Raw genomic sequence first — 72089 nt, 5'->3', positions numbered from 1 at the left:
CTTTGAATTTGGTGAACACTTGAATCTGAATAGGTACAAAAGAGAAAGTTTTTCCGAAATCCTGGGAGACATCTTGGTGCTGTTATTCCTATGGTGGGGATTACAATGAATTCAATTAAAATTAGAAAAGTTTCCACAATTGTAGATAGGTTGTCAACTGATACTGCAAGTGGTTTTCAATTGGTTAGCACAGAACTTGTTGCTACCAGAAGTATGGTTATGCAGAATCGTCTTGCATTAGGCATTCTGCTTGCAAAAGAGGGTGGAGTCTGTGGGGTCTTCCATGTCCAACATTGCTGTACTTATATACCTGACAAAAGTCGGGATATAGAGTTACTTGTTAAGAACATTACACATTTTCATGAAGAAATAGAACCTATGGAGGAAGAGTCATTTACAGAAAAAATTGGGAAGAGAATGGAGGCTATTAAAGATTGGTTTTCAGAACTTGGCAGATCAATATTAGGCAAAGTGCTCTATCCAGTAATTGTCATTATTATAGTGATAATGCTGCTAAAAATTAGTTGTTTGATCCACAAGAGGAGGAAGCATCAGAATGAAAAGAGAAGGATGTATAAACTCAGAAAGGAACAAGAAAAGGAATATGAGTTAGAAGAAATGCGAAGGGTTCAGTTTGATAGAGATAATCAGACAGCTGAAACAGGGGTTTAGGGAAACTAATATCAAGAGAATTCAGTGTGTGTTGTCTCTAAAAATGGGTAAAAAATGTCTAAAATGTTTTGGGTGTCGTTTGGTGATTTTAAAATCACCAGATGAGGGAGTTGATGAAGCGGGCTTCAGAAAATATTTTATTCTGACTCGTGGATTCAATTCCCCATAACATGAACTAATCAATTAATGAGCTGTTGCATGATTTGTCTAATTAACACAACCTAGATTAAGTTTGCACCACACATGTACACGCGGGAAACTAATTACATGTGCTCTTGTTGCATTTGCAAGTCTGTTTTTGTAACACATGATTAATATTGTCTTGTTTGTTATGTCTGTCCTATTGTCTTTGTCACTATTAATATGCGGCTGATCATTCATGGCATGTGCTTTTTATATGTGCTTACATGTATGTCCTATGTTGTGTTTGTCTGTCTGTGTATCATTTACTTATCTTTTTATTCCTTCAGAAACATAAAGCTGGATTACATGAAGAATGGTAGATATTTTATGTGCTGCTTTAAATGTTTGCTTTTGCTAAATGTCTTTTTATTAGTGGGTTAATTAATAATTAGCAAGGGATTGGGTGCTAAAGAAGGATTTGCTTTACCTGAATTAATCACTCTTTTTGTGTTTGTTTAAATATTAGCTCAAGAGTGAGATGAGGCCTAGTCTTTGCTTTTGGAGAAAAGTTGGTCGGCCTGAACTGAGCAGAAGCTGGAGCCAAGTGTACACGTTTGGAAATTTTCCATGCAGAGTTTATTGAACTTACTTCTTGTGGCTCTGACTTTTGAAAAAAAACAAAGAGGCTCTAACAATGGAGCTTGTTTTCATGGACTGCTCTGGATGTTCTTTTACAAGGCCGAGGAAGTGACAGGCATATTTCTGCCGAGCTTTTGGTGGAAGTCAGATTGGCAAGTTTTAAAGTTGCAAAGTTCGGAAGCTGATGTCACTCTATGTCAATGGACAATGGCATGGTGACGCGTTTATTCTCTGGACTGGTAGCTGTGGTGGCCTGACAGCCATCAACCAATCACAGTGCTGAACTTTTCTAAAAAATAACATTTAGTTAAATTTGAGAGCAAAAATGATATAAAATTGGTTCTCTTGAAGGGTTTGGGGCTGTCTGTTCCAGAGGGGCGAAGTGCTGTCCGATTGCCTTGGGATTGATTGTAAGCATTCAACTGTTTATTATTTGTTTCCCTTTCAGGTCAGAAAACTAACTTAGAGAAAATGATTTATGTTTTCTTTAGTTCATTATTTTGATCAATTCTGATTTGACAGCTTACATTGTGCAAATGTTAATGCAACTTGAATTAATAAAACTAAATGCTTGATTTTAATAAAGAGAGTTAATAAAGATTATTCAATTATGAATTTTAAAAATAAACTTTTAAAAATGACAAGCTGGTCTTGTTTATTGTAGATAGTTTATAGCTTAAAATCAAACAACATATTGATCTATTCACCTCATGATTCAGCTACTCTATGTTTCTTATGGGCCTGGTATTGATTGGTAAGTGTGATAGTGGATTGTGACATCAATTATAAAGAATTTTAGTTGCTGCGCTGCATCAATTTGGTAGCAGAGGATGGTTGGGTGGTCCTTTTACCAGATTACAAATGGATTTTATTGAAATGACAAAGTATAATGGTCTAAAATATGTTCTGGTATTTGTTTGTCTGTTTTCAAGATGGGTGGACACAGGTGGACACAGGTGCTACCCGTTCTACTGTTAGATCAGCAGAAATAGAAAACCTTCCTCTCTCGGGTGAAACCATTCAAGTTGTAGGTGTAGCTAATCAGCAAATTAAAACAAGTTTGACAGATCCAGTAAAAGTGGAGATAGGCAACTACAAAGATAAACACAGATTTCTAGTTTGTGACAGCAGTCCTGTGAATCTGTTGGGTCGTGATATATTATGCAAAATGAATTGCAGAATATATTGCTCACCAGAAGGCATTGAAATGCAAACAGCAGAAGAAGATGGGCTTTATAAATGGACTATGCTAATGGTGGAAGAGGAAAAAACACCAATATTTCCTGTATTTGATAAAAATGATTTGCCAGAAGAGCTCAAAGAGCCAGTTAATCCAGCAATTTGGGACCTAACAGGAAATGATATGGGTCTTATGAAAAATATTGATCCAGTAAAAATCACTGTTAAACAGGGAATTGATTTTCCAAATTTTCCTCAATACAAAATGAAGGCACAGACAATTGAAGGTGTCATTCCTGTGATTGAAAAATTCATAAGTCAAGTAGTGTTAAAAGAAATTGAAAGCAGCCCATGTAATTCACCAATTATGGGTATTAAAAAGCCGAATGGAACATACAGAATTGTTCAAGATTTAAGAAAAATTAATCAGATAGTTGTTCCATGCTGTCCCATTGTTCCCAACCCTGCAGTAATTCTTTACCAGATTCCACATGATGCAGAATGGTACACGGTCATTGACCTGTGTAATGCCTTCTTTACAGTTCCATTACATCCAGAAAGCCAGCAAATGTTTGCTTTTAGGTTCCAAAATAGGATCCTAGCATGGTGTTGTATCCCTCAAGGGTATACTGAGAGTCCAGCTATCTTTAATAAATTATCAAAGAAATCCCTGGAAGATCTAGTATTGCCTGGTAATTCCACATTGGTACAGTACATTGATGATTTGCTTGTGGCAGCCAAAACACAAGAAAATTGTGTTACTGATACCATTACCCTGTTAAATCGTTTGGCAGATGAGGGACATAAAGTGTCACCAGCAAAATTGCAATTTTGTAAACAAGAAGTGAAATATCTTGGTCACAGAATTGCAAAGGGAACCAGAAAAGTGACAGTTGAAAGAATCAAAATGATTCGAGCAATACAACCACCGACAACACAAAGACAGGTGAGAATGTTTCTAGGAATGGTTGGTTACTATCGACAATGGATTAGTGGGTTTTCAGTCATTGCAAAACCACTTCAGAGATTAACAAAGGCAGATATAAAAGATCCAATTAAACTGTCAAAAATTGAGCTAGAAGCTTTTGAGCAGTTAAAAAAGAGCTTATGTGAAGCTCCTGCTCTGGGAATGCCAGACTATGAGAAAGAATTTGAACTCTACTGCAGTGAAAGAGAAGGTTGTGCATTGTCAGTGCTAATTCAGAGGCATGGAAACTTGAGAAAACCAATTGCATATTTTTCAGCTGTTTTGGATCCTGTTGCAAAAGCTTTGCCAGGTTGCTTGAAAGCAGTGGCCGCAACAAGTGTAAGTCTTGAGCAAAGTGAGGGTATCATTATAGGTTTTCCTGTAAAGGTATATGTACCTCATTCAGTTGAGATTCTCCTAACAAGAAGTAGAACTCAACATTTAACAAGTAGCAGACTGACAAAATATGAAAAAACAATTTTGGGTTCAGAAAATGTATCTATTGCAAGATGTGTGAACTTGAACCCTTCCACATTATTAGCTGATGGAATTATTACTGAGGTAAGTAATGAGGATGACATTGATCATGAATGCCTGGATGTTGTAGATTACTGCACAAAACCAAGACAGGACATAAAAGATGTTCCATTACCTGAATCAGATATAATATATTTTGTTGATGGATCTTGTTTGAGAAATGATGAAGGGATTCTGAGAGCAGCATACTCAGTGTGCACAGTCTCAGATGTTGTTGAAGGTTCACCTTTGGATGGAATTCGTTCTGCTCAAATTGCAGAATTAATTGATTTAATTCGAGCCTGTGAAAATGCAGTTGGCAAAAGAGTAACCATAGTGACTGATAGTCAGTATGGTTATGGTGTTGTTCATGATTATGGACAACTGTGGTCCAATAGAGATTATTTAACTTCTGCAGGAACACCGATTAGAAATGCGAAATTGATTAAAAGATTGATTGATGGCATTCAGTTACCAGAACAAATAGCAGTAGTGAAGTGTTCAGCTCATAAAAAAGGTGATGATTACATCACCAAAGGAAATGCTTTTGCAGATGAGATGGCAAAATATTGTGCCAGAAACAATTACGCAATCAATCGGGAAAAAGACGAAAGTCACACAATGAATTCTCTCATGCTAATTTCTGTAGTTGAGACATGGCAGGAAATAAAAGACTTACAGGATGAGGAAAGTGAGGAAGAGAAAAACACATGGTTAAAAGGTGATTGCAGACCAAGAGAGGAAGATGGAATTTGGGTACACAAAGATGGAAGAGTTGTAATGCCAGACAGCATGATTGCTGATATGGCACGATTGTGTCATGGTCCAGGACATATAGGTAAAGAGTCCATGGTTAGATTATTTAGAGAAACATGGTTCAATGTAAAATTTAGAACAATTGCAGAGTCACTTTGTCAGAGATGCTTGTCCTGCCAACAGATGAATCCCAACAGAAAAGTTGTTGTAAGCATGGGAACCATAGGACGGGAGGGTGGTCCTTTTACCAGATTACAAATGGATTTTATTGAAATGACAAAGCATAATGGTCTAAAATATGTTCTGGTATTTGTTTGTCTGTTTTCAAGATGGGTGGAAGCTTTCCCAGTTCGTCATGCTAACGCAGTCACTGTGGCAAAATTGCTTCCTAGGGAGATCATACCTAGGTATGGATTTCCAGTTACGATTGAAAGTGATTGCGGAACCCATTTTGAGAACAGATTGATGAAATTGGTTTGTGAATCCTTAAATATCGAACAGAAGTTGCATTGTGCTTACAGACCACAAGCATCAGGTGTTGTTGAACAGATTAATGGAACAATCAAGAATAGGATTTCAAAAATGTGTGATGCTACAGAAATAAAGTGGACAGATGCACTTCCACTTGTTCTAATGTCAATAAAAAGCATCCCAGATAAAAAGACAGGTCTTAGCCCTCATGATATTGTGATGGGCAGAGTGATGAGGCAAGCATTTGTTCCAGTTGGCAAATTAATGAGTATTAATGACAGCGCAAATATTGAATATTGCCAAAACCTATCTGATGTAGTGCATTCTGTGTTTCATCAGGTGGGAACTGACATTATTTCAAAAGAAAAGGTACAAGCTCATGATTTGCTACCTGGTGACTGGGTGAGGACGAAGGTTCATCGAAGAAGGAACTGTTTATCCCCAAGGTGGCAGAAGCCACGTCAATTGGTTCTGATTACAACAAATGCAATAAAATGAAGAGGACTGAAAAGGTGGATTCATCCAAGCCACACAATTCGTGTGCCACCTCCTGAAAATTCTGATGAAGAAAGTTATACAACAGCTGATTCAGATTCAGAAAGAGACCCAGAAGATCCTGATTCTGATTCTGATGATCAACAAGAAAATCAACATCAAGAGAATCTAGATGAGAGTCAGAACTTGAATAAAGAAGATCTGAGAACTGGAAATCGAGGCCTTGATGATGATGATTTGCTTGAAGAAGAGTCTCTGACAGATAAGAGAGATTCAGAAGAAGCAGAAAATTCTGAGCGAGACGAAAATCTGAGCTATATTGAAAGGCAAAGAAGTAACTCTGGAAACAAAAAGCTTGAAGCTGGGAAGCTGAAGGTGATTCCTGAAGAAGAAGAAGAATTACCAAGTACCAGTAAAGGTATTGTTTCAAATGGAGGGAATTTGCCGAGTAAAGAAGTTCCTAGGTACAGATTTGAAGTCTCTGATACAGACACTGATGAAAGTGATGAAGAATCTGAAATAAGAAAATACAGAAAAAGAGCTTGGAAATCTGAATGTAACGAACGTGTGCCAAAGAAAAAAGTCTTGAGAAAAGGAGACATTTGGCCTGAAGACAATTTAAAATTCAAATTAGTGAAGAAATCAAAAGAACAAATTAATAAAGTTTCTAGTCAAGGAAGTGAACTTGAAAAGAAAAACGAGAGTGAAAACAAGAAAATAGAGGTTATCTCTCGTAAGACAAAAAGAGTAATTAGGCCAAATCAAAAATATAAGTCCCCAGAGTGGACCTATTTAATTATTCCACCAATTGTTGAAGTGGAAAGCAGTGGTCAGGAATTTTTAGAAAGTGACAAGGATTAAAATTGTTAGAAATTAGTTGAGGATTTATTTCCTGGCATAAGGCTGAAGAAAATGTGTTAGGTAACTTTTTGTTTCCTGGCATAAGGCTGAAGAAAATTTGTTAGGTGACTTTAGGTCGAAGAAATTCTGTTTAGTTGAAGAACACATATTTTGTGACACAAGGTCGAAGAAAAACTGTTTAGGGATTAAAATCTAAAAAAAAAAAAGAAAAAAAAAATTTCAAAGGGGGGATATAATTTTTGTTGTTAGTTAGTTACTTACATTCATTTGAATTTAAAAATTTTGTTTTTAGAAATGCCTAGATCAGATACTTCTAGGTGTTCAATTTTTAAAAAATGTTGCAAAATGACTTAAATTTGTGTGACATTATTAATTTTACTTTGGTTAATTTTAGCTGTGGTCTATCCTTTTGATGTTAATAAGCAAAAATCCAAGACTAATATAACTAGTAAAGTAGAATCTAAACATGAGAAGCATGCTGGCAAGTCCAGTAGAGTTATTAATCATGATCCAGAGTCTCATCAAGATAGATCTATTGGTGATTTTTCAACCAATTAATTTTCAAGGCTTTTATCTGAATATGTCAAAGAAATGAATGTTAAAGATTGCTATGTGTGTGTAAAATTACCTGCTTCTTTTTCTGAGGGGGTGACTTATAATATGTTACCTCTCACTTATGGCATTACCTGTAGTGTGATTGCTAGCCTGTTTTATCAAACTGGTCGTCTAGAGTATTATTACTTAGACTTCGATGAGGTTTTTGCAAATCTCAAAGTTGTAAATAGCTTAAACAAAGTAAGGCCTGCGAAGCAGATGAGGGAATTCTTTTTAGTTACTAATGAACTTAATTATGAATACGTCTATAGAAATAATTTAACATGCAAAATGAGAGCTGAAGAAAAGCCTCACCTTAACATGGTTGAGGAGAGAAGGGCTGTTTACAAAAGAAATGAAATGCTAAAACATGCTAAATCTAAATATTGGCAGTTAGAGGATGCTAAATTAAATGGTGTCAATACTAATGCAGCGATTCATATAGATGAACCAGTTAGTGGTAAATTTTGCATCAGAAGAGATAATACTTTATATGATAATCTTTTTGTGGGTGCTAGTCAATGTGAAGATACTTATCGAATTGTAGGGGGATGGGGATTCAAAGGGGGAAAGGATCCAATTTCCCCTGGAATTTATTTTATTTGTGGTAATAAAGCATATTTTAGTCTTCCGGACCACTGGTACGGGACATGTTATCTTGGCCTGGTCTTTCCAAAAATATTTCATGTTGACAGAAATGAAAAGGGTACCTTTGAATTTGGTGAACACTTGAATCTGAATAGGTAAAAAAGAGAACGTTTTTCCGAAATCCTGGGAGACATCTTTGGTGCTGTTATTCCTATGGTGGGGATTACAATGAATTCAATTAAAATTAGAAAAGTTTCCACAATTGTAGATAGGTTGTCAACTGATACTGCAAGTGGTTTTCAATTGGTTAGCACAGAACTTGTTGCTACCAGAAGTATGGTTATGCAGAATCGTCTTGCATTAGACATTCTGCTTGCAAAAGAGGGTGGAGTCTGTGGGGTCTTGCATGTCCAACATTGCTGTACTTATATACCTGACAAAAGTCGGGATATAGAGTTACTTGTTAAGAACATTACACATTTTCATGAAGAAATAGAACCTATGAAGGAAGAGTCATTTACAGAAAAAATTGGGAAGAGAATGGAGGCTATTAAAGATTGGTTTTCAGAACTTGGCAGATCAATATTAGGCAAAGTGCTCTATCCAGTAATTGTCATTATTATAGTGATAATGCTGCTAAAAATTAGTTGTTTGATCCACAAGAGGAGGAAGCATCAGAATGAAAAGAGAAGGATTTATAAACTCAGAAAGGAACAAGAAAAGGAATATGAGTTAGTAGAAATGCGAAGGGTTCAGTTTGATAGAGATAATCAGACAGCTGAAACAGGGGTTTAGAGAAACTAATATCGAGACAATTCAGTGTGTGTTGTCTCTAAAAATAGGTAAAAATGTTCTAAAATTTTTTGGGTGTTGTTTGGTGATTTTAAAATCACCAGATGAGGGAGTTGATGAAGCGGGCTTCAGAAAATATTTTATTCTGACTCGTGGATTCAATTCCCCATAACATGAACTAATCAATTAATGAGCTGTTGCATGATTTGTCTAATTAACACAACCTAGATTAAGTTTGCACCACACATGTACACGCGGGAAACTAATTACATGTGCTCTTGTTGCATTTGCAAGTCTGTTTTTGTAACACATGATTAATATTGTCTTGTTTGTTATGTCTGTCCTATTGTCTTTGTCACTATTAATATGCGGCTGATCATTCATGGCATGTGCTTTTTCTATGTGCTTACATGTATGTCCTATGTTGTGTTTGTCTGTCTGTGTATCATTTAATTATCTTTTTATTCTTTCAAAAACATAAAGCTGGATTACATGAAGAATGGTAGATATTTTATGTGCTGCTTTAAATGTTTGCTTTTGCTAAATGTCTTTTTATTAGTGGGTTAATTAATAATTAGCAAGGGATTGGGTGGTACAGAAGGGTTTGCTTTACCTGAATTAATCATTTTTTTTGTGTTTGTTTAAATATTAGCTCAAGAGTGAGATGAGGCCTAGTCTTTTGCTTTTTGGAGAAAAGTTGGTCGGCCTGAACTGAGCAGAAGCTGGAGCCAAGTGTACACGTTTGGAAATTTTCCATGCAGAGTTTATTGAACTTACTTCTTGTGGCTCTGACTTTTGAAAAAAAAAAAAAGAGGGCTAACAATGGAGCTTGTTTTCATGGACTGTTCTGGATGTTCTTTTACAAGGCCGAGGAAGTGACAGGCATATTTCTGCCGAGCTTTTGGTGGAAGTCAGATTGGCAACTTTTAAAGTTGCAAAGTTTGGAAGCTGATGTCACTCTATGTCAATGGACAATGGCATGGTGACGCGTTTATTCTCTGGACTGGTAGCTGTGGTGGCCTGACAGCCATCAACCAATCACAGTGCTGAACTTTTCTAAAAAATAACATTTAGTTAAATCTGAGAGCAAAAATGATATAAAATTGGTTCTCCTGAAGGGTTTGGGGCTGTCTGTTCCAGAGGGGCGAAGTGCTGTCCGATTGCCTTGGGATTGATTGTAAGCATTCAACTGTTTATTATTTGTTTCCCTTTCAGGTCAGAAAACTAACTTAGAGAAAATGATTTATGTTTTCTTTAGTTCATTATTTTGATCAATTCTGATTTGACAGCTTACATTGTGCCAATGTTAATGCAACTTGAATTAATAAAACTAAATGCTTGATTTTAATAAAGAGAGTTAATAAAGATTATTCAATTATGAATTTTAAAAATAAACTTTTAAAAATGACAAGCTGGTCTTGTTTATTGTAGATAGTTTATAGCGTAAAATCAAACAACATATTGATCTATTCACCTCATGATTCAGCTACTCTATGTTTCTTATGGGCCTGGTATTGATTGGTAAGTGTGATAGTGGATTGTGACATCAATTATAAAGAATTTTAGTTGCTGCGCTGCATCACAGCCCACTACAGTGTTGAGAATTCTTCAGAACAATTTATAAAGGTGTGTCCCTGACAGAGAAAACGAAATGACTTAAAGGGGCACTGTTAGTTTCTAAGCACTAGAAAGTGACAAATCTTTAAAAATTCATATCTCTGGTTCCCCACAGTGGATTATTTTCGTTTTGGTGTCATTTAAAAGATAAAAATATTACCTATGTTTATAAATTGGTGTTGGATTTTTATTTTGTGTTGTGTCTTGATTATTTACTGAAATGGTGTTGTTAAATGCCTTACATACCTATCTTTGAAGTTAAGCCTGTCTGCTCGCAGCCACGTTACCAAGGGTTGAGCAAAGGAATACTTTTCTAAGACCTATGCTGAGTCCTATCATGTGTTAGTGGCCTTATTGCCAGTGGCAGAACTACATTTGCCCCTACCAATAACCCACTTTCCAACACCATTACACTAGTGGTGAGATTGAATCCCCATCAGCTACTGCACTACTCTTGAAACTACAACCCATAGGGAGCATTGCACTAATGGTAAAACTACAACCCTCAGCAGCTGCTGCACTGCTGGCTTAAAAGATTTACAACGTTAGCGTCTGACAATCACCCTTATGACGTGGGGCACGTTGAGAGATACGTGTGAGGGGTCCTTTGTTTTGTCCTACTTCTGGTAGCTGTGCTGCGTTGACACACATGATGCTGCACACACACAGCATATTCATCGCACTGTGCAGTGGCTGTGCTGCCTATGCATAGTCGCTGCCATGTGGCCTACTGTCCCAGGGGACACTCTCAGAGAGTTGCATCTTTTTAGCAAAAATGATTTTGCTCTCTGGAGCATGGTTTAATTTTTAAAAACATAAGTGTATAAGGGACTAGTGGCCAGCTGTGCACTGTATTAGTCAGTTAATATTACAGGGCTGTGCAGGGGCGTGCATTGCACTGACCTGCACAGTGACTCAAGGTACTGTGCAGCGCATCAACAGGGACAGCTACTGTGCAGTGCATCGGCAGGGACAGTTGCTGTGCAGTGCATCGGCAGGGACAGTTGCTGTGCAGTGCATCGGCAGGGACAGCTGCTGTGCAGTGCATCGGCGGGGACATCTGCTGTGCAGTGCATCGACAGGGACAGCTGCTGTGCAGTGCATCGACAGGAACAGCTGTGTGCATTGGACCGGCAGGCAGTGGTGCAGTGCAGTAGCAGTGAGTGCTGTCACTGCAGTTCTCCACCTCTGGCACTTCCTCTTAGTCAACCGGTAAAACTTGGGTTATATGTACGAAAACTGCTGCTAACTAGCGTTAACGTTAGTTAGCTGCAGTTTTCTTAACGCGGCCTATCACCAAAAACTATCGCCATGTTAGCGAAGTATTTACAATATGTCACTACATGGCAATAGTAACAGCTAGCCGCAGTGAAAACTGCTGCTAACACTAGCGTGAAGGCGATAGAAATGTTGACGTCAGCAAGAGAAAAGGGACGAAAGGCCTATTAGAGGCAAAAAAACTCACGTTAGTCAGCCCAGCATGACTTTTTTTGCCTCAAGAGGGAAAAAGAGACTATAAGTCCACCTCCAATAAAAATAGGAAATAACCCCAATGGAATGCAGAATGGAGCAGCCAGGGCCAAGTGCAGCACAGATCAACAAACCCCCAAGATCCAAAGCCCCGTAACAGCCAGGATGGCCGCCAGAGTCCCTGGAGAAGAAGACATGCAGATTCAGGGCTACAGGAGCATCGCTGGGAAAAACCAGTGATGCATCACTTTTCATAGCACCCTCCTTGCAACACCATGGCAGCCAACACCTTGAAAGCATGGACAGTCCCCAGGGCCCGGAGGCCTTGCTGGGCCTGGGTCTGTGACCCGGAGTGGGAGGCAGAGATGCTGTTGAGTTGCTGGGCCATGGCGGTAGACATTTAGGAGTCGTCGATCGCCCTTACCTGGTGGTGAAGTCTGGCAGGTCACATGGAGACACATTGCTGACCTGTGTGAGAGGCTGCCTGGTCACCTTGGAGCTGAGAACAGTAGAGGCACTACTGCACACCAACGTAGGGAGCTTTGCATCGCATGCCATGGAGGAGATTACCAATGGTTGGCCGTGCCTCTCTGCATCACAAACTGGAGGATGTTGTGCTGGTCGGACACTGTGGAGGGTGAGGCCCCTGAACTGTGCCAAACTTGTGTGGTGGGAGCACTGCAACTTCATACATAAGGGTGCCCTGTCGCATCTACTGCATCGGGAGGTTCCCCAGCAGACTTGGTGGCGACTGCTGGGGATGTGGTTGCTGCTGCTGCTGTCCCCATCTGAGGTCAGGTGTTCGAGTCCCTCCTCCATCCGCAGGCTCTTGCCTGCACCTCTTCACTAACAGTTCAGTGGTAGAGTGTCAATGCTCTGCAGCTTGACTACCCTCCTGTTCCTCTTTTCTGGTGTTCCTGTTCATCCTTCTGCTCTTCTCCATTGCTTTTCTACATTTTTCTTTTTTTTTTATATTTGCTTTGTTTGCCTTTGTTTTTCCTGTGCTTATTTTGCAGTTCCTTTTTCCTTATCCTCTCCCTCATTGCAGCTACGATCCCCACGTCCCCGCCCCGCTCTAGTGTTCTTTCCCACGTTTCACGTCTCCCAGCCGTCCAGCCTTCCTTCAGCACTACTTAATGGCAGACGCTGAGTGGCCATGTGCAGTAGTGTGCCACTGGTGCGCCGAAGGCAAGCCTGTCTGCATATGTCTGCCCCTGTACAGCCCCCCGCACTAGGGACACTCCACAACTACGACGCCAACACCCTCCTCGCCCTCAACCCTGGACGCCATGCGGCCTGCCATCTAGCATCACAGAAGAATACCCTTGCACCTTGCGTCTGCCGAAACTGCAAACGCACCTCCAGTCACATCAGTATACCAGAGCGTCTTGCTACCCAGCCTACCAGCAGTGCACCGACTGGCTCAACTGCATCCTCCACAAATACGCCACTAAAATCTGGTTCTTCCTTGACGCTACCTCTACAGACATTGCCTTCCTCGTGAAAGCCTAGACCAACCTCTGCTCTGGACCGGGCATCGCCACAGCCATCCCGAACGGCTATAAAATCACCCACAAGGAACACCCTGACCGTCCAGGAGGAGGCAATGCCATTGTCTACAAAAGCACACTTCGACTGACCACTTACTCTAATGACCCAACAGCAACCATGGAACACCTCCACATCCAGATCCAGACCAACCCCAACACCACCCTATCCGGCACCCTCATCTAGAAGCCCACTAGGCCATTAACACCCATTCACTGATGCCACTGTAGACCTCATCGCACCCCAGACTCTCCCATCCACTGACTACATCCAACTTGGAGACCTCAAGTTCCACCTGGACAACTCCTGTGACCAGAACACCACCCCCCTCCTGGGGAACCTCCACAACATCGGACTTAAGCAGTTAGTCATTGCACCAAATCACATTGCCAGACACACGCTTGAGCCCATCTTGTCCGCCAGCGAGAATTTTAATTCAACTACAGCCACACCAGAGAACTCTCCTGGACTGACCATCATTGTATACATCACGCCTTCACCACGCCCACTGTACACCACCTCGATCATCACCCCTCCCCCATCGCAGCTGGATCAAGACCAACAAATACATTCTCGTCAACTCCCTCATCACAACCACTCCGCCAACGGCGATGCAGTGTCATTGGGATAGGCTGGCCCAATACATTGCTGGAGTTGCGTCCTGCTTGCAACACAACTGTAGCAATGCATGTCTTTACCGCTGCCAGATACGTCATGACTCCAGACGTATTTGTCATTGATTGTGACATGGAGCGCCGTACATTGAATGCAGCGCAACTATGGTGTCGCAAGGAGAGCGCAGTGAAAATTGTCGCAACACTGTTTTGTGGCGCAAGAGCATGCTTAAATCAGACCTCTCAAAGTGAGGTTTGAGGCAGTTCATGTGTAGGGCCCTCAAAGGGTTCCTGGGATTGTACAATTTCACCAGGTAGGTGACGCCACTCTTGCGCACCACCACCTCAAAAGGCCTGGTCAACTTGCCCTGTAGAGCGTCAGGTTCAACTGGGGCCAAGACCCACACTTTCTGGCCAGGCTGAAACTCAATCAAAGTGGCATCCTGGTCATACAAACTTTAGGAAGCTAGGATCCTTCTAGCATGGTTACCATTGTGTCAATGTGTTTTTGACTGTGTAGTCTGACTGGGATCCTGCTAATCCTCCCTAAATTGATCACGGTAAGTACTTCTGTACTTCCACAATTGACTACTGGTGCACCCTTGTAAGTCCCTATCTATAATACTAAGGTACCCAGGGCATAGGTACCCCAGGGAGTTTTCTATGGACAGCAGCATGCATTGTGCCACCCATGAGAGACAACCCAAACTTTGACTCCATCCCTGTCATTGCAGCCTGTGTGAGATGGTGCTTGTACTACTCACACTGGATATAAACAACCTTATATCTGATGTCACTGCACTTGAAACCTATATGTCACCCCTATGGCAGGCTTCTCAGTCCTGAGGGCAGGTTGCTTGGTTTCAAGTGTGAGGGTTCCCCTGCATGAGTGGGACATGCCTGCAAACCCTGAAGTCGATTCTCCAACCTATGTAAATGAGGCCAGCCATTTTGATACAGATAGTGGACATCCGTCATCACACATTGTCTAACTATGTAGTGGCTGTGCCGATCCTGGGCCTGTTTGGTATCAAACATGTTGGAATCATATCCCAACACCGATTCCACTGTTGGAGGTATGATTCCATGCACTGGGCGGGGCTCCTTAGAGAAGCCCCAGTACTCCCTGTAACAGCCTTTCAGGGTCTGCCAGCAAGCTAGTTTTGCTGCCGACCACAGTTACGATTCTGCTCTCCTGCTGCCGAGCTGAGCTCGAGCAGGAGGAGGTAGAATAATAGGTTTCCTGACACAGGGAGGTGTGACCACCTCCGAGACAGGACTTAGTGTATTGGGTTGGGATTGGGGCCCTTGGGAAGAACAGATGAATAAATACAGTTGGATCGGGTTACCACAGATGGCACATACAGGATAACTGGGCGATAGAACACATGAGAAGAACAGATGAATATAGTGGAATCAGGTTACCGCAGATAGCACATACAGGATAAGAGGGAGACAGATGAGGTAATTACTTATACTAGCACTCAACTAAGGGACCTAAGAAATACTATGGGAAGCTCCTAATGTCCTCATTTTAACTCTGATTCTCTTATTAACCTACAATACTCTCAATGCCCTAATTGTCAGTTTAAACTGACTCTCCCTTTTCAAAACATGCATAATCCATCCCCAGAAAATTTAAACGCCAAACACACCTATTGTGTGCTTATTAACGCCCGCTCTCCTATAAAAACACAAGGAGGAGATTCATGACTTTACATCCAGTCATAATACAGATATCCTCTTCATCACCGAAACCTGGGCGGATCAAGCTTCTGGCCCAGATTTCTGTATAGCTGTCACAGATGGATACCATGTAGTCAGGTAGGATAGATCCTCAGGGAAAAAAGGCGGCGCTATAGCCATTGTATATAGAAAAAATCTTGAAACAAGGATAGAACCCGTTGCCATTGAATCTGCTGAAGCAGTAACTTTCTCCATTATGCTCTCCCCCGTGCAATCTTTTAAAGGAACTCTTCTTTATCGTCCACCGACCCATCGATCTCCCTTCCTGGCATCTATCAATACCTTATTAGAACCCATGGCAGCTAACCCGGATTACACGATATTATGAGATTTTAATTTTCATTTAGAAGTCACTAATGACAGAGATTCTTCAGCCCTTATCTCGGATCTCGCCTCAGCGGGTCTCAAATTATTGCTTACTCCTCCCACCCATCAGGCGGGACATACCCTTGATGGTTTATTCACCAATAATCTTCACATTACTTCGTCCTCAGTGAAACCTTTAACATGGACAGTTCATGCAGCACTAATGTTCACAATCATAACCAGAAATTATAAAAATTTACACATTATAAATCGTTCTCATGTCCAATTTCGAGACTGGAAGAATATGGACGGTTTTATTCTACAGTCCACTTTGGCCTCCACTCAACCGAAGGATATAACAAATCCTCACATAGCCTCAGAGAATTACAATGTTTGGCTTAACAATGCCTTTATTACGCTAGCACCCTCAAAACAAATGCTACCCAACCGTAACAAACCTTCCGCCCCTTGGTTTTCAGAAACCCTTAGGCTAGAGAGGCAACGGTGCAGAAATTTAGAAAGGCGCTGGCGCAGAGACTACGATAACAATGATAAAGATCTATATAAAAGAGCCTTGACCAATTACAGAAAGCTTCTAATTATAGAGAAACGAAAATTCTATCTTGAGCAAATAGAGTCAGCTAAAAATTCTACAAAGCAACTCTATCAAGTTGTCACGAAGTTGTCCATTCCACCAGTAAGTACTACTACAGAGCCGTCCCAAAATCTGTGTAACAACCTGGCGGATTTTTTTAAATCTAAGGTAAATGATATTTTTTCCAATGTTACTGCCAAGGCGACCTCCGAACCTACTGGTTCCAATAAGAGCGACTCCCCTCCTCCCACAATTTTTAATGAATTTAATCAAATCTCTCAATTGCAGATAATTGAACTTATGACTACCATCAAATCAGGGTCACCACTCGATCCATGTCCACCATTGATTCTTAAGCCGGTGACTAACCTTATAGCCCCAACTCTTACAAATATTTGTAATTCTATGTTACTTTCGGGCTCTTACCCGTCGATTTGGAAGAAAGTAATTATTAAACCTTTACTGAAAAAAACAAATCTGGATCCTTCAGAACCCAAAAGTTATCGACCGATTGCATCTCTACCCTTTCCCTCTAAAATATTTGAGAAAATCATGAATTGTCAGCTGGCTGATTATATTGATCAAAATAACCTCCTTGACGACACCCAATTTGGGTTTAGGAAAGGGCATGGGACAGAAACAGCACTGATAAAAGCAGCAGATAAAGTCAGACTGATTATGGATCAAGGAGGTGCAGCAGTCCTGATTTTACTGGACTTATCTGCGGCCTTCGACACGGTCGATCATAACATCTTGATCGACCGTGTAGCCCACATTGGCATTCAGGGCAACGCCAAATCTCTTCTGGCTTCTGTTCTGTCTAGCCGCAATCACTCTGTCAAACTGGGTGATTTCTACTCTCCTGTTTTCATCATACTGTGTGGTGTCCCCCAAGGATCCTCGTTAAGTCCGACACTATTTAACATCTATGTGTCGGACTTGGCGAGGGTCATTAAATCATATGGAATAGGGTTGACATCATATGCAGATGACACCCAGTTGGTACTGGCCATCCATAACAACGGAGGAACAGTTGCGGCCAATTTTCAGGAAGGCATGATGGCTATCAGCTCCTGGATGGATCACAACTGTTTAAAATTAAACTCTGACAAGACGGAGGTCATGGTTTTTGGTAAACTGACCCCGACTTGGTCCCCAGTATGGTGGCCATCGGACCTAGGAGCCCCCCCAATACCGGTTACCAAAGTCAGGAACTTAGGGGTATTATTTGACAATAAGTTGTCCTTTTTGTGCCATGCTAATGCAGTAGTTTCTTCATCCTTTTATACTCTTAGGATGGTTAAGAAACTACTACCTTTTCTTCCCTCTAGTGCAGGCAAAACCCTTATGTGTACCTTAGTACTCTCGAACATCGATTACTGTAACAGTCTGTTACTAAATGCTCAAGAACAAGTTCTTAACAAAATGCAACTAATTCAGAACGCGGCTGCTAGAATCTTGACCTGCACATCAAAATTCTCCTCCATCTCACCCCCATTGTTCGCCATCTTCGCTGTCTCACAGTTAGGAGTCGCACAAAGTTTAAGGCGCTATGTATTACGTATAAAGCTATGAATAATACAGGCCCAGAATTTCTAAAAAAAGCATTATGTGCTTACATTCCCAAAAGAACTTTACGTTCATCATCATCCCACTTGCTTCCAACCCCACGAACAAAAACAGTGAACTGGGGAGACAGTAAGCATGAGCGAATTTTGCGGATCTCGCGTTCGCGAATTTTGCGGATTTGCGGATTCGCAATCCGCAAAATCCGCGAATTCCCGCGAATTTGCGGATTTTTTTTTTTTGTGTTCGCCCGTGTTTCTGCAAGTTCGCGAGGGTTTTGTACACTTTCGCAAATTGCGAACTTACCTGTCGGGTCGCAAGTTTCGCGAACTTGTTGTTTCTACGTGTCCAGCCTGTTTGGGACACTCTTCTTCATCACTGCCACTCTCTGTCACCACTGCCACTCTCTGACTACTCATGCCACCCTCTGGCCCACCCATGCCACCCTCTGTTTCATCACCACACCCTCTGGTTGTCCAGTGTACATTATTTTCGGCAAAGCAAATCACACCTTCCCTGCCTCAAGTGACCTGAATTAATTTTGGGCTGATTAATGTGTCACAGAATATTTTTTTAGCTGGCACCTGCTTTCTTAGTGCGCCCTGATTAGTGATCTTTTGCACTTGCTAAGTGCTTTCATTGTTGCAAAATTAGTTACAACACCTGCCCTGCCCCAACTGACAATAATGAATTAGGGGCTGATTAATGGATTTTAACTTCCAGCCTGGCTCCTGCTTGTCTCCCTTAGCTGTAATTCAGGACCTTTGTGGCATATGTGTAACTATTCTGAGGTTCAGAGCAGGGTCACATAATAGTTTCAACTGGCAACTGAACTCTGGAGGGGCCCCTCAGGAAGCACTACAGGAAATGGCTACTAATGATGAGCCTGAACTTTTGAACCTGGTAAGTAGTTACTTTCAGTTTTGCTAAGATCGTATTTCTGCAATTTTGCACTTATTCGCGGGGCGCGAACTCACGCGAACTCACGCGAACAGTGCGAGCAGTGCGAGCAAAATCCGCTGCTCGCGGATTTGCGGATTTTGCGGGAGATTCGCAAATCTCGCGGATTGCGGATTTCCCGAAAATCCGCAAAATCCGCGAGCGGAACGGATTTTCCGCCCATGCCTAGGAGACAGACGATTTATAGTATCCGTATCTAGACTCTGGAACTCTCTCCCTCAATATATAAAAAACAGTCCTTCCTTAATGACTTTTCGGAAACAATTAAAAACATGGCTTTTTACCCAACAATAAATCAGCCCCCCTCTTGAGCATATGATTTGAGCAGCGCCGAGACACCTCAGGGTATATGCGCGCTATATAAATTGTATAAATAAATAAATAAATAAATAAATAAATAAATAAATAAATAAAGGACACATGAGAAGAATAGATGAATAAATATAGTGGAGTCCAGTTACCACAGAGGGAATATACAAGATAACAGGGAGACAAGACACGATGAGAACAGATGAATAAATATAGTGGAATCAGGTTACCACAGATGGCACATACAGAATAACAGGGGAATAGGACACATGAGAAAAACAGGTGAATTATTATAGCGGAATCACGTTACCACAGATAACACGTACAATATAGCAGGGAGAGAGGACACAGGAGATGAACAGATGAATAAATATAGTGGAATCAGGTTACCACAGATGGCACATACACGTTAACAGGGAGATAGGAAACAGGAGAAGATTAAATAGTAGAATGAGGAGGTTAAAGTCCTAGTGAGAAATTCGTATCAGGAGAGTGTAGGGGATTCCTACACAAGATCCTGTGGGTGCTCCTACGGAGGATAAAAACCTCAGTGATCAAAGTTTCTTAAGCAACGAGTTCAACAGACAATAAATTTTCAGCTGGGTATTTTTATTATCCAAAGTTCATATATTGTATTCCATATAGACTTGGTTAATGTTCAACAGACATTCTGTTCATTATTCACCATCAAAACAAATTTGTAATTCCAAAATCCCAATGCATTTTGGGACAGGGGTCCCTTCATCAGGGGAACAACGTGTCTCTGTAAGAGAAGCCAAACACTGTGTAAGGGAGTGGACATTTCTGTAGGAGCGTAAAGAAAAAAAGAAGAACCGAGAGAAATTCACCAGTTGTTGAATCAATGGTGCTCATATTTCTTACTATATCCAGTTTTTTTCCACATCAGACTGAGAACACCATCTTGGTACCGGAGTCTAAAAGTTACCTTTTCTTTTGTGGTACGTTACACACCCCCATTACCATGCACCCAGTGCGGGCCTAGATGGACGGTTTCTGTTCTTCAGGATAATGTCCTTCGCTGACATAATCCCCCGCAGAAACCAGTGACTTTCATCTAAATCAGACCTGTTCTTGATACCATTAGAAATACATTCCTTGGATGGTAGTGTTGTATCAGTGTGCACATTTACATTTAATCCGTCACCAGTAACCCTCACAGCATGTTCAGATGTGTTTATCCATTAACCTTCAATGCATGTTCAAATGTACACTCACCTTAATGGCCAGTCCAGATTTGCAGCATTACTCCGAAATCTTCACTGGTGTATAGGTTTGCACCATTACTCATTAATCATTATTGAAACTGCAGATGTGTCTTACTATGAACTCTTGTGATTGTCACAGGTGCACATCATTTAGGCCACCAATGCAGATCACTCACTGCTGGGTCCGGCACGTACCATTGTATACCGCTCACTGCTGGCTCCTGTACGTACCATTGTATATCACTCACTGCTGGCTCCAGCACATACCATTGTATATCACTCACTGCTAGATCCAGCATGTACCATTGTATATCGCTCACAGCTGGGTCCGGCACGTACCATTGTATACCGCTCACTGCTGGCTCTTGCACGTACCATTGTATATCACTCACTGCTGCCTCTGGCACATACCATTGTATATCGCTCACTGCTGGCTCCAGCATGTATCATTGTATATCACTCACTGCTGGCTCCGGCACGTACCATTGTATATCGCTCACTGCTGGGTCCGGCATGTACCATTGTATACCGCTCACTGCTGGCTCCTGCATGTACCATTGTATATAGCTCACTGCTGGCTCCGGCACGTACCATTGTATACCGTTCACTGCATCCCGGCACGTACCATTGTATATCACTCACTGCTGGCTCTGGCATGTTCCAGGGTATATCGCTCACTGCTGGCTCCCGCATGTGCCATTGTATATCGCTCATTGCTGGCTCCGGCATGTACCATTGTATATCACTCACTGCTGGCCCCAGCATGTACCATTGTATATAGCTCACTGCTGGCTCCGGCACGTACCATTGTATACCGTTCACTGCATCCCAACACGTACCATTGTATATCACTCACTGCTGGCCCCAGCATGTACCATTGTATATAGCTCACTGCTGGCTCCGGCACGTACCATTGTATACCGCTCACTGCATCCCGGCACTTACTATTGTATATCACTCACTGCTGGCTCCAGCACGTACCACTGTATATCGCTCACTGCTGGCCCTGGTTATTTCTCTCACTTCTGACCCCAGAACTTATCATTACAAATCCCTAACTCTCTCCAGCATGTACCATCACAGGTGCTAACTTATGGCCCCGTGTTGGACCATTACAGTTGCTACCTGCTGGCCTGACTGTACCAGTGAACATCACTCACTGCAGCCTGCATCCACCACCAATGCACCCGCTCCCTGAACCATAGTCACTAACCGTGCACACCACTCCCTGGACCATAGTCACCACTCCCTGAATCATAGTCACAAACCGTGCACACCGCTCCCTGAACTATAGTCACCACTCCCTGAACCATAGTCACTAACCGTGCACACCGCTCCCTGAACCATAGTCACCACTCCCTGAATCATAGTCACTAACCGTGCACACCGCTCCCTGAACCATAGTCACCACTCCCTGAACCATAGTCACTAACCGTGCACACCGCTCCCTGAACCATAGTCACCACTCCCTGAACCATAGTCACTAACCGTGCACACCGCTCCCTGAACCATAGTCACCACTCCCTGAACCATAGTCACTAACCGTGCACACCGCTCCCTGAACCATAGTCACCACTCCCTGAACCATAGTCACTAACCGTGCACACCACTCCCTGAATCATAGTCACTAACCGTGCACACCACTCCCTGAACCATAGTCACCACTCCCTGAATCATAGTCACTAACCGTGCACACCGCTCGCTGAACCATAGTCATCACTCCCTGAACCATAGTCACTAACCGTGCACACCGCTCCCTGAACCATAGTCCCCACTCCCTGAATCATAGTCACTGACCGTGCACACCGCTCCCTGAACCATAGTCACCGCTCCCTGAACCATAGTCACCACTCCCTGAACCATAGTCACTAACCGTGCACACCACTCCCTGAACCATAGTCACTAACCGTGGACACCGCTCCCTGAACCATAGTCACCACTCCCTGAACGATAGTCACCACTCCCTGAATCATAGTCACTAACCGTGCACACCACTCCCTGAACCATAGTCACCACTCCCTGAACCATAGTCACTAACCGTGCACACCGCTCCCTGAACCATAGTCACCACTCCCTGAACGATAGTCACTAACCGTGCACACCGCTCCCTGAACCATAGTCACTAACCGTGCACACCGCTCCCTGAACCATAGTCACCACTCCCTGAACGATAGTCACTAACCGTGCACACCGCTCCCTGAACCATAGTCACTAACCGTGCACACCACTCCCTGAACCATAGTCACTAACCGTGCACACCGCTCCCTGAACCATAGTCACCACTCCCTGAACCATAGTCACTAACCGTGCACACCGCTCCCTGAACCATAGTCACCACTCCCTGAACCATAGTCACTAACCGTGCACACCACTCCCTGAATCATAGTCACTAACCATGCACACCGCTCCCTGAACCATAGTCACCACTCCCTGAATCATAGTCACTAACCATGCACACCGCTCCCTGAACCATAGTCACCACTCCCTGAACCATAGTCACTAACCGTGCACACCGCTCCCTGAACCATAGTCACCACTCCTGAATCATAGTCACTAACCGTGCACACCGCTCCCTGAACCATAGTCACCACTCCTTGAACCATAGTCACCACTCCCTGAACCATAGTCACTAACCGTGCACACCACTCCCTGAACCATAGTCACTAACCGTGCACACCGCTCCCTGAACCATAGTTACCACTCCCTGAACCATAGTCACCACTCCCTGAATCATAGTCATTAACCGTGCACACCACTCCCTGAACCATAGTCACCACTCCCTGAACCATAGTCACTAACCGTGCACACCGCTCCCTGAACCATAGTCACCACTCCCTGAATCATAGTCACTAACCGTGCACACCGCTCCCTGAACCATAGTCACCACTCCCTGAACCATAGTCACTAACCGTGCACACCGCTCCCTGAACCATAGTCAGCACTCCCTGAACCATAGTCACTAACCGTTCACACCGCTCCCTGAACCATAGTCACCACTCCCTGAACCATAGTCACTAACCGTGCACACAGCTCCCTGAACCATAGTCACCACTCCCTGAACCATAGTCACTAACCGTGCACACCACTCCCTGAATCATAGTCACTAACCGTGCACACCGCTCCCTGAACCATAGTCACCACTCCCTGAATCATAGTCACTAACCGTACACACCGCTCCCTGAACCATAGTCACCACTCCCTGAACCATAGTCACTAACCGTGCACACCGCTCCCTGAACCATAGTCACCACTCCCTGAACCATACTCACCATTCCCTGAACCATAATCACTAACCGTGCACACCACTCCCTGAACCATAGTCACTAACCGTGCACACTGCTCCCTGAACCATAGTCACCACTCCCTGAACCATAGTCACCACTCCCTGAATCATAGTCACTAACTGTGCACACCACTCTCTGAACCATAGTCACCACTCCCTGAACCATAGTCACTAACCGTGCACACTGCTCCCTGAACCATAGTCACCACTCCCTGAACCATAGTTACTAACCTTGCACTCCGACTCCCAGATGCTGTCTCCTGCTGCCACAGCCTTGATTTTCGCGGTACAATTCTGAACCTATTGCAGAATTAGAGGGACTCGTAAAATCTACACAGGCACCGAGTGATGAGTTAAGTACAGACATGAGGAGGGGGCTACAGAGCAATGGGGTGCAGGCTGCAGCAACTATGCACTGGTAGGAACAGGTGCAGGGCAAAACGAGGATGTTAGTGACAGATGTCGCTGGTGTAAATCACTGGAGAGCAGTTCTGTGATGAGTGTGTCGTGATTGTGCAATGATGTTGGGAGAACCAGTGGTTCGGCACCAAGTGACCTGTAGATGGTGAGGTATGTGCTTGTCTGGCATTGAGCTGTGCACTACGGTAACAGTCAGCAACATGCTGTGGTGATTGTGCATTGCTGTCTGCCATACCACGTTAATGTGAAAGTGAAACTGAAACCAGCACCAGCGCTGCACTACTGAGAAAATTACAACCGCCAGCAGCTTTTGCACTACTGATGAAACTACATCCCCTCAGAAGCCTTTAATCTACTGAGAAAACTATAACCCCCTAGCAACCTTTGAACTACTACTGAAACTACAACCCCTTGCACCCATTGTATTACTGAGAAAACTACAACCTAAAGCAGCCACTGCAGTATTGATGAAGCTACAACTTCTAGCAGCTCTTGCAATACTGACAAAACTGCAGCTCCCAGCAGCTGTTGCACTACTAGTGAAACTGCAACCCCCAGCAGCCATTGAAAACTGGAGAAACTACAACATCCAGCAACCTTTGCACTGCTGAATAAAGCAGAACCCCAGAAGCCGTTGCACTACTGGCGAAACTACATCCCCCCGCAGTTTTTGCATTACTGCTGAAACTACAACCCCAGCAGCTGTTGCACCACTATTGAAATTACATCCCCCCACAGTTTTTACATTACTGCTGAAACTACAACCCCAGCAGCTGTTGCACCACTGGTGAAACTACAACCCCAGCAGCCTTTGCACCACTGCTGAAACTACAACCCCTGCAGCTGTTGCACCACTGCTGAAACTACAACTGCACCACTGCTGAAACTACAACCCCAGCAGCTGTTGCACCACTGCTGAAACTACAACTGCACCACTGCTGAAACTACAACCCCAGCAGCCTTTGCACCACTGCTGAAACTACAACCCGAGCAGCTGTTGCACCACTATTGAAACTACATCCCCCCACAGTTTTTACATTACTGCTGAAACTACAACCCCAGCAGCTGTTGCACCACTGGTGAAACTACAACCCCAGCAGCCTTTGCACCACTGCTGAAACTACAACCCCTGCAGCTGTTGCACCACTGCTGAAACTACAACTGCACCACTGCTGAAACTACAACCCCAGCAGCTGTTGCACCACTGCTGAAACTACAACTGCACCACTGCTGAAACTACAACCCCAGCAGCCTTTGCACCACTGCTGAAACTACAACCCCAGCAGCTGTTGCACCACTGGCTTAACAAAATGAAAACATTATCCCCAGCATGACACAGGGCACATTGAGAGATATGTCTGAGGCCTCCTTTGTTTTGTATTACTTCAGGTAGCTGTACTGTGTTGACACACATGACGCTGAACGCACACAGCATATTCATTGCACTGTGCAGTGGCTGAGCTTCCTATGCATAGACTCGTTGCCATGTGGCCTGCTGTCCCTGGTGGCATCTTCAGACTGCCACATATTTTTAGCCAAAAGAATTTTGGGAAAATGGTTTAATTTTCAGCAAATAAGTAAGGCTTTAACAGTTCTAGTGTGCAGTGTGCAGTGTTGCAGGTATAAAGTACTAGTTGCCAGCTGTGCACTCACTGTATTGGCCAGTTAATAATCACAGTACTGTGCAGGGGCGTGCACTGCACGGACCTCCACATTGACACAAGGTACTGTGCAGTGCACCAGCAGGGACAGCCGCTGTGCAGTGCACAATCAGGGACAGCCGCTGTGCAGTGCACTGGCAGGGACAGCCGCTGTGCAGTGCACCAGCAGGGACAGCTGCTGTGCAGTGCACCAGCAGGGACAGCTGCTGTGCAGTGCATCAGCAGGGAGAGCCGCTGTGCAGTGCACCATCAGGGACAGCCGCTGTGCAGTGAAACGGCAGGGACAGTCGCTGTGCAGTGCATTGGCAGGGACAGCCGCTGTGCAGTGCACCATCAGGGACAGCCGCTGTGCAGTGCAACGGCAGGGACAGTCGCTGTGCAGTGCATTGGCAGGGACAGCCGCTGTGCAGTGCACCAGCAGGGACAGCCACTGTGCAGTGCACCAGCAGGGACAGCCGCTGTGCAGTGCACCAGCAGGGACAGCCGCTGTGCAGTGCACCAGCAGGGACAGCCGCTGTGCAGTGCCTCGGCAGGGACAGCTGCTGTGCAGTGCATTGGCAGAGACAGCTGCTGTGCAGTGCATTGACAGGGACAGCTTCTGTGCAGTGTATCCGCAGGGAGAGCTGTGCAGTGCACCAGCAGGGACAGCCGCTGTGCAGTGCATCGGCAGGGACAGCTGCTGTGCAGTGCATCGACAGGGACAGCCGCTGTGCAGTGCATCAGTAGGGACAGCCGCTGTGCAGTGCACCAGCAGGGACAGCCGTTGTGCGGTGCATCAGCAGGAACAGCCGCTGTGCAGTGCATCAGCAGGGACAGCTGCTGTGCAGTGCACCAGCAGGGACAGCCGCTGTGCAGTGCACCAGCAGGGACAGCCACTGTGCAGTGCACCAGCAGGGACAGCCGCTGTGCAGTGCATCAGCAGGGAGAGCCGCTGTGCAGTGTACCAGCAGGGACAGCTGTTGTGTGGTGCATCAGCAGGGACAGCCGCTGTGCAGTGCATCAGTAGGGACAGCCGCTGTGCAGTGCACCAGCAGAGACAGCCGTTGTGCGGTGCATCAGCAGGGACAGCCGCTGTGCAGTGCACCATCAGGGACAGCCACTGTGCAGTGTACCAGCAGGCAGTGGAGCAGTGCACCAGCAGTGAGGGGTGTCACACTGCAGCTCTCCACCTCCGGTTCTTCGCCAGACTGTACCAGGTCACTGCTTATCATGTCCCAGCACCCACTGGCTCCTTGCACTGCAGCAACCAGACCCCCCACCCCGGACATTACCATATCACAATGCTGCTATCTTTATCATGGCCATCTAAAGCACATGTTCATTGGAGGGTCTGGGAGAAAAGAACTCCTCCAAGGACCATCAACACAACAAGCGGGCACTCCTAAATGAGGTGACGCTACGTGCTTCAAGGCACTGGAGTGTACTGCTGATGGCCACCTCTGCATCAGTTACTGACAGTTATCTCTCTGCCCCTAATAGAAGCTCCTTATCTCTCTCTGCCATAGGGTCAGACCACCTCTCTTCACCAGTGACATGCCAACTCTGTCCCAGTGATGGGCCACCTCTCTCTCTGCCCGGGAGACAGGAGATCTCTCACTGCCCTGGACAGGCCACCTTCCTGTTCTTAAAGGGCCTGCTTTCTGAAGTTGTGTCCACAAAAATCCAAGATCCTCAATGCAAACTTTAGATTTTCATTGGGAGTACGATTTGAATCACAACCTTCCTATAGCTCATTGTGAAAGATCCCATGTTGTGTACAGTGAATCAACATCAGCAGTTGCTGCAGGACTTTGAGATATGCCCCATATTTCTTACTCGATAAGATTTATAAGTCAGACCTGTACATGCTCTGCTTAGCTTGGGGATGTCTCCTCCAACCAAGAAGGTATCTTTCCCCTTATGAGATGCACTCAGCACCAGACGATAGAGTGGCAGGCCCCTTTGCCACGTACACTTTATTTTATTGACTGCAGGTGTCACCTTCCCATCGCTTTATTAAAGAATTCATCCTCACCCTGGGAGATTGCCTGGGCTATCCATTGATTAACAAGAGATGTCACAGGAGCATTCTGAGTCATTCTCATAGAAATGCCCAAAAGAACCAGATGGTTCAGTCCAGGAATGGGTGAGAGGAAAACCATTTACTGCAATGGGGTTTGCAATACATGGCCTCCCTAGTTAGATCCATCACACAAAGGTATCCACCGACCCTACAATAATCGCACCCAGACCGTAGAGTTCAAGACTGCACATTCTGCGTCCTCCTTGTGACAATAAACCAGCAAGCCTAGCTGTTTTTATTGGTGAGCCTCACCCACTCTGGTGGTGGTATGCCCCATCATCGGGCCACATCCTGTTCCTGGGTGAGCCTCGCCCTCTGGTAGTGAAATGCTTCATCATCGGGTCGCATTCTGTTCCTGGGTGAGCCTCACCCACTCTGGTGGTGGCATGCTTCATCATCGGGTCACATCTTGGGGCTAAAAACCAGGATGGGCTCAACAGTATTCCATGGAGCACATCTGAGATTTTTTGAGAGATGAAGTGAACAGTGCAGTGATCGCTGTCAAATGTGCTAGCACTCCATGCTTTAATAATGTTTTTTTGCAACTTTCTTCACTTCATTGTTTGGTTTAACATGTGAAAAGTGTCACTCTAAGTGTCACAGGCAGGGCAACAGAATGTCACTCATAAGTACCTTGAAACCATGGAAATGTCACACATGAGCAATCTGTAAACTTGGCCGCTATACGTACCCAAATATATGCAATCAATCACCTGCTTCAAAGGCACCTTCACAAGTACCAATAAAACATACACTTCTTTATCAGCTTCACTTTTGATTGACTGTGTTCACATGCAAAAGAATTCTCAGTCAATAAAGATCCAATTCATTTCAACAACGCTGGCATCCTATTGGGTTAGATCCAGAATATTAACGTACAATGTATAGATTAGGATCCGAATTCTTTCTGCCACCAATGATGGGAGAAACATTCTCAATAGTTTTAACAGGTGTAGCAAGCCGAACATATATCTTAAAATAGAAGGGTGCCTTCAAAGCATCCCAGTCAATGGCGATTCAGAGGTAGAACATTTTTAGACCCTCCTCGGTGGACATCCCTGTGTCAGTGTCTACAGATACGGTCACCTGTAAAAGGACATGTAGTTCCCAGATTCCCCTTTGCGATGGAACACACTCTCTGACAAATTCTGTATCAGACCACTAGCCTAACTTGCACAATGAAACGAAAGGAAGACTTTCATTGCCCTAATATATGATGAAAACACTTGAAATGCACAGAATTAAAGGTAAAGACTTTGCTTCTTTAAAAATCCCTGCCATTATCTAGAAAATGTTTGTATTTTCCACATCAGGCTCTCCGTCTCTTTGTCCCTGTGGATTTACATGTCCATTTGAGTCTCTTGGTCTCTATAAGTCTTTCTCCATCGCCCCTTCAAGATGCACTAGTTATATCCTTGCATATTACATCACGTAACACTTATCACATCTTACATAACTTAATTTGTCATGACGAGTGATACTTGATGTAGTGAGGCAAATGATCTGAAAAGACGTGTACGGAGGTGCGCGGCTCATATTAAATTGAAGGTGGTGCGTAAATTAGAAATTTAAGTTATACCTGCGGGTGCATACATTCTAATTTAAGTTATAACTATAATTTTAGAATTGCTAATGTTTGTATAGTTCAATTTGGGTTTGTATAGACAGAATAAATACAAATTTCCTAGCTATAACTTAGATTTAACGTTTGTTTTTTACTGAATGATTTTTGATTGAGTGGTTGCGAGTAGATAGTCATAGTTAGGATGTAGTTTCCATAGGAAGAGCGTTTTTTTTTTGCCAGTAGCTTTGGCGTCATTGGCGAATCCTCGCAAACTTTTGACGAATCCTCACGAAATTTTCAAAACTAGCTGAACGCTCAATTCAGCTCTTGTATTGAAAGTTACAGAGTGATCCCTAAAGCAGGGGATGAGATAAAGGGGGTCCCAGAACATGGTTTCCCCATTTTAATATCCATAAGAACTTTAGGCACGGCCACAGCCCAAACTTCTGAAGGAAATCACAACAAATTTGGCAGGAAAGTAGATGTTGCTTCAGGAAAGGGCCTTTTTGTAATTTGGTGTAAATCCTTTCAGAAGTTGCGAAGTTATTTAAATAATTTTCAGTTGTATATCTAGAAACGCAGAAGATCAGCGACCCCTCCTAATTTTGTGCTGAGATCTGATTGGCTGCCAACACTTTAAACCAGGAAGTTATGGCAGCCATCTTGTGACTCAGTTGAACCGAGTCACAGAAAGAAAACGTTAACAAAAACAAAAGGGGGCAGGTGTAGAAACACCCTGGCCCCCTAGGCCTCTTGTGGGACCCCTACCCCCCGGGCTAAAAAAACATTTATTTAAAAGCATTAGGCAGGAGTCACACTGGATCCGTGAATCATGCCGAAAATTTAAGAAAAAAAAGAAGTGCAAAAAATGTTCTCTTCATATGTTTATAGGTGGCTCAATGTTTGCAGTTGAAGGGGCAGGCAATGATCCATTGTATATAGATGTGGGCGTGTTTCTCTCCTTATGTGCACGTCGGTATGCATATAAGAAGTTTCTTGTGCAGTAATTCATTTTTTAAATCATTGTGCATCACAGAAAAACTAAACAAGAGTTGAAAGTCAAAAACTGTAGGAAATTATACAGAAGTAGCATAGCTTACTTTTTTAAAATTTTATTTAACATTTCTGGATATACATACATTTGCATCACTAGATCGACCTTTACCTTTCCCCTCGTTCTGTCCATTTCCATGGTTTCTCCCTTGTGTGGATTTTTGATGTCTCAATGTTCAGATTGAATCATTTCCTACATCCTGTGCACTGATAGAGTTTCTCACTAGTTTATCTGGTGTAGCAACAGATTGTTCTTATAGTGAAGCGTTTTCCACATTCTGTACACTGAAAGGGTTTCTTGCCAGAATTAAGTCTCTGATGCACCACTAGGTTTTACATCAAACTGATGTTTTTTTCTACATTTGCACAGTGGTAGGCTTTCTCAGCAGTGTGAATTCTTTGGTTCCGTAACATACATTTTTTATGAGTGAATCTTTTCTGATATTTTGTACACTAAAAGGGTTTCTCGCCAGTATGGATTCTGTGATGCAACCATAGACTTTGCTTCTGACTGCAGTTTTTTCCACATTCTCTGCAGTGGAAGGATTTCTCGCCAGTATGGATTTTCTGATGCTGCACTAGATTCTTCTTCCTATTGAAGTTTTTTCCACATTCTCCACAGTGGAAGGGTTTCTCGCCAGTATGGATTCTCTGATGACCCACTAGGTTGTTCTTCTTATTGAAGATTTTTTTCTTCATTCTCAAATGTGGAAGGGTTTCTCGCCAGCATGGATTCTCTGATGCACCACTAAATAATTTTTGAAACTGAAGTTCTTTCCAAATTCTCCTCAGTGGTAGGGTTTCTCAGCAGTAGGGATTCTTTGTTTCTCATATACTTTACACTGGTAGTGTTTCTCCCCGGGATCGTTTCTCCGATGCTTCACCAGCATGGATGTATCAGTGAAGCTTTTTCCACCTTCTATACAGTGGTATGGTTTCTCACTAGTGTGGGTTAACTGATGTCTCAACAGTGTGCTCTTCCAAACTGAAGCCATTTCCACAGTCCATACAATGATAAGGTTCCTCACCAGTATGGGCTCTCTGATGTAACAAAAGCCCTTTTGTTCGGGAGAAGCTTTTCTCACATTCAGTACAATGATAAGGTTTCTCACCTGTATGGACTCTCTGATGTTCCAAAAGCTGTCGTTTCTGAGAGAAGCTTTTCACACATTCTGTACATTGATAAGGTTTCTCACCAGTATGGACTCTCTGATGTTCCAAAAGGTGTCTTTTCTGAGAGAAGCTTTTCACACATTCTGTACATTGATAAGGTTTCTCACCAGTATGGACTCTCTGATGTGCCAAAAGCTGTCTTTTCTGAGAGAAGCTTTTCACACATTCTGTACATTGATAAGGTTTCTCACCTGTATGGGCTCTCTGATGTTCCAAAAGGTGCATTTTCCTAGAGAAGCTTTTCACACATTCTGTACATTGATAAGGTTTCTCACCAGTATGGACTCTAAGATGTCGGAAAAGGTATATTTTCAGAGAGAAGCTTTTCACACATTCTGTACATTGATGAGGTTTCTCACCAGTATGGACTCTCTGATGTGCCAAAAGGTATTTTTTCCGAGAGAAGCTTTTCACACATTCTGTACATTGATGAGGTTTCTCACCAGTATGGACTCTCTGATGTACCAAAAGGTTTATTTTCTGAGAGAAGCTTTTCACACATTCTGTACATTGATAAGGTTTCTCACCAGTATGGACTCTCTGATGTTGAAAAAGGTGGATTTTCTGAGAGAAGCTTTTCACACATTCGGTACATTGATAAGGTTTCTCACCAGTATGGACTCTCTGATGTTGCAAAAGGTGTATTTTCCGAGAGAAGCTTTTCACACATTCGGTACATTGATAAGGTTTCTCACCAGTATGGACTCTCTGATGTACCAAAAGTGTTGATTTCCAAGAGAAGTTTTTTCCACATTCTGAACAACTGTAGGGTTTTTCATCAGTATGGACTCTCTGGTGTCTCCACAGCTTCTCTGGCTCAGTGAAGCTTTTTCCACTTTCTGTACACTGATGTGACCTATCCGCAGATTTAACTATTTCATGCCTGTCCAGCAATGACCCCTCAGTGTACCTTTTCCGATAATCTGAATAGTGGTAGAGCATTTCCCCTGAAAGCATTTTCTGACAATTCAACAGAAAGTTCTGCGAGCAAAGCTTTAACCAGATGTAGTACAATGGTACTAGTGTGTCTTTTGAGGATATTCTGAGGTTTGAACTGATTTTACACTAGAATAAAAAAAAACTTTGTACACTTGTGGGGATCTGATGCATTATGGATCATCAGATGCAAGCACAGTTGTGAGCTCTGAGTGAAGCTTTTCTCAGACGTTGTACACTAATATGGTTTCTCGCCAGAACAGAACATCTATGATACATATAGAAAAATAATGGTAAAACGTTTTCACTTTATGTAATGATACAGGTTGTCCCTGGTTCGGATCTTCACGGGTGTCCATAAAGATGAGCTCTCTAGGAAGCTTTATCTCACACTAGGCCTGTGTTTCTCCCCAGAATACACAGCACAATGTGTATACAGGGCCGGGCTTCCAGTGGACGTTGCTTAGACTCTGCACACAGATACAATTCGTCTTCTTGTGATGCAGCTCAGGAATTTTCTGGTGCTGGGTGGCTGCAGGTCTGGTCATCAGGTCATTTTGATTCTGTGAATGAGAAACACATTTTTGTAACGTTAGAAATAGAAGGAAGTAGCTGTTTTCAGCCAAGAGTCTATAAAATGGAGAAGCAGGATGAGAATGAGTGATTTTGGAGTAAAGAGGCACAGAAGAAGGAAGGCATTGGTGACCGCCCTAGAGATATTAAGCTCCGGAGTCACCGTTGGAGAATAAATGTACAGTACAGTTTCTTGATTTTAATTAGTGAACTGGTTCATCCAGTGGGCTGCCGCCAATCATAAATCCTAATCACAATAGCCCAGGTTCAAGATACGGCCTAAGTCTCTGTATATCTTTCCCTGCCCAGAGGAGCACTGAGGAGCACTAAGGCTGCAGGGAGCTCAGGGGAGCACTGAGGCTTCAGGAGCCCATAGGAGCATTAAGGCTGCACGGAGCTTATAGGAGCAGTGAGGCAACAGGGGGGCTCAGAGGAGCACTGAGGTTGCAGGGGGCTCAGAGGAGCACTGAGGTTGCAGGGGGCTCAGAGGAGCACTGAGGCTGCAGGGGGTCACTGGAGCACAGAGGCTGTGGGTGGCAGAGGATTGATGGGGCTGCAGGAAGCTCACAGGAACACTGAGGCTGCAGGAGTCCAGAGGCACCCTCAGGCTCGAGTGAACACTGAGACTGCAGGGGGATCAGGGAAACAGTCAGCCTGCTGGAGCTCAGAGGAGCCCTTAGGGGGCTCAGGGGAGCACTGATGCTGCAGGGAGAGCACTGGAGCACTAAGGCTGCAGAGGCCTCAGAGGAGCACTGAGGCTGCAGGGGGCTCAGAGGAGCACTGAGGTTGCAGGGGGCTCAGAGGAGCACTGAGGTTGTAGGAGGCTCAGTGGAGCACTGAGGTTGCAGGGGGCTCAGAGGAGCACCGAGGTTGCAGGGGGCTCAGAAGAGCACTGAAGCTACAGGGAGCTCAGAGGAGCACTGAGGCTGCATGGAGCTCAGAGGAGCACTGACGCAGGGTGTCAGTGGAGCACAGAGGCTGCGGGGGGAATCAGAGGAGAAATGAGGCTGCAGCAGACTCAGAAGAGCAATGAGGTTGCAGGGGGCTTGGAGAAACACTGAGGCTGCAGGGAGCTCAGAGGAGCACTGAGGCCGCAGGGAGTTAATTTCTTCCACAGCTGCTTGACAGTGACAGGTCAAGGTCTTTTAGTTATACCCCGATGAACAAGACAGACTCTCTGTCCCATTAGAGTGCTCGGATGCTCTGAAAACGGGGCTAGCGACCCTGCCTTCCTATGCAATTGATTTGTTATTTAATGACACCATCTGTGCTGCTCAGACTCATGTTACCCACCCAATATATACTTAATATATCTTCTACCTCAACTCTCTGACTTATTTCAAACCTCTTTCTACTACTCTTTCGAATGCACTGCCCTATTTCTCACCCTATACCTCTATCAATATAATACACCAAGGATGTGGTGGTGTTTCTCACATGCAGGCAACTTTAGTGTTGCTGTTGGTCATACACGTGGCCAAACATTCTGTGGCATAGACATTATTTACCTATCCCCAGGACTGCAGTCTTCTGGAAATCTTTTGTCTGTCTATTTCTGCTTCTGTGAGATGTCATTGTTATTTATTGTTTTTTCAATATTGTAGAGCTTGTATATTGCCTTGCTGTTTTTTCAGACCATATGGTATACCTCATGGTGATGCCATTGTCATCAGGTGTCATGCAGCAGGATTTCTTGTTTCTTCTGCTAAAGCTACGTTTACACCAACACAGAATGACGTGTTAGATATACTTGTCGCCTGCTCTAATCTGTGATCACAAGGGGCTCGCCCAGGTGGCTTGGGAATGCATTCACTTCTGTAAAGCTGTAATCAACCTCAGTCTCTCAACTGGTCACTCACAAGCCACTGATGACCCTCAGATAGGTGGTGAGTGCAAAACTAGAAGGGGAGGAATTGTTGAAAATCCTGAGTAATCAGCAAATGAAAATACTTGTAAAGGACTGAAACCTCAAGGTATCTTCTCAGCCCTCCTCCACTACCTGTCACTAAACATGCCTACTGACTGTCCCACCTCTGTCATAAGTACAATCCGAGCTGGCAGTCCTTGCCAAAACCAGAGAACATCCTTCCTCTGGGCTTTTCTACATACACCGTGGCACAGCCTCTTCCTTTCGAAATTCGAAAGGGCCATACTGCTGGTCAACAGAGACACATGTCTGCCCTCTTACTGCTGTTAATGCTGGGAGCTGTCCCTACCATAATTGATTGGGTGGTGCTGTGGAAAGCCACAGCCAGCTCACTCTTCCCATCAGGAGAATATTACTCTCCCCGAAATGGGCCTGTCCACTACTGTATTTATTTTGCCAGGAGGTGGTTTAGCTATAGGCGAGATGGGCCGTGGATTCCCTCCTTGGTAGTCACCCCCAGTCGGTCTTTAGACAGACTTCTTTTCGTCTCTCCTTATTATCTCTTCCCTAGCTCCTATCCCCTCAATCTCTCCCCTTGCCTGCTACTCTGCCTACCCCCTGTCCTTTGTGCCCTTTGACTAGGCACTCCTTCTCCCCTTGTTGGGGAAAGATCCAATATTTATACTCTGGAGTCTCACGAACCCACTGAGTGAGTCCACTGCGCCAAGGGAGCCACTCCCACTTGAGGTATGGTATGGCACCCCTTGCCAAAGCACTCCCTCTCCCCTTTTCGGGGAAGGATCCAGTATGTAGGCCTTGGAGTCTCAGAGACCGCTCTGAGAGAGTCCACTGCGTAAAGGGAGCCTCTCGCAACAGAGATAGGGAAGTGATACCACTTCCCCTGGGATCACAGCTCACTGGACTTTGGACGTTGCCTTGACTCGTATACCGGTTTGTGTCCCCGTCACCCTTCCCCTCCTCTTCCCATGCTGTGTCTCTCACCCTCCCGTCCTCTTTCCCTCCTTCTTTACCTGTCTACTTCCCCTGCTCCAACCCCCTTCCCCTGAATCTCTCACCTTGCCTTTTCCCCTTACGTATTTGTGCTTATTGTTTATCTCGACCTTACAAGTAACTATGTTGCCATGCTTTAAGAACTATGTAACCTTTGTAGCAATGTAACCTGTAACTATGATCTGATGCTCATGTAAAGCACTCTGATACCTCCGGGTCCAGCCAGCGCTATATAAAACTTTTTTAAATACATTTTTTTTAAAAATCTCAAACCCCATACCACTATCATGACCCCAAAAATAGCCCTTTCTAGACTCTCCCTTTCCGTTTCTCCTCCTTGCACCATCTGACATCTCTTTAACTATACTGATCTCCCAAAAAAAGCCTATATAAACTCTTCCCTCAGACTTTTCCCTTCCACATCCCTTTTTACTCATCCCAGGCCTCCCACTATGCTATGATGTCCCAAAAAAAATTTAATTCCTTCACTCTTCTATCCCTCCACTATCCTTTTCAATCAAAATAACAGACTAACATGTCCACTTATCAAATATTCATATTTCACTATACTAATCCTCCATTAATCCTTTATTCGTTCAAGCAGCGTGCTACTCGCCGAAAAAAGCGCTTCAACACCTCATTAGAGCTATGAAGCACTGTATAAATGCAACCCTTTTTCCCACTTTTATCCCTCCGCTATCCTTCTCAATCCAATTAACTGACTAATATCCAACACTCAAATTACTTTCATATTTCACTATACTAATTCCCCACTCATCTTTTATGGGTTACGGAGTAGTGTGCTACTCGCTGAAAAATCACTTCAACACCCCATCAGGGGTAACAAGCTCTATAGATATATATATATGAAAACCTCTGTCCCTCTTCTATCTCTCTGCTCCCCTTCTTAATCCAAATAACCGACTAACATATCATCCACCACTCAAATTACTTTCATATTTCACTATACTAAGTCAACACTAAACCTTTATGGGTTCCGGAGTAGCGTGCTACTCGCCGAAAAGCAGTTCAACACCCCAATAGGGGTAACAAGTGCTTATAAATGCAAACCTTTTCCCCTCCTCTATCCCTCTGCTATCCTTCTCAAACCAAATAACTGATTAATATCCACCACTCCAAAGAATTTCACATTTCACTATACTAATTCACCACTAATCCTTATGGGTTGCGGAGTAGCTTGCTAGTAGCCAAAAAAGCGCTTTGACGCATCATCAGGGGTAGTAAGCGCTATATAAATGCAATTACAATACAATACCCCCACAATGGTTCTGATTCTTTTGAAACAAGAAAGCACGGAGAAGAGCAAGGAACCTCCTCCATTGTCCCACCCAACTGCATCTGGTCTCACAACAAACTGATCCTGTCCGACCCCTGGCTTCAATACCAGAAACTTGTTACTGTCCTCGGCAGAAGAAAGAAAGATAACTGCTTTCCCACCCAGCGCCAGAGGAATACTGTTTCCTGGTGGTTTAGAGCTCCAAGGCTCCCCAGCCCATGGAAATAATTACCACATACCAGACAGGTAAGCCGCCTGCTCTCACTCAAGTAGCGCATTTAAATGTTAAACATTCTGGAGACATTAAACTTGTTTTCATCAGTCTTTTCTCTTGCCGATATCACTTTACCGGAACTTACAATGGACAACACGTATAGCCTCTAAACCTTAAGGGAGGAATGCACTTTTTAAAGAGTATGGAGAGATGAAGATTAAAAGGGAGCAGTGACCAGAATAACTCAGATAATCTCAAGATTGCAAGTGCAAACCGTGTTGTAATTATTTGTCTTCCATTCTGTGAGAAGTTGGCCTGGTATATGATGCTCACTAGTTCTAGTGATCACCTTGTACCATGCCAAGCAACCCTTATGGTGATTGGTTGTAAGTCAACCTTATAGACCAGTTATCCTAGTGGTAACGTGGACAAAGCAGTCTTAGGCTAAACTCTGAAAGGCATGTGAAGCCAGTTGTATTACCATACACAATCCCCTTGAATACCAAATGAAAGGACACCACACAGATATATATTGAAAATATATATAGATTTATTAACTACAAATATCCCCTGAACTCTTTATGAGAACAGAAGCACAAGCGTTAAACACAAGACAGTTTAAAATACACAAAAGTTGCACAATATGGATGAGCCCTAGGGGCCACCTAAACCATATACTAAGAAAGTGGTATAAGAGATACCAATCGAAACGGAAACAGGCCTAGGGCCTTGGGAATCGCTGGAGCTGATCGGGACTAGCAGTGACTAAGTCGGGAAAGGCCCGCGGGACTCGGGTGCAGTGTTTAAAGTGCAAGCACTCACCAATGTTAAGTCTATGGTGCGTAAAAAGTACAAAGTTAGTTAGTTCGGAACCTTCCGAGTGACCTAGAAAGCTGAAACCTAAGACACAGGCCCTAAAGGTGTGTACCAGTGTGGGAACACCGGCGTTGCTGAGTTACCTCACCCACAGGACGCGGGTGTACAGGGTCGAAGTAGTGTCGGGTTTCGTCATGCTGGTCGATGGTGCTTGGAGCTGAAGATGCTGCAGGTGGCTCGATGTGAAGAGTTCCGGTGGATCCAAGGGTGGATCTGAAGATGTGAAGGCCTGAAAGCAGAGGGGACAATGTTCAAAGTCACTAGCCAGGGACTACCGTGGAACCAGATTAGATCCAGGCGATGTCGGGTGCAAACAGGCATTAAGGTGTAGCTTCTCTCTGCAGCCACGTGGACACCAGGGGTCAAGGACGTCCAGGAGTCGGTCATGAGCTGTCCCACAAAGACTTCTCACTGTTGGCGGTGTCAGCAACTTGATTGTAGCAAACAGGCCTTGGCTAATGCAAGCCACGCAGAAATCAAAAAAGGCTTGTCACTCGGACCAGCAAGGTCAGAGCGGGTGCTCCCTTTCACAGGAGCGAGGGCAAGTCTGGAGCAACCAGACCCGCAGTGTAGTTTGTAGTTGTAGCCGCCAAGATGGCCACTGACCACGTGGCTAGTGGCCGGGATGGCACGTCAAGTGGCACAATGCAAAAGGGCCCCACGCATCTCGTGGAGATGCTGGGGGGCTGATCTTCGGTACAAGGGCTGCTCGGTGGTGGGGGTTCTCAGTCCCCAAAGCACAACGTCGAGGGTGATATCAGATGCTGCGCAGTCAGCTTCTCGGGGTCTTCCAAGAGGTCCGGTCTCACGTCTCTCGATGCCTCCACGGGTCCCTTCTTTGCAGGGACTGTGGATCGGGCTGTGAGAAGTCTGGGAGTCTGGGTCTTGTCAGGCTCTGGGCTCGGGCTCCGGTGGGAGGCGGCGGCAAAGCAGATGTCCAGTCGCTGGTTGGTACCTGTTTTCACAGGGTGGCCACTCCTAGGCCACAAGGGAGATTCTCTTCAGTCTTCTGTGCAGCAGAATGTCGAAGTCCGGCGTCTTCTTCGTTTAAAGTTGATTTCAGGATGTTCTGAGGTGCAATGGCACTGCTCCCACTCTTATTCCCAATCTGAGGGGTGGATCACCTACTAGGTCCCTCCTCTGGGTGGGACCAGGAAGGGGGGCGTTTACACCCCCTTTCCTTTGTCCAGCTCCTCGCCAGGCCTGGGTCTGGAAAGTCCCAGGACCAGTTTGGACTGGCTTATGCACGGGGACACCTTGTGTGCCCCGGGCATGTCTCAATCTATTCAGCCCTGTCCTACCCAATACACAAAACCCTGTCTGGGGTGGTGCTCGCACCTCCCAAAGCAGGAAACCCTTTGTCCAAGCCTCCCTCGCTGGAAGGACTCCCAGCAGCAGGAGGTCAGACTTGTGTCTGTGGTGGCAGCATCCATTTTGTGATGCTGAGGCTCTGGTTAACTTTAACCGGGGTTAAGGCTACACACATGTCATGTCCCTCTAGAAGGGTGGAATGCTATCCCCGTCGACAGAACTGTCGAGGGGATAGTATTCCAAATCATATGACACCTTACTCGACATGTTTTGATAAAGCCAAACCAAAGTTAGCACATAACCGCGAGGATTATAATGCACTTAAGAGTATATGGTATGGCAATATCCCGGAAGAGCTAAGGGAGTGGTTCCCGACAGCTGCAGACAGGCTCAGCTCATGCTAGAGCACCATCTCACATATTTCCAAGCACTCTGCCTCCAGGATTGATGAGGCCTTCCATAGGAGTGGCTGATAGGAACCTATGTGTCCTGTTTAGGTTAGGTATAGGGATACTACACCTAAGCAAGGGGTGATTACACCGACTTGCCCCAGCTGAGTGATCAGCCAGTTGTGTCAAATATGGAGGCCAGGCCAGGGGTGGCATAATACATGCTGCAGCCCCTGGTAGGCCTTGGAAACACCTATGCCCTGGGTACCTAGGGTACACTGTTACAGGGGCCAATAAGGTGAACCAGTTCCAATTCGTAATGCACCTAGAGTGCATTGGCAGTAGTTTAGAGAGAGAACAGCAGGCTGTGGGTCTGATTAGCAGGCCCACAGCCACATTTAGTCATAAACCAGTAAAGCAAAAAGCAAAAATTTGGGGTGACCATAGGATAGCAGACCCTACTCTCCTACACAACCCCCCCCCAAATGAAGGGACATTAGACTAACCTTGACCAGTTGTGTCTTCATGTTCTAAGTGGAAGTACCTGGAGAGACCATCTGCGTTGCCACGGTCGGTCCCTGGGCGGTGCTCCACTGTAAAGTCCATCCCCTGTAGGGAAATGGACCACCTGAGTAGTTTGGGGTTTTCACCCTTCATCTGATTAAGCCATAAGAGGGGCTTATGGTCGGTCTGAATCTTGAAGTGAGTGCCAAACAAGTATGGTCTCAACCTCTTCAGGGCCCACACTACAGCAAAGGCCTCCCTCTCTATAGCTGACCAACGTTTCTCTCTGGGGGTCAACCTTCTGCTAATAAAAGCAATGGGCTGGTCCTGGCCATCTACATTAGGCTGTGAAAGCACTGCTCCCACTCCCAACTCAGAAGCATCTGTTTGGACAATGAACTCTCTTGAGTAGTCAGGACTCTTCAGGATAGGTGCAGAGCACATGGCCTTCTTCAGGTCATCAAATGCCTTTTGACAGTTTACTGTCCATGAACCTTTTTGGGCATCTTCTTGGATGTCAGATCATTAAGAGGGGTCACAATGGACCCATAGTTCTTAACAAACTTCCTGTAGTACCCAGTCAGGCCCAGGAAAGCTCTGACCTGAGTCTGGGTAGTTGGAGGGGACCAGTCCTTGATGGTCTGGATCTTACTCTCCAGTGGTTGAACTTGGCCTCCACCTACAAGGTGGCCCAAGTATACAACTTTACTCTGCCCTATCTGGCACTTTGTTGTCTTGATAGTGAGGCCTGCCTTTTGCAGAGCCTCAAGCACTTCCTTCAGGTGTAAAAGGTGATCCTCCCAGGTGGAGCTGAAGACAGCAATATCATCCAGATATGCTGCGCAAAAGTAATCCAACCCAGTAAGGACTTGATTCACCAACCTTTGGAAGGTGGCAGGTGCATTTTTCAAACCAAAGGGCATCACCACAAATTGATAATGCCCACCTGGGGTAGAAAATGCAGCTTTGGCTTTAGACTCCTCAGCTAATCTGATTTGCCAGTAGCCAGCTGTCAAGTCAAATGTGCTCAAATGTTTGGCAGAAGCCAACTTGTCAATGAGCTCATCTGCCCTTGGAATGGGGTGTGCATCTGTCCTGGTGACAGCATTGAGTCCTCTGTAATCCACACAGAACCTCATCTCTCTCTTGCCATCTTTGGTGTGAGGTTTGGGGACCAGAACCACTGGGCTAGCCCAGGGGCTCTCTGAAGGCTCAATGACACCTAATTCCAGTATCTTTTGCAACTCAGTCTTTATACAGTCCCTGACGTGGTCAGTGTAGGAAGGTAGATACCTGACTATGGTTACCCCCGACTTTTTGCCTGGTGTTTTGCTGGTTTTCCGACTTAGTTGACCTGGGGCCCTGCCAATCAGGATCCCGGGCCTACTGCTCTCTCTCTAAAATGGATTCCATGTACCTTAGGTACATTTCCAATTGGAACTGGGCCACCTTGTCAGACCCTGTAACTCAGGGCATCGGTGTACCCAGGGCCTACCAGGGGCTGAAGCATGTATTATGCCACCCCTGAATGGCCATCTAAATCTGACACAACTGGCTGCACGACAGCTGGGGCAACGTGGCGTACTCGCCCTTTGCTGTAGGTATAGTATCCCTATATTTAACCCTCAAATGGACACCCGAGTTCCTATCAGTCACTCCTATGGCAGGCCTTGACAATCCTGAAGGCAGAGTGCGTGGAATCGTGTGAATTGGGCTCTGGCACGAGCCGAGCACGGTTGCAGCTTGCGGAACCAAGACCCAATGGCTGTTCCATGATAACGCGTATCATATTGGTAACTTCGGTATAGCGTTATCAAGACATGTCGAGTAAGGTGTCATACGAATCGGGATGCTGCCCCCTCACCAATTCTGGCGACGAGGTTAGCATTCCGCCCTTCTAGAGGGACACGACATGTTCGTAACTGTGAACCCCGGTTAAAGTTAACTGAAGCCTCAGCTCCACAAAATGGACGCTGCCACCACAGACACGAGTCTGACCTCCTGCTGCTGGGAGTCCTTCCAGCGAGGAGAGCTTGGACAAAGGGTTTCCTGCCCGGGGCGGTGTTCGCACCATCCCAGACAGGGTTTTGTGTATCCTGGGTAGGCAGGGCTTTACAGGAAGGTGACTGCGGAGTGGCACCCCGGTGCTCACTACGCATCTGCCAGCTAGAACCAGTTTCAGGGGCGCCAGCCCCTGACCTGGGGAAAGTCCGGCAGGGGAGAGGGGTGTAACTACCCCCCTTTCTGGTCCCACCCCTAGGGCAGGACCTAGTCATGTACCCACCCCTTTCTTTAGGATAAAGGCCGGAGCGGGGACCCTTCCAAATTAGATCATCTTTGAATCAAGAACTACTTTCTACGAAAGGACATTCGAGACTCTTCTCAAGACTTCTCCCTTGTGGCTAAGGAGTAGTCACCCTGCACCCGCAGGCACCATCTAAGAATTCTGCGGTTTGCTGCAAGTCCTTCCTCAGGAATCCGACGACCCAGCTTGACGAGAACCGGCTTCCCTGGCACCTCTGACCTCTACCCACATCGTCAGCTCAGCTGAGATCTGTGGGTGCGATGAGACCTCGAGGGACCGACCATCATCAAAACCTGCACGCTTTCTTAAACCAGCACGATCACCGAAGGAATCCTCTGGTGAGTGCTCTGGGGTCCGAGAAGACCCGACCCTGAGCAGCTCCAGCACCGAAGCGCAGCCTCCCAGTATCTCCACGATCTGCGTGGGGCCCTTCTGCTTTGCTGTTCAGCACGTTGTCCGATCATTAGCCGCTGGCTTGTGACCCTTTGACGACGAACGACAACCAACGTTGCTGGTCTGGTTGCTCCAGACTAGCCTTTTGCTCCTTTTTACGAGAGGAGCACCCCGGACCCTCCTGGTCCACTCAAGATGCCATTTTAGGCCCACCACGTGGCCCTGAAATCTGCCAAGGCTTGTTGCCCCAATCCTGGGCCCAGCGACGCCGACAGCATCAACCTTCGTGGGACAGCTCGCACCTCCATCCTGGTCGCCGACAACGCCTCCTGGTCCGTGAGACTGCAGAGCCTAGTGTCGCCCACTCACCTAGTCGAGGTGATGGCCGTCCGGTGCCCTCCTGGTACCCTCTGACTACTGGCTAGTAGTACGAACTTGGTCCCCTCTGCTTTCAGGTATCATCAATCTCTGATCCAGGCTTGGATCTCTACGAACTATTCTTCACTGGTCGCCGGCCAGCAACTCCTTCCTTCCGGCTCGTGGCTCGTCAGCAAAGACCCCCGACGCCTGTAGGACTTGTGCAGCCGCAGCCCTTGTGGCTAGGTAACTTCGGCATTTCTGTGCCCGCATAGCCTCCTTACTTAAGGGTCCCGAGTCCCTCGCTTCCGACTTGCCTTATCGGGTCCGCCCGGGACCACTAAACTTTCCGTGCCCTCGGGCACTTGTATTAATTGTGCACTTGAAGTATTTTCCTAAGAGTTTTGTTCTGTGCTTAGTACCCTGTCCTCATAAAGAGTCCAGGGCTGTTGTGATTCTAATAAATACACTGTTTATTTTCATAACACTTGTGTGGTGTCCTTTCACTTGGTGTTCAAGGGGTATTTGATGGTATAACAGCTGGCTTAACACGCCCTCTAGAGTTTAGCCCGAAGACTGCTCGTATCCACGCTACTAGGATAGCTGGTCTAAGGTTGACTTACAACCAATCACCATAAGGGTCGTTTGGACCGATGCATAGTGGTCGCTAGAATAGTGAACACTGCATATCGGGCCAACTTCTCACATTGGTGAGCAGCGGTTGGGATTTGAGCTTGCTGTTGTTTTACCACGCGTATCCTAAGAATATCTTGTGAAATATCGCATAAGTACTCCAGGTACATATAACTTAGCTTAGAATACTCTGAGTTCTACTGAACCAGCTGTTGTAGCTCCTCAAGGCTCAGCACACCTTGGCTACAATTCTTAGCAAGGGATCAGTAGGTAAACATATAGTGTAGGTAGGTGCATCACTTACACCACACTAGAAGCAGCATGTCCGACAAAGGAGGAAACTCTGAGTCTCCCCTTGTGTCAGTCGACCTTCCACAGGTCACGTCCAGATATGCTGCACTTAGCTTCCAAAAGATGCGACAGCTCTGTACATCTCGGAAGTTAAAACAGGGTTCAAACCCTACAACTCCATTTCTGATTGGTCTCTTGGAGACTTATGATGCTAGGAGGGCGGGTAACACCGACCCTTCTCATCCAGAAGAGAGTATGCCCCCCCTCGAGGGAACCCGAGGTGACCCTGACCTTATCCATCTCTCCGCAGAAGGTGAAGAGGAGGATGAGGATCTAAAGCCATCTGGGGACGAGGCAGACAAAGGTCTAGAAGTAGTTAGCCAGCTAACTAAGGCCAACTTAAGCCGGCACGAGAATGGTACTAGGAGACCCCTGGGGCCCCTCTCAGGCCAGCTTAACATTGGGAGTGGACGAGTTAGGTCTCTATCGAGAGGCTCTAACAGATCCATTCAAACCAATGGCTCTCGAGGCTCTGCTCGAAGAGGGATGACATCCCCTCAGAGGAGAGTGTACGAAGCGAAGGAGCGGGAAGCCAATCTGCGGATCGAAAGGGAAGAACTTGCCCTAGCCAAAGAAAGACTCGCCTTTGCAAGAGAGCAAGAATTGAGCGGGACAAATCCCACTGGTGGCAGCATTCCCCCACGGGAAAACAGGAGTTTAGACACTAGACACCTGAGTAAGATAGTGCCCCCCTTTAAACAAGGGGATGACATCCACAAATGGATGACTGCTTTGGAGAGGGCTTGCACTGTACAGTGTGTCCCCCAGAGTCAGTGGGCAGTTATCTTGTGGCTCTCCTTTGAAGGCAAAGGTAGAGATAAGCTCCTCACTACTAGAGCTGAGGATGCTAACAATTACCAAGTCCTGAAGAATACACTGATTGATGGGTTTGGTTTAACCACTGAACAGTACAGGTTGATGTTCAGAGATACCCAGAAAGCTCAGTCTCAGGATTGGACTGACTTTGTTGATTGTGCCACTAAGGCTTTCGAAGGCTGGCTACTGGGAAGTAAGGTTACTGATTTTAAAAGGATTGTACAATCGAATTATGAGAGAGCAAATCTTAAGTAATTGTCAGAACCAGTTATTACACCAACACCTGGTAGACTCTGATCTGACCTCTCCACAAGAATTGGGTAAGAGGTCAGACAAATGGGTCAGAACCAGGGTCAAGCCTAAGAACCAGGGTGGTGACCAAAAGAAGGAATCAACCAAGCCTCAAGAGAAGGGTGGGAATAAATCTTCTGATCAAACCACAGGGCCCAAAAATTCCTCTGAAAAGGGTGGGTCCCCAACTTCTCCCAAAACCCAAAAGAAACCTTATTGTCACACCTGCAAACAGGTGGGCCATTACAAAACTGACAGCAGTTGTCCCAAGGCCAACAACAATAAGGAGAAAATACCCCCAAATAAAGCTTCCCAGCCTCCTGCTACTACTAGTAGTAATCCCCCAGGTGGTGGGAGTGCCCCCAAGAATCTGGGTGCATTTTCTTTGGGAGTGCCTGGGGACTCTGGCCTAACCAGGTCCCCTGACTTAGATACTCTTGTCTGTGAGACTGGCATGGGGTTTGCCAACTTCACAGCCTGTCCCAACACTTTGGGCAGGTACAGACAGGAGCCCCTTATCAGTGGTTCCAAAGTTGAGGCCTATCGAGACACAGGGGCTAGCATCACCATGGTGGCTGAGAGCCTAGTCCCCTCAAGGCAACTTATGCCTGGTGCCACATACCAGGTAGTGAACATTGATGGAGTGCAGAGAGATCATCCCATAGCAGTGGTAAATCTCAGCTGGGGAGGTGTCACTGGTCACAAGAGAGTGGCAGTGTCACCAAACTTGCCTGTAGATTGCCTACTGGGGAATGATTTAGAGACCTCAGCCTGGGCTGAGGTAGAGCAAGAAACCCATTTTAAAATGGTAAACCTCCATGGTAAGGGTAGTGGGGCAGTGATAGCCACAGCCCCAGTCCAAGATGTCCTCCCTGAACAGGTCTGGAGGGCTGTGCCAGTCACAGCCCTATCCCAGAAAGATGCCTTTCCCGAACAGGTTGGCAAGGCTGTGATGGTCACAGCCCAAACCCAAACTGAGTCCCTTCCTGAAAAGGTTGGTGGAGTTGTGATGGCCACAGCTCAAACTCAGACAGATAACAGTGTTGTGAAGCCTGAAACTATGGATCACTCCACTCAGACAGAGAGCATTGAGGAGGAAGAAAAGTCTTCCCCCACCCAGACACTAGGTGAGAGCCAGCCTCCTCAGGGAGCTGACTCTACCCCTGGTGAAGAAACTGCCCCAGAGGTAGTCAGGCCTAGCCTGGCAGAGCCCCTGATGAAAGTGGAACCTTCCCAGGTGGGACCCAGTCTGGAGCAGGTAACCTGCCCCTCTCTACCCTGCCTCAGTCAGCCCAGGGCTGTAGAGGTCAGGGAGGCCAGTGGTGGATCCCAAAGGGCCCCCTGTCCAAAAGAATTTCCCAATCAGCAGATTAGGATCACTGAAGCTAGTAGTCCTAGCCAAGTGAAAATAAAACGCACTCCTGAGGGATCCCCCTTAAACTTAGTTAGGGAACTCCCACAGCTGGACACTGTTGGGCACAGCCAAACCTGGGGCCTAAAAACCCCAAACCTGACCTGTCCCTCCAGTAAGCCAAACAGAGGGACTCAGCCTCCAGCTTTAGGTGGCCAGAGGTTGACCCTGAGAGCTTGTAGCAACTCAGTACTGGAAAGAAAGGCACATATGGTGGATAGTGATTGGAGGAAGTTGATCCCAACAGTAGTGGAGTCTCACTTCAGTACTCCATTCCCACACCAGCCTTTTACTTTGCCACAGCACGCCACAGGTAGTGATTCCCTATGGTGGAGACCCTCAGATACCCTTAGGGTGAGGGGTTGCTTAGTGGACCATGATACAGGGGGTAACCATGCCAGTGCATGTACCACCTCATATGGCCACTCAGGCAATATAGGCTTACCTGGTCAAGGATAGCCTTATCTCCTTTTGTTTGGGGGGGGGGGGGGTTGTGTAGGAAGGTAGATACCTGACTATGGTTACCCCCGACTTTTTGCCTGGTGTTTTGCTGGTTTTCCGACTTAGTTGACCTGGGGCCCTGCCAATCAGGACCCCGGGCCTACTGCTCTCTCTCTAAAATGGATTCCATGTACCTTAGGTACATTTCCAATTGGAACTGGGCCACCTTGTCAGACCCTGTAACTCAGGGCATCGGTGTACCCAGGGCCTACCAGGGGCTGAAGCATGTATTATGCCACCCCTGAATGGCCATCTAAATCTGACACAACTGGCTGCACGACAGCTGGGGCAACGTGGCGTACTCGCCCATTGCTGTAGGTATAGTATCCCTATATCTAACCCTCAAATGGACACCCGAGTTCCTATCAGTCACTCCTATGGCAGGCCTTGACAATCCTGAAGGCAGAGTGCGTGGAATTGTGTGAATTGGGCTCTGGCACGAGCCGAGCCCGGTTGCAGCTTGCGGAACCAAGACCCAATGGCTGTTCCATGATAACGCGTATCATATCGGTAACTTCGGTATAGCGTTATCAAGACATGTCAAGTAAGGTGTCATACGAATCGGGATGCTGCCCCCTCACCAATTCTGGCGACGAGGTTAGCATTCCGCCCTTCTAGAGGGACACGACATGTACGTAACTGTGAACCCCGGTTAAAGTTAACTGAAGCCTCAGCTCCACAAAATGGACGCTGCCACCAGAGACACGAGTCTGACCTCCTGCTGCTGGGAGTCCTTCCAGCGAGGAGAGCTTGGACAAAGGGTTTCCTGCCCGGGGCAGTGTTCGCACCATCCCAGACAGGGTTTTGTGTATCCTGGGTAGGCAGGGCTTTACAGGAAGGTGACTGCGGAGTGGCACCCCGGTGCTCACTACGCATCTGCCAGCTAGAACCAGTTCCAGGGGCGCCAGCCCCTGACCTGGGGAAAGTCCGGCAGGGGAGAGGGGTGTAACTACCCCCCTTTCTGGTCCCACCCCTAGGGCAGGAACTAGTCATGTACCCACCCCTTTCTTTAGGATAAAGGCCGGAGCGGGGGACCCTTCCAAATTAGATCATCTTTGAATCAAGAACTACTTTCTACGAAAGGACATTCGAGACTCTTCTCAAGACCTCTCCCTTGTGGCTAAGGAGTAGTCACCCTGCACCCGCAGGCACCATCTAAGAATTCTGCGGTTTGCTGCAAGTCCTTCCTCAGGAATCCGACGAACCAGCTCAACGAGAACCGGCTTCCCTGGCACCTCTGACCTCTACCCACATCGTCAGCTGAGCTGAGATCTGTGGGTGCGACGAGACCTCGAGGGACCGACCATCATCAAAACCTACACGCTTTCTTAAACCAGCACGATCACCGAAGGAATCCTCTGGTGAGTGCTCTGGGGTCCGAGAAGCCCCGACCCTGAGCAGCTCCAGCACCGAAGCGCAGCCTCCCAGTATCTCCACGATCTGCGTGGGGCCCTTCTGCTTTGCTGTTCAGCACGTTGTCCGATCATTAGCCGCTGGCTTGTGACCCTTTGACGACGAACGACAACCAACGTTGCTGGTCTGGATGCTCCAGACTAGCCTTTTGCTCCTTTTTACGAGAGGAGCACCCCGGACCCTCCTGGTCCACTCAAGAAGCCATTTTAGGCCCACCACGTGGCCCTGAAATCTGCCAAGGCTTGTTGCCCCAATCCTGGGCCCAGCGACGCCGACAGCATCAACCTTCGTGGGACAGCTCGCACCTCCATCCTGGTCGCCGACAACGCCTCCTGGTCCGTGAGACTTCAGAGCCTAGCGTCGCCCACTCACCTAGTCGAGGTGATGGCCGTCCGGTGCCCTCCTAGTACCCTCTGACTACTGGCTAGTAGTACGAACTTGGTCCCCTCTGCTTTCAGGTATCATCGATCTCTGATCCAGGCTTGGATCTCTACGAACTATTCTTCACTGGTCGCCGGCCAGCAACTCCTTCCTTCCGGCTCGTGGCTCGTCAGCGAAGACCCCCGACGCCTGTAGGACTTGTGCAGCCGCAGCCCTTGTGGCTAGGTAACTTCGGCATTTCGGTGCCCGCATAGCCTCCTTACTTAAGGGTCCCGAGTCCCTCGCTTCCGACTTGCCTTATCGGGTCCGCCCGAGACCACTAAACTTTCCGTGCCCTCGGGCACTTGTATTAATTGTGCACTTGAAGTATTTTCCTAAGAGTTTTGTTCTGTGCTTAGTACCCTGTCCTCATAAAGAGTCCAGGGCTGTTGTGATTCTAATAAATACACTGTTTATTTTCATAACACTTGTGTGGTGTCCTTTCACTTGGTGTTCAAGGGGTATGTGATGGTATAACAGCTGGCTTAACACGCCCTCTAGAGTTTAGCCCGAAGACTGCTCGTATCCACGCTACTAGGATAGCTGGTCTAAGGTTGACTTACAACCAATCACCATAAGGGTCGTTTGGACCGATGCATAGTGGTCGCTAGAATAGTGAACACTGCATATCGGGCCAACTTCTCACAGTCAGGTTGCCTGTGAATCTTGCTTTTTACAGGAAGACTGTCGCCAGTGTCCACCACATGGGTACACCAGTTAGTCTGACTGGGGGTCAAGGAGAACATATGCCTGTATGCCTGCAAAACCGGTCTACAGTCATGTTGCTAATGTTCAGTGAGGCTGCCATCTAAGGCCACACCATCAACTGAGCCATCCTCAGGGTTCTGAGTGAGCAGGTCTGGGAGAGGGTCACTCTCTTCCTCCTGTCCATCATCTGTAGCCATGAGCAAGTCCATGTCTTCCCTGTTGACATATGCATTCAGTCTGTTGACATGGAGCACCCTGTGGGGGCTCCTGGGAGTTCCTAGGTCCACTAAGTAGGAAACCTCTCCTTTCTTCTCCAGAATTGTATAGGGTCCAGACCACTTGTCTTGGAGTGCTGCTGGGGCCACTGGCTCCAACACCCATACCTTCTGTCCTGGCTGGAATTCAACCAAGACAGCCTTTTGGTCATGCCAAGCTTTCTGCAATTCTTGGCTAGCCTCAAGGTTTTTGGATGCCTTTTCCATGTACTCAGCCATCCTGGAGCGGAGACCAAGTACATAGTCCACTATGTCCTATGTAGGCTTTTTGAGAGGTAACTCCCATCCTTCCTTCACCAGACATAGGGGTCCTCTTACAGGGTGCCCAAACAACAATTCAAAGAGGCTGAAGCCAACCCCCTTTTGAGGAACCTCTCTGTAAGCAAACAAAAGGCAGGGTAGAAGGATGTCCCATCTCCGCCTGAGCTTTTCTGGTAATCCTTTATTCATACCCTTTAGGGTCTTGTTAAATCTTTCAACAAGCCCATTATACTGTGGATGGTAAGGAGTGGTGAACTTGTAGTTGACACCACATTCTTTCCACATAGCTGTCAAATATCCTGACATGAAGTTGGCACCTCTGTCAGATATTACCTCCTTAGGAAACCCCACTCTGGAAAAATTTCCAAGTAAGGCCCTGGCCACAACAGGAGCTGTTGTGGTCCTAAGTGGAATTGCCTCTGGGTACCTGGTGGCATGGTCCACCACCACCAGTATGAATCTGTGCCCAGATGCTGTAGGGGGATCCATTGGACCTACAATATCAATCCCCACTCTTTCAAAGGGAACCCCCACCACAGGTAGTGGTATCAGGGGGGCCTTTGTGGTGCTACCTGCTTTACCACTGGCTTGGCAGGTTACACAGGAGCGACAAAACTCCTTGGTGTCTTCAGACATGTGAGGCCAGTGAAAGTGAGGGACAAGCCTGTCCCAAGTCTTATTCTGGCCTAGGTGTCCTGCTAAAGGAATATCATGGGCCAAGGTAAGTAGGAAGCCCCTAAATTGCAGAGGTATAACCAACCTCCTGGTTGCACCAGTTTTGGGGTCTCTACCCTCTGAATAAAGGAGTCCATCATCCCAATATACTTTATGGGCACCTTGGGCATTCCCAGCAGCCTCAGCAGCAGCCTGCTGTCTGAGGGGTTAAAGAGAAGGACAGGTTAACTGAGCCTGCCCCAAGTCTGCCTTAGAAGGTCCCCCTATCCCCAGAAACTCAACCTGATCAGTTTCAAGTTCTTCAGAGACAGTTCCTTCAGGGGTCTCAAGACCAGCTTCCTGTGAAGCCTGATCCTCACTTGTAGGCAGTTGGGAAGGCACAGCCTTTACCCTCCTGTTCTTCTTCTTGGAAGGCTCTTGGTCCATTGTTCCAGGATCCAAGACCCGAGGTTCAGAGAGGCACATTTTGGCCTGTGACCTGGTCACAGCAAGGACATGTGATAATATCCCTAACATCTCTGCATGTGTCCTGTACTCAACTTCTGACCATAGAGAGCTCTCCAGGTCATTGCCCAACAAACATTCAACTGGGAGATCAGCACTAACCACAACTCTTTTTAGGCCAGTAACCCCTCCCCAGGAAAAGTTAACAATTGCCACACTATGGGTAGTGGTGACATTGCTGGTATTGGTCACCAGGTAATTATCACCTGGCATGTATTGTCCAGGGTCCACAAAGTTAGGTGTCACCATAGTGACACTGGCACATGTGTCCCTGTATGCTTGAGCCACTTTGTTATTAATCAAAGGCGTCTGCCTGTATTTGCCCAGATTACTGGGACTGATGGTAGGGGTCAAATCTATGTCCCCCTCACAAATCAGAACAGCCTGTGTAAGGGTTCTGACTTGGTCAGAATCTCCTTCAGTTCCCAAGGTGATACCCACTACCCCCTTAGTTTGTGGTCCAACACTGCTAGCTGTACTAGTGTGTGCAGTTGCCTTAGGGGCTGCAGTGTTGGGGGTTCCACCCTTTTTACACTCACTTGTCCAGTGAGAGGTGTTTTTACAAGTACTACACCAGGGTTTTCTTTGACCTTCTTCCTTCTTCTTCTTGGAAGTTTGGGACCCACCCTCTTTATTAGTTTGGGGCCCTGTTGAAGACTTCTGGTCTTTAGCTTTCTGCTCCCCACCCTTCTGGTCTGTTTTCTTCTGGTCACCACCCTGGTTCTGGTTCTGGTTCTTTTGCTTAACTCTGGTTCTAACCCATTTATCTGCCCTCTTTCCCAATTCTTGGGGAGAGGTCAAATCTGAGTCAACCAAATGTTGATGCAACTGCTGGTTCTGACAATTATTTAAAATCTGTTCTCTCATCAGCAAATTGTACAATCCTTCATAGTCTGTAACCTTGCTTCCCAGCAACCATACCTCCAGAGCCTTAGTGGCACACTCAACAAATTCAGACCAGTCCTGAGTCTGTGTCTTCTGGGTGTCTCTGAACATTAACCTATACTGTTCAGTGGTTAAGCCTAACCCATCAATCAGAGCACTCTTCAGGACCAGGTAGTTTCTAGATCCCCATCACTAACTGTGAGGAGTCTGTCTCGGCCTCTACCTTCAAAGGAGAGCCACAAGATTGCTGCCCACTGCTCCTGAGGGATCTGCTGTACTTTGCAGGCTCTCTCAAGTGCAGTCATCCATTTGTGGATATCATCCCCAGCTTTGTATGGGGCACAATCTTACTCAGGTTTCTGTTATCAAAAGACCTGTCTTTATCCTTGTGGATAATGCTGCCACCAGTGGGTTCTATTACCCCACTCTCTCTAGGCTGTCTTGCTCTAGCAAGTTTCTCTTGGGCCAGGGCAACTTCTAATTCTTGTCTCTGGATCCAAAGCTCAGCCTCTCTCATTTTGGCCTCATGTTCCCTTCTCTGAGGGCTAGTCATCTCCCTTCTGGAGTGACCATGAGAACCTCTAGAAGCCTGGAAGGTATTGGAGTCACCTGATTGATTCCTTCTCCTCCTACGCTCCTGGTTAAGTCCACTTGGGTGTCTGGGCAAGGTCAGCCTTGCTTCAGTCCCAAATACACTTAAGTTAGTCTGGTTAAGCCTGCTGACTAGCACCTGACTATTTCTGCCATCATCAGAATCACTGCTCCCCCTTCTGTCTCCTCTTCTTCTTCTTCCTCCTCATCTACCTGAGGAGCTCCAGTGACTTGGTCACCCTCATCTACTTGGACTATGGGGACAGGGGCATCAGTACTGTCATCTTCAGAAGGAGAGCCTCCATCAACATTCCCCGTGGGGTCTGTTTTAGAGGTCTTTAGAGTCTCAGACTGGTACAAGATCTCTCTAAGGTGGTCTGTAGTAGGGGATGGCCCTGTCTTCAGACCTCTTAAGGCACAAAGTTGCCTTAGTTCCTTAAAGGAAAAGATAGCAAATTTGGATGGTGCCCATGGAGGGTCACTCTCAACAGGAGAAAGTCCATTGGACCCTTCTGCTCCAGACATTGCTCTAGTGTGGGTGGATATGTTGCAATCTACCTACACTGGTGTTTACCTACTAAAGCTATCTAGTAGTTGTAGTCAGGGTGTGCTACTCCCTATCCTCTACAACAACTAAGTTCAGTAGAACTTAAGTATACTAGTCTTGTTTTATATGTACCTAGCAGGTACCTGTATGATCTTTCAAATGATACTCTCAAAGATTGTAATGGTAAAACAACAGCACACTCAGATCCCACCGCTGCCACCAATGTGAGAAGATGGCCTGGTATATGATGCTCACTAGTTCTAGTGATCACCTTGTACCATGCCAAGCAACCCTTATGATGATTGGTTGTAAGTCAACCTTATAGACCAGTTAGGCTAAACTCTGAAAGGCATGTGAAGCCAGCTGTATTACCATACACAATCCCCTTGAATACCAAATGAAAGGACACCACACAGATATATATTGAAAATATATATAGATTTATTAACTACAAATATCCCCTGAACTCTTTATGAGCACAGAAGCACAAGCGTTAAACACAAGACAGTTTAAAATACACAAAAGTTGCACAATATGGATGAGCCCTAGGGGCCACCTAAACCATATACTAAGAAAGTGGTATAAGAGATGCCAATCAAAACGGAAACAGGCCTAGGGCCTTGGGAATCGCTGGAGCTGATCGGGACTAGCAGTGACTAAGTCAGGAAAGGCCCGCTGGACTCTGGTGCAGTGTTTAAAGTGCACGCACTCACCAATGTTAAGTCCATGGTGCGTAAAAAGTACAAAGTTAGTTAGTTCGGAACTTTCCGAGTGACCTAGAAAGCTGAAACCTAAGACACAGGCCCTAGAGGTGTGTACCAGTGTGGGAACACCGGCGTTTCTGAGTTACCTCACCCACAGGACGCGGGTGCACAGGGTCGAAGTAGTGTCGGGTTTCGTCACGCTGGTCGATGGTGCTTGGAGCTGAAGATGCTGCAGGCGTCTCGATGTGAAGAGTTCCGGTGGATCCAAGGGTGGATCTGAAGATGTGAAGACCTGAAAGCAGAGGGGACAATGTTCAAAGTCACTAGCCAGGGACTACAGTGGAACCAGATTGGAACCAGGCGATGTCGGGTGCAAACAGGCGTTGAGGTGTAGTTTCTCTCTGCAGCCACGTGGACACCAGGGGTCGAGGACGTCCAGGAGTCGGTCACGAGCTGTCCAACGCAGGCTTCTCGCTGTTGGCGGTGTCGGCATCGGCAACTTGATTGTAGCAAACAGGCCTTGGCTAATGCAAGCCACGCAGGAATCAAAAAAGGCTTGTCACTCGAACCAGCAAGGTCAGAGTGGGTGCTCCCTTCCACAGGAGCGAGGGCAAGTCTGGAGCAACCAGACCCGCAGTGTAGTTTGTAGTTGTAGTCGACAAGATGGCCGCTGACCACGTGGCTAGTGGCCGGGATGGTGCGTCGAGTGGCACAATGCAAAAGGGCCCCACGCATCTCATGGAGATGCTGGGGGGCTGATCTTCGGTGCAAGGGCTGCTCGGTGGTGGGAGTTCTCAGTTCCCAAAGCACAACGTCGAGGGTGCCTCAGATGCTGCGCAGTCAGCTTCTCGGGGGTCTTCTAAGAGGTCCGGTCTCACGTCTCTCGATGCCTCCAGGGGTCCCTTCTTTGCAGGGACTGTGGATCGGGCTGTGAGAAGTCTGGGAGTCTGGGTCTTGTCATGCTCTGGGCTCAGGCTCCGGTGGGAGGCGGCGGCAAAGCAGATGTTGAGTCGCTGGTTGGTACCTGTTTTCACAGGGTGGCCACTCCTAGGCCACAAGGGAGATTCTCTTCAGTCTTCTTTGCAGCAGAATGTCGAAGTCCGACGTCTTCTTTGTTTAAAGTTGATTTCAAGATGATCTGAGGTGCAATGGCACTGCTCCCACTCTTATTCCCAATCTGAGTGGTGGATCACCTACTAGGTCCCTCCTCTGGGTGGGACCAGGAAGGGGGACGGTTACACCCCCTTTCCTTTGTCCAGCTCCTCGCCAGGCCTGGGTCTGGAAAGTCCCAGGACCGGTTTGGACTGGCTTATGCACGAGGACACCTTGTGTGCCCCGGGCATGTCTCAATCTATTCAGCCCTGTCCTACCCAATACACAAAACCCTGTCTGGGGTGGTGCTCGCACCTCCCAAGGCCGGAAACCCTTTGTCCAAGCCTCCCTCGCTGGAAGGACTCCCAGCAGCAGGAGGTCAGACTTGTGTCTGTGGTGGCAGCATCCATTTTGTGATGCTGAGGCTCTGGTTAACTTTAACCGGGGTTAAGGCTACACACATGTCCTGTCCCTCTAGAAGGGTGGAATGCTATCCCCGTCGACAGAACTGTCGAGAGGATAGTATTCCAAATCGCATGACACCTTACTCGACATGTTTTGATAAAGCCAAACCAAAGTTAGCATATAACCGTGAGGATTATAATGCACTTAAGAGTATATGGTATGGCAATATCCCGGAACAGCTAAGGGAGTGGTTCCCGACAGCTGCAGACAGGCTCAGCTCATGCTAGAGCACCATCTCACATATTTCCAAGCACTCTGCCTCCAGGATTGATGAGGCCTTCCATAGGAGTGGCTGATAGGAACCTATGTGTCCAGTTTAGGTTAGGTATAGGGATACTACACCTAAGCAAGGGGTGATTACACCGACCTGCCCCAGCTGAGTGATCAGCCAGTTGTGTCAAATATGGAGGCCAGGCCAGGGGTGGCATAATACATGCTGCAGCCCGTGGTAGGCCTTGGAAACACCAATGCCCTGGGTACCTAGGGTACACTGTTACAGGGGCCAATAAGGTGAACCAGTTCCAATTCGTAATGCACCTAGAGTGCATTGGCAGTAATTTTGAGAGAGAACAGCAGGCTGTGGGTCTGATTAGCAGGCCCACAGCCACATTAAGTCATAGACCAGTGAAGCAAAAAGCAAAAATTTGGGGTGACCATAGGATAGCAGACCCTACTCTCCTACACAATCCCACCAGAATTTTAAAGAACCATATATTTTTTTAGAAACATTTGGCTTTGTGTTTTGTATAAACATACAGTAGGAGGAGTACAACCAGGAGACAACTCAATGCCTCCAAAGTATTGGGAGAAGGGAAGTTGTCCTATCTTAAGAAGACCCCCTCACTCACCAACCTAGTTGGTGACATGCTTCATCATCGGGGTCCCTCCCGAATAGCCGAATGCCATCCGGGTGTGCTTCGACACCTGATTACAGTGGAGCAGGTTGTCTTTTGTGTGAGTGAGTGAAAAAGTGATTTAAAAGTAGGCCAGATATAACTCATTGAAAAACTTCTTTTAGAGCAACTGGACAATATTAAAAATTGTTGGTAAGATACCTTTTTTGGTTAGATTGACCTCTGGTATCTTTAGAGTGAGAAAGTGTGCAAAAAAAGGGAATTAAAAGGTCTACATATTTCAACCTGTAGTTGATAATACCAGGTTTTTGTCAAGACCAAAGTGTGTGACCCGGGCGGTATACACACACTAAAGTGTACCCTACCCTTGATCACTGTTACCTAACCGTGTACTTCCTCAGGTGACCTTTCATCCGATTAGTCGAAAGGAAAAATCTGAAAAGCCAAATATACAATCACAAGCAAACATAATAAGTAGCTGGACCGAAGTGTCTCAAGGGTTAAGTTGCTCCTTAACTTCCCAATCATGTGTATTTAGAGAGCGTGTAGAATACACATTTTTCAACGTCTGTCTCATAAGATAAGAGGCAGCTCTTGGTAATAGTCATAATGTGCACATTCACTCAAGTGACAGAATCAGTCACTAAGGAATACAGTACAGCCCACTATTGACATTCAGTCAGGTGGGTATTTGAGCATTCAGGCTGACAGTACTTGCCGTGAAATGCAGATACATTTGTCAACACACAAGGATATCAATTGAAACCGTGAGTATATGTTACAACGCCACTTTCATCCATCATTAAAAGTGGGTGTCTACGCTCTCATTTCATAAGTGAGGGTGTACTGAGAAAAGCATGCATGCTACTTAAAAGAGCATTACATTCAAGGTACCTAGAAGTATAGATGGAGGAAATTAGGGTGCTTACTAAAAGATGCAGCGTTGCGTGCCTCATTGGAGTCAGGGTTGTGGTGCTGGCTCAGTTATGCAATCTGGATAAATGAGCGTACCGGATAGAAACGAGAAATGTATCGTAAGACGAGTGGTAACACAAAAGGGGAGTTGGCTTACAGCGAAGCCCATCTGCATCTGATAAGAGTACTTACTGCGTGTAGTCAGTCATCGGCTGTTGCGCCTAAAATACAGACCCGCCACAGCTCACTGAGGGTTACTGCATCGGAGCGTCCTTGCCGGTTAAATGCTAGGTGCTTGCGAGTCCGGGATCGAGTGGGAGTGGTGACCAACGTCAGTGCGCTGAGAGGGAGTGGTGCAATGATTCCTTTAGCAGTGCACACAAGACGCTTAAGCAAATTAGTAGCGTATTATTGGGGAAAGGATTTATGCCAAGCCAATGCGAGCACTCTGAGAAAAACAACGCGTTTATACTGCCACGGAGATAAAAACAAGAGACGCTTAAGCAGTTTGTTAGCGTCTTAAGGGGAATGTATTTAAGCCAAATAAATGCGAGCAATATGAGTAAAACAGCACATTTGTAGTGCCAGGGAGAAAGCGCAGAGGCTATGTCAAAGTGAATAAAGCAAATGCAAGCGTTGGCTGCATGAGGGCAACAAGGTGACTTATTTAGGCACAACAGAGTCAACGCGCTGAGCGTGCATATAGGGAAGTCCCTAATACCAATGAGGGCATGAGAATTGCTGTTCAATATCGCTTAGTTACTCCTAGATGATAATTAAGTATATAAATATATACATATTGGTGACAGTGGTCATGGGACAAAAGATTAAATAACCCCTGGGCATGGTGACATATATAGTTTTAGTCGGTGGTTACCGCTGTTCCTATATGATTAATAAGGAGACTACTTTTGAGGTAAATGTAGACAGGGCACAGAACATGGTCTTATTTTGAAAGGACTGAGTTCCATGGAATATTGTCATTTAACCCTTCTTCATGGGTGGATAGCCTATATATCCACTGCTGTTCCTTTTCTAAAAGGCGGTGTTGGATTCTTGTTCCTGTTTTTATTTGCTCGATAATGGTCCATTTCATATAGTTGGTTGTGTGGTTCTTTAGGAGAAAGTGCTCAGTGAGTTTCGTTTTGTGATTGTTTTGCACCTGATTGTGCTGCGGTGTTCACAAATTCTTTGTTTTATTTTCTTGCAGGTCATACCCACATATTGCTGGTTAAGTGGCAAACATTGCAATTGCCACATTCCTCGTCCTTCTGTATTCTGTCTTCCAACAATGCCTCTCTGGATTAATTATGTGCTCTTTATTAACATTTGTGAAGAATCCTATTTGGGTAACCTCTGTTTGAAAGTTTTCTTGTGAGGTCTATTGCTTGATTGTGGTAGTCCGTGTTTTTCTACAATTGCGGCGTAACCTCAGGTATTGGCCATAGGGCAAGTTCTCCCTCAGAGGTCTTGGATGGAAGCTCTCGAATCTGAGTAGGTTGTTCCTGGCACTGGGTTTATGGTATGTTTTTGTCTATAGGTGGCCATTCTCCTTGGTGATTATCACATCCAGGAATATCATTGTATTCGGGTCCATGGTGTGAGTGAACCTCAGATTTTGGTCACAGGTGTTAATCCATATGACAAAGTCTGCTAATGTCTCGATCGGTCCCTGACAGATTGCAAGGACATCGTCGATGTATCTTTTCCAAAAGACGATGTTGGGGAGAAAGGCTTCTGATTATTCAGCATTAATCTGCCCATTCTTGACCTTCATTTTACCCAGTTGGTAGGGCTTGCCTATAGGCTTTGACAGCTTTATGTCTCATTATATGCTGTTTTTCGCTCTTTTTCGGGCCTAGAGGCCTATGCTTGAGAGATGCCATGTTCTTTTCTGCCACTCTTGCTCTGGAAGCTTGTAGGTGAAGGGTGGTGTTTTAGTTATAACTTGTTATTGGCTAGCTAAGAACCATCACGCACTGGATATTATCGGAGGAATGTGCTTATTCTCTGTGCTTCAGACGCAACAACAGCTGGCCACTGGGGGTGCGTTGGTAGCGCGGAGTCTGGTGCAGGAATCTGGTAGGAGGCGGGCTGCTTGCTGGAAATTTCCATGAGAGAGGGCATTCCATATTAACGAAGGGAGAGAGGCACTGAAGTCAGTCAGTCAGTTGTTGGAGTTGCAGGTTGTTGGAGTTGCAGTGGAAGTTGCAGCTGAAGGTGTTGGAAGTCAGTTGGTGTTCCAGTCAGTTGGAACTTGGACAGTTGGTGCTCAGTTCAGATGGAGATCAGTTGGTCTGCTGCTTAGTTCCATTCAGTTGTACAGTTGGAATTCAGCCAGTTAGTTGGAGAGTTGCAGAGCTGAGTTCAGAGATGGAGAGCTGAATGCAGAGATGGAGAGCTGAGTTTGGAGGTCAGGAGCGAGTTGGGAGCCATTTGGAGACCAGTGGAGTGCAAGGGCCACGAGGGACATCAGGACTGGATCTGTTGGTGATGGTGGTGTGGTGATAACAGAGAATCCTGAGCGAACCGGAGAGATGGGCCCCTTGATAAATATGGTGAGGTGTTCTACGAATGTTTTTATTATAACTGTTTATGTCTAACCATCTTTACTTTTCAGCTCTTATATGAATGTATGTGTTAGTGATTTCTTATTAGTTGTCATTCTATCAGTGTGTCATAAAGAGCATTAGTTATTTCTTCTTCTCTGTTATTTTGTGATCATTGTATAATAAAAAGACCCCAGTTTGCATTGATTCTATTTGTTTGTTATCACTAAGAGGGAGTGTGGGCTCTTCTTAGCCAGATGCTGTCGTATAGAAGGCAGGGTAATCCCCTTCTTACAGCTAACTGATGACGGGAAGGTGCGCTGCTTCTAAATAGGGATAACTGCACATGCAAATACATAATTCGTCCTTATTCTTTGTGGAGGAAGGTCAGGCCCCTTTTTGACCAAGTGCTTACAGAGGGATGGGTAGATTCCCCTCTAATGAGTAATTGTAGATACGGGAGGGAAACTGGCCCCAAAGCAGGAATATCCAAATTGCAAGTAAACCAGCCCAACATAGCGTAAGAGGTATGTACTGATTTTCACCGGAAGCTGTTGCTGATCTGATTCACCAGAAGGTGTTGCTGATTCTTGCCGTGCAGTGGCGAGTTGCTGTCTGATTCTTACCTGTGGTAAGTTGCTGATCTGATTCACCAAAAGGTGTTGCTCGTGCAGATGCACGTTGATTCACCGGGAGGCGTTGCTAAGTCCGCACCAGAGTGCGTTGCTGATTGATTCGTCGAGAGATGCTGCTATGCATACCCTCTGAGCTATGATTTATTGTATCTTTAGCTGTTAGTATTATTCCTTTCTCGGGTTGGTATTTTATATGTTTATGTGTGGTGTTATGATTCCTGGGAAGGGCTGTGGTAAGTAATGGCTGTGTGTTTGGCAGAAGCTCCAAATTGCGCCAAACATCTGGCATTACAAGCAGTAACCAGAATAACTCAGATAATATCAGGATTGCAAGTGCAAACAAACAGCGCAGAGTCTGAATCCCTGCTGCCTGCTCAGTGCTCAACTTCCATAACCAGCAGGATATACGTACGGTATACATATGGTTAATGTTGTATGAGTAGTATTTAGTCATTAGCAGTAATATGCCCCATGGTCCACCTGGGTGGATGGGCCTGTAGACTTTAGCTCGGCAGCCCTCAGTCGCTTAGAACCTAGTAGTCCCAGGTGCGGTTGCATATTACTGCTAATGACTAAAGACTATGGATACAACATTAACCGTATGTATACCTGATAGATACACACATTAGGTGTGTCTATCCATTTATTTCTTAAACTTATTCTTGGTTTTTCACCGGAGTGGCATACATGGGGATGGCCCCCATTTGTCATGAAGAAAAGGTGTAGGGGACACCTTGAAACATGTCGACAAGATAGCTAGGACTTTGACGACATTATTGATCTAATTCCTATATCTAACCTGTTTTTAATATACCAACTAGAGGCAAAAATAAATGTGTTGGCTTACTAGCTAGGTATTTTTAACACACACTAATCACCACTCCACCAACATACACCGCACCACACATAGCCTCACCATAAAGTGCTCCTACGTATCCTCCGCAAGTCGCAGCACGCCCCAAGCAGTAGATGCTTGGGTTGGCCCCAATGATGAAGCATCTCACCTAAGGGAAACCTCTGGTGAGTGAGGGGACTAAAGAAAAGAATTTTCTTTTCCAAAGAAGGCGTACCCAATTTGGAAAAACCTGCTATTACTTTTCCATAGGCTAGGTTCTCACAATCCATTGATTATGGGTTATAGTGTTATACCTATATGTGCACATACAACTAAAAATAAATGAAAACCTTAATAATGAATTCAGGATTACATGCAAATTGCACTTTCAGTAAAAGCAATATAACTTTGAAATACACAAGTGTAAATATAAGTGAGAACTACAATTCTGTAATGTAAATATGAACATTGGAGCACACACATATGAATCTCTTGTCTCTACAGTGAATACATTTTATTGGTGAGGATGGTTTAATCGGCTCTAGAGACTACATTTCTATTAATAAGTTTAAGGCACACAGAGTATATAATGTCAAGTACACGTAAACAATGTATTTCTGTGACGTGTCGAGGAGGAGCCAAAATGAAGCTGTTCCAGATGCACAAAAAACAACGTGGACAAGTCCTTAGCAGGTTGAGGTCGTGGTTGTCCACCTATACCTTGGAAGAGGAACGCAGACAACTAGTGGTTGTCTTAGGAAACCCCTCATCCACCCACCTTGGAGGTGGCATGCTTCATCATCGGGTCCAGCCAGATTGCTGAGTGCAATCCGGCTGTGCTTCAACGCCTGATTTACAGCGGAGCACGATATTTTGTAGAAAGTGAAGTGCTATGTGAAGTAAAATAAATGATAAAAATATCTCTAGGAAATATCCTTATAAAAGTTTTAATTGCAGGGTCTTATGACGTGAGTAAAAACATAGTTGGGATACATGTGAGGTTGGGATGTGCCTCAATATCCCTTAAAAAGTGTAGGTCTACTAGTTTCCGCCTTCTGCGATAATCGTGAGGCTTTCTTCAGGACCAATGGAGTGAGTGTGGTCAAAAAGGTATTTGCGGCCACTGTGGGGTATATATCAGCGCACACCCTAAAGTGCGCTGAGAGTGTAGTGGGACCTTGTTGCTTTCAGATCCTGCGCCATGAGTATATTAACTCAGCGTGTGTATGGATTCATGGATCCTGTCACACAGAGGAACTTCCTGTTATGGGGATTGTTTGTCTCAGGATTGTGTCTGCTGTAACCTATGGTATGGACCAGATCCCGCCGATGTTCCAGATGCATCAGAGCTCCGAAGACCTGCAAAGGCAGAAAGGAATCAATTCAATGAACACATTTTGGGGCTGATTACGAACAATCCAGCACGTAAAGGCTCTGACTTGAAATCAGAGCCTTTAGGGCCACATCGTAATGGGCCACTTGGTTTCCTTTAAGAGTGTCTCATTATGATGGAGCCGGTCGGAAAGGAAACCGAATGGTCATTCCGGCTGGCTTCCAACAAGCTCGGAGAGTCAGTCAGAAGCCGTCTAGTAATTTCAAGAGTGGGTCTTTCCGCCCTTGAGATAACAATTCACGTTTCCGACATAGTTTACATACCGGCCTGTCCGACATGGAAAGCAATGTTGGGAAGCTTGTTTGGGGGCCCCCAGCAGGGTCCCCTTTGATGCATGGCCTCTAGTTGGAGGCAGAGGGAGCACCTATGGTGCCCCCAGTTCATCCCTGCACCTTGTGGCAGCCACGGGGTGCAGGAGGAACCACACATAAAATGTAACAAGGGGGGGAGAGAGAGAGTCAGTGGATTCAGTCTCCCTATACGCATAAGTAAACAAAGTGGAATCCACTCAAGGTGGTGATCCCAAAAGTGATGGGGAGACACACAGTGTTGTTAAAATGCCCCTCACACACCAACAGGCCCCTTGGTGTCATGCTTCATCATTGGGGCCTTCGCACCCCTCTACGGGATGCGGCGTGCTACGACTGGCTGGTACGCAGGAGCACTTGGAAGTGAACTATGTGTGGGGGTTGTGTGTGTATATAACCAAAGTGTGAGTGAGGTGAGGTGAAAAAAAGTGAAAGAAAGTTAAAAAATACCTGGCACGTGGGAGAAAAAACAGAATCTTTTATTAGTCCCCGGCTGGTATTGTTAAAAAAGTGCAGGGCGTGGTTTAGGTAGATACGAGTTAAGGTATCTGAAACCACTGTGAAAGTGTCAACATGTTTCGGAGGGCACAGCCTCCTTCTTCAGGACGAGGGTTATGCACTGTCCCTCACCTTACTCACATGTAATGTGTAAAAGTGTTTCATTTAAAAATTACCACAATGTGTAATGTTCCTAACAATGTTATTTAGTGTTAGTGAATGTCGTTGCGCCCAGTTGGCGATAGAACCTGTAAAGAGAAATACATACTTGAATACTTGAACCACACATGTCATTCATTTCACTATGGGAGCACGCGTTTCGGACGGTTTGTGGTCGTAAAGCATGCTCCCATAGTGAAATATAGCAATGCGACCGGGCGCTGTTCGGTCACATCCTAATGAGGTAGTCGGGACCACCAACCGGGCGTCGGTCGGTCCCAGGACTGAATCGGTATCTGGCAGAAGGAATTCTGCTTTGACTTCAAATACACTGTGTTTCATAGCTGGCACGTGCACACATTGCCTGTGTGACATTCCCATGATTTCACAGAGGTGCGCGAGCCAACAAAGTAACAGGGAGATGGGAAACTATCGGACCCACAGAGCCGTGTATAAAAAAATCCTTCCTGAGGAAAAAAAGGCAAGACGGGAACAACTTTTGGGTAAAACTATTCCACGCAATCTGAGACCGTAACCCAAAGAACTTTTGGCACCCACTCAGCATGATTGACAGGGGACCGCTCCAGAACCTAATTGGCTATCAATTCTGGAAGCTGACCAGGCAGTGGTGCCAGCACTTCTCTCGAGACAGTCCACAGATGCACGTGCAGCGGACATTGTCTCACAACAAACAGGGTCAGCCATACAGAAGCCTCGTCATATTCACAGACTCAGACCAAGAGGGTCACACAGAGCCGCCAAGCTTTAGAGTGCAGATGCGTGACACTGCCATGATTTCTGGGCACTTATGAGTGACATTCAACAATCAAATGAGTGACACTTAGAGTGACACTTCCTCCCAAATAAACCCAAACTTTGAAGAGAATGGAAACAGACGCCCTTTTGAGCAGTGAAAAGCTCTATAAAGATATTTAAATGCGTCTAACCCCTGAAATGAAAGATCACTGACCGACTGTCCTTCCAGCCAGGCAGGGTCAAGGGTGACAGAGTTTGAAAGAGAGGCTCTGCAGCAGCCTAGCGCTGCAAGGTGCCCCAGAGCGCAGCTCAGCGCTACAAGTCAAGCACCGCCCTGGGCACTTAGGTGAATGCAGCCAGGCAGCCTTGGATGCACAAGCAGGAAAAAAAATTAATCCGTTAAAATAGCAGTGAAATTAAAAGGGCAACCCCGCTATATAACCCCGTCAATGGTAGCAGTGAAACCAAATAATAAATAAAAATAACCCTGCATCCGGGCTATTAATAAACAGCTGTGCACAAGGTGCCCTGGTGAGCAGTTCACAAGTGCAGCTTTCTTCTAGGTGCTAATACCAGGACACGTCATGAGTGACGTCACATTCCCAAAGGTGCCCCTCGAATATGAAACAGGCCAGTAGTTGGTTTTGGGGTTCAGAGTTGAGCGCAGCTGTCTGTACCCCCGTCACACGTGAGGCATTTACAATCACCCCCTGCAGCGCTACGTTTTTTTTGCGCACTTGAAATTAAACAATGTGATTGTAATGTGAGAATTAAATAGATAATGTACGTCATCTGGTCCATGCCTAATAGGAAGAGATTTACCAGCTGTAGTGTCCGAGCATGGACACGTTCTAGTGTTCCCAAGTGATGTAAGACACTTTACACACACCCACCACAGACGTCATGGTGTCACATGACGCTGCCAATAAAAGAGGCCGAGCGCACGTGCTCGTGGCCATTCCCACTACCCCTAACTGGTGTCTGTGTCCACGTTATTGCTGCGCCTGCGGCATGCGGGCCTAGGGCCCTCCACCACTTTACAATGGCGACGAGGTCGGTAGTGCAGCCCATGCGTGCCACTACCCGATAAAAGAAAAAGGGGAAGAGAGCTGCCCGCCTAGAGGGCATCCCCTGCAGCAGGGCGCAGCGCGCCGAGAAGCCGGTGGGCACGTCGGAGCCCCGCAGTGACCGGGAGCCACACAGCAAGCCGACCGGAGCCCACCCGCGTCGACCGCCACCAACGAGTGTCACCAAGCAACAGCGGACCGCCCAGAGCCCACCTGCGACGGCCGTGTGGCTGATACCCCCACCGGAGAGGTGCACGGGCCGGGCGGAGCCCACCCGCCACGACCGCGTCAAAGGATCTGGCCCGCCGGCCGAAGGTGAGCCCCAGGGGCGAAGTGCCCGCCATGAACTGTGCCCAAGTATAAGAAGGACCAGCGGAGCCTACCCGCGGCCTGCCCGAGTCGTCCCCTGCCCCCGCCGCGTGTGTGCTTAGAAGCGGCGGGGCACAGAGACTGAAGACGACGTGAGAGAGTGCGGCCGGACCCGCAACGAACTGAATCAACGAGGGGGAGGGAGCGGAGTAGCTAACCGCCTCCCGACCCCCCTCGCAATGTGATCCGGGCCAGCGGAGCCCACCCGTGGCCCGCCGGTAGCGCCCCAGCAAAAGGAAGTCTCAGCAGCGCCAGCAGAGCCCACCCGCGGCCTGCCGGCGGCACCCCAGCGAAGGACAGACACTGCAGAGCCAGCGGAGCCCACCCGCGGCCTGCGAGGTTCATGGCAGGTCTCCGCCGCGCAGCGTGTGCAAGGAGAAGCTGCTGCGGCGGGAGACCGGAGAGCGGGGCCTGCAGGGTCGGACAAACACCACCGGCATTGAAATAGGCAGAGCCGGCGGAGCCTACCCGCGGCCTGCCTTGAGCGCCCCTGCCCACGGAGGAGTGACGGGAGCGACGCGCTCCCCGCCTGAAGGAAGCATCGACACCCCCCCCCCCCCTGCCCGCGCGAGGACTGCGGAAAGCTGCCGCGGGCCGGGAGGGCGGAGGAAAGTGAAGGCAGGACAGGCGCCGGCAACAGGAGCGTGCCCCCACCTCCTCGTTTCCCCGGCAGGACACTAAAGTGCCTAGAAGCAGCCAACGCCGCCGGAGCTAACCAACTGTGTCCCATGGACACTGGCTGCCAAAACACTCACAAAGAGAGAAAGTGAAAGTGCCGGTGCACCCGGCAAGAACCTGAACATGTGCCCCTTGTGCCCCTCTGCAGCAAGTAATCAACTGTGAGGCGCCTATGCCTTTCTGCCCCCAAAAGTGAAAAGGAAAGAGACTCACCGGGAGGACAGTCTGAAACAGGTTCCCAGCAGCAGCTCCAGCCCCCGCCCCCTGTGCACTGGGAGAGGAAGAGACAGTAGAGTGCACACCAGGGAAAGACAAGAGTCACAAGACAGGCTGCTAACAAATCCAGTAACACTGCCACCCAGTGGACAAAAGCAAAAGTGCACCTACACCCACCAGTACTAAAACAAGCATTGTACAACGCAAGAGAAATTAGCAACATCCAAGGGGCAACAGACTGAGTAGCGCCCCCAAGGACAGCATCTGAACTCCCGCAGCAAGAAAGTGCGCAACAGCGCAGAACACACCCACACACACCAGCAAGGAGGCGGCGGCTGCCACTTCCAACGCGACGTGGGAAAAGGCGCGAACGCCTCACTCAACATCCAAACACTGACGTCTGGAGGAAACGACTGCCAAGCACTGGAAGAACGTCCAGGAAAAAGACTGCCGCGATCAAAGGACGGAGAGAGCAGCGACGCCTTGTGGCCACAGGCGCTCACCGCAGCATCAACTACTCCCGCCAACGGTCCAAAGCAGCAAGCACCCGACGTCAGCCAAAGCAGCAAGTACCCAAAAGACAGCCAAAGCAGCAAGCACCCGACGTCAGCCAAAGCAGCAAGTACCCAAAGCCAGCCAAAGCAGCAAGTACCAAAAGCCAGCCAAAGCAGCAAGCACCTGACGTCAGCCAAAGCAGCAAGTACCCAAAAGACAGCCAAAGCAGCAAGTACCCGACGTCAGCCAAAGCAGCAAGCACCCAAAGACTCGCAACAGGTGTCCAAGAGCCCTGAACAGTAAGTGCGCAGATAACGCGCCACGTGGCAACGCACGGCCACCGCAAGGAGAAAGAAGAGTGCAAGCCGCGCCACCGCGCAGAACAATTATCACGCACGACCACACGACGTGGCGCCTCCCAGAAGCTGATCCGCAAAAATGATCGTCCATCAAGTGCTGACCCCCGATGGGTCCCCAAACAAAGAAATCGTTAAAGCGCAAAGTCCGACAGGACGACCGAAGATAACCTGCCAGGCATCAGCAGAAGTGGACCGCCAAACGGTCCAGGACGTTCAACCAAGACAAGGTCTACGGACGTGGACCACGAACGTCACCAACCAGAACCAAGAAAAGAGAGTTCGCGACACCAACTCTGGTTGCTGAGGAAGAAGGAGAAAGTGTCTCCGACGGGGACAAGACCTGGGGTACACATGCAGCGGGCGCGCCCTGCATGAAGGAGCCAGGTCAGGAGAGAAGTTACAAGGTCGGACCAAGTGATGTCGCGAAGCAGGAAGGAAGAAAAGGAGAGATCTGAGTGGCATGTCTGCCACCGCAAAAAGGAAGGAAGAAAAGGAGAGATCGGAGTGGCACGTCTGCCACCGCGAAAAGGAAGGAAGAAATGGAGAGATCTGAGTGGCATGTCTGCCACCGTGAAATGGAAAGAAGAAAAGGAGAAATCAGAGTGGCACGTCTGCCACTGTCAGAGTGGAAGGAAGTATACCCACGTTGGCCTGTTGCCACAGTTAAGAGTGGAAGGAGAAGTCAGTGCGAAGCAACGTCCCCACAGTGACCCAACCAAGGAAAGGGAGAGGAGTGCAGGAAGACCTTTCACACTCCCGAAGAGAAGGAAGGTGACAAGTGCCAGGACAACGGTGCAACGAGCACAAGGCCGGAAGAACACCAGTGGCAAAGAAGACCAGGCCGGAAGAACACCAGTGGCAAAGACCAGCTGATCTGAACGACGATGTTTCCGCACACCCAGGATCTGCGGAGAGGAGCAAGCGAGACCGTTTGTGAGATCCACCTCTGGGGTCACACGGACACTGCACAATGCCAGCCGTGGTGGCCCAGGGGCAGAGGCCTCCGGGACAACAGTCCCCGCGACGAGAGATAGTCATCCAACGCCCATCCAAAAGGTCAGGGGAGGGCGAAGACATCGCAAGCAAAGACAGAAACCAACAGCTACCTTGGGACGAGGCTGCGGAATCTGAGGTGAGGCACATCGTCTCCTCCATACCCCCACTGACGGTGGCGTTAGAGCAACTGATGTGGCACATCCAGCCCAGTGCGAGTCTAAGAAAAGAGGACCTCAAGGATATCCCGTGGCAGGGGAACACCAACGAGAGAAGTCATCCTAGTGAGAGGGATGCCTTTCAACAGATCTGACTTTGCTAAGTAAGACAAAGACCACAAGTGAAACCAAGGCAGAGACCGGCATGTGAACATCATTCCACGGCGAACAACAAGAACTCTAACTGCACCCGTTGCCACGGAAGTCAACAAACGAAAGACTGTGAGAACAACTTGGTTGCGGAGTCGTCAACAGACTGTTTCCATCAAGCACCACAAACCAGTGGCACTGTGAACTGATGTTCCCCGCAACAGATTGAGCATCATCTGCGATCCCCAGCAGGGGCGGATGGAAAGACACGGCGGAAGCTGAACACTTTACTGCATCCTGATACATGTTATTTCCCCACAGGTTGATTTCTGAATGTGGGTCTTTGCAATTAAAAAAAGGGAGGGATGTAGTGTCCGAGCATGGACACGTTCTAGTGTTCCCAAGTGATGTAAGACACTTTACACACACCCACCACAGACGTCATGGTGTCACATGACGCTGCCAATAAAAGAGGCCGAGCGCACGTGCTCGTGGCCATTCCCACTACCCCTAACTGGTGTCTGTGTCCACGTTATTGCTGCGCCTGCGGCATGCGGGCCTAGGGCCCTCCACCACTTTACACCAGCGACAGCATTTAATAGAAATATCAAAACTGGAAAACAGTTTATGAATAATATTCAAATATCTGAAGAGCAAAACAGAGGCTTCCGGTAATGTTCATGAAGCGCTCACCTGACTCTGTGTCCCGTCTCTCCTCCTCTCCTCCTGGGTCTGGGTGTCTCTCCTGGGTCGGTCAGAGTGTCTCTCATGGGTCAGGGTGTCTCTCCTGGGTCTGGGTGTCTTTCCTCCTAGCTCCAAGGTGTCTCTCCTAGGTCTGGGTGTCTCTCCTCCTGGGTCTGGGTGTCTTTCCTCCTGGCTCCAGATTGTCTCTCCTGGGTCTGGGTGTCTCTCCTCCTGGGTCTGGGTGTCTTTCCTCCTGGCTCCAGATTGTCTCTCCTGGGTCTGGGTGTCTCTCCTCCTGGGTCAGGGTGTCTCTCCTGGGTCCAGGCCAGGTGTCTCTCCTGGCTCTGGGTCCCGAGTACAGGCAGCTGGCCCCTGCCTGCAGACAGACCTATCCTGCCGCTGCCCCCGTGCACACAGCGCCTCGTTGCCCGGTTCCTCTTTTCATGCAGCGCTAGCAGCACCAGCGCCACCGCGGAAATGAGTCCGTTAGAAGAGCAGCTAAGGGCGGGGTCCGAGGAGAGAGTGTTTACAGGGGGGCGGACGCGCAGGGTGATCTGGGGGAGGCGGGCAGAGGAGTAACTTTGGGGGTACTCACCAGGCGGGCAACTAGAGACAAATTTCGGGGGTGTGGCGCTTGTGTACAGTGTGAACTCTGGTAAGAAAAGGAGAACTGACACCAATTTATGCCGCCCCCCGGTGGCACCGGCGTAGCTAGGGGGGGGCGGGTGGGGCGGTCCGCCCCAGGCGGCACTAAGTTGAGGGCGGCGGCGGCGGCCGCGCAGCACTGCCCTGTTGCGGCGGCCTTTATAAATTATTTGGGTACACTCACTGACACTACTGTCAGTCAGTGTACCCAAATTATAAAGACCGCCACAACGGGCCAGTGCAGGGCGGCTGTCATTTGAAGCGCAGCCAAGCGCTGCTTGTGCAGTGCACACCTGCTTGCCAGAATGAAAAGCAAAAAAAGGTTGCCTGCAGCGCACTGCGCACGGCACGCACGCACCACGGTGCGCGACGTACCTCAGCGTTTGTGGTGCGTAGCGTTTCTCTGAGTCATGCAAATCTTTTAGGAACAGTAAATGCGGAAGTCCAACTCCAACTTTCAGTGCGCCGAAAGCGCTCAGTTGACGCACGCGGCACACACAGTCCACTTCAGCTCCTCCAGGTCAAAGACTGATGATGAGCTCATTCAGACCTGCGGCCGTGTCTGGAGACATCCAACTGCACTCGGGCATGTGGAGGTAAACAGGAGCGTGGCATGCAGTGATGTATATCATTTCTCAATAACTACATAAATAAAGACATCAGTTAGTTGCAAATTAAGGAAGACTTTTACTTGCCTTTAAAAGTTGGGAAATAAAATCCCTAAATAAGTAAGTCTTTGAGCAACACCCATTGAATCGCTGCTGCTGGGTTCACTTCTCTCGCTTTGTTCTTCATGAGCTGTAATTTAGGTGTGCATGTTGCATGTATGTTGAACACACTAGCCTTACAAGAGCCGAGAAGACCTGCTTAGGATGGATATTGCATAATAAACCCAACCTCATATTTTATTGCTAGCTTCAATTTCATTTACTTTATCATCTGGTTGTAGCTCCAGGTCACAGTCCTAGAGC

General features: G+C 46.9%; 1 pseudogene across 1 annotated transcript; it reads right to left on the bottom strand.

Annotated features, from left to right (window-relative positions):
• Positions 1–31311: 31311 nt before the first annotated feature.
• LOC147724992 (uncharacterized) lies at positions 31312–71157 on the bottom strand (annotated as a pseudogene). Its single transcript, XR_015309945.1, has 2 exons — positions 70483–71157; positions 31312–33325 (listed from the first exon to the last, which is right to left on the bottom strand). The product of XR_015309945.1 is annotated as an uncharacterized LOC147724992 (transcript).
• Positions 71158–72089: the final 932 nt, after the last annotated feature.

The sequence above is a fragment of the Lissotriton vulgaris genome, chromosome 4_1 (genome assembly GCF_964263255.1).
Source record: "Lissotriton vulgaris chromosome 4_1, aLisVul1.2, whole genome shotgun sequence".
NCBI lineage: Eukaryota > Metazoa > Chordata > Amphibia > Caudata > Salamandridae > Lissotriton > Lissotriton vulgaris.
This window is presented reverse-complemented; position numbering and strand designations above follow the sequence as displayed.